The sequence below is a fragment of the Eucyclogobius newberryi genome, unplaced genomic scaffold (assembly GCF_026437365.1).
Source record: "Eucyclogobius newberryi isolate DKJ021-1_F unplaced genomic scaffold, fEucNew1.0.hap1 SCAF_3, whole genome shotgun sequence".
In the NCBI taxonomy this organism is placed as follows: domain Eukaryota; kingdom Metazoa; phylum Chordata; class Actinopteri; order Gobiiformes; family Gobiidae; genus Eucyclogobius; species Eucyclogobius newberryi.
Genome location: NW_027315945.1, coordinates 24,990,589 through 25,045,087, shown reverse-complemented (window position 1 = coordinate 25,045,087; position 54,499 = coordinate 24,990,589). Strand labels below are relative to the sequence as shown.

At 40.6% G+C, this 54,499-nt stretch overlaps 2 protein-coding genes across 2 annotated transcripts; both read left to right on the top strand.

The window, feature by feature from the left end:
• Window positions 1–20,106: 20,106 nt before the first annotated feature.
• LOC140373904 (protein BTG3) lies at window positions 20,107–26,482 on the top strand. Its single transcript, XM_072460638.1, has 5 exons — window positions 20,107–20,123; window positions 22,652–22,835; window positions 23,717–23,854; window positions 24,970–25,327; window positions 25,527–26,482. Exons 2-5 carry the CDS (start codon window positions 22,657–22,659, stop codon window positions 25,734–25,736), a joined length of 885 nt encoding a protein of 294 aa, XP_072316739.1. The 5' UTR covers window positions 20,107–20,123; window positions 22,652–22,656; the 3' UTR covers window positions 25,737–26,482.
• A 665-nt stretch (window positions 26,483–27,147) lies between these two features.
• On the top strand, window positions 27,148–43,791 carry kcnn4 (potassium intermediate/small conductance calcium-activated channel, subfamily N, member 4). Its single transcript, XM_072461243.1, has 8 exons — window positions 27,148–27,617; window positions 33,464–33,559; window positions 35,878–36,320; window positions 37,483–37,618; window positions 40,874–40,984; window positions 42,394–42,515; window positions 43,217–43,450; window positions 43,515–43,791. Exons 1-8 carry the CDS (start codon window positions 27,282–27,284, stop codon window positions 43,516–43,518), a joined length of 1,482 nt encoding a protein of 493 aa, XP_072317344.1. The 5' UTR covers window positions 27,148–27,281; the 3' UTR covers window positions 43,519–43,791.
• Window positions 43,792–54,499: the final 10,708 nt, after the last annotated feature.

The following is a 54,499-nucleotide window of genomic DNA, read 5'->3' as shown; positions in this document are numbered from 1 at the left end:
GATAAAAGCTCTGTGAAGAAGTAATCGAGGCAGAGCAAACAGCTTATTCTTATGTTCTAGTTTTCTTCCGAGTTTCTCTTTCTTATATAGGCTTTATGGGGTTACAACTGGGGTTAAGGTTTGTGTCAAAAGAAAACGGTATGTGGGATCTCTGCATTTGCTGCAACAATACGCTGCTTAGTATGTGGCGTATAAGGAATTCCTCTCCCAACAAAGACGCACTAAAATGGAGAAACTCTGAGTAAAGATGCTCTGCTCCACCTACTTTTTCCACAGACCTCTGGTTGAACTATGCAACTCTTCTGCCTGGCTTTACGTGCCTATCAATGAGCTGGATACACACTTGGAAACCACCGTCTAAAACACTTTGGCCAATCAGAAACCATTGCCCTAGCCACAGATAGGCTGGTGGAACTGGGAAATGTTGCCAGGTAAATTTTCATCCTCAATGTCTCCTCCGTCCTTCCTCTGCTTTCCTTAATCCCTCTTGTGAACTACTTTAGTCTACTCCAATCTCCTGGCCTTAAGTGTACTTTGACTTTTTGTCTATACGTAAAAAAAAAAAAAAGACAACAGTTTTCCCTGACTTTCAGCTGCCGCTATCTGCAATAACTTAAAAGTCTGATCATGCACAAATGCAGTACAATTGTGCCAATATCAGCAAACCTTCCCTTGCTCTCTTTCACTCACCCTTCAGCATCTGTCCTAAAATGCCCGATAGTAAAAGAGTTCTCAGAATAATTTGTTAATAAAAAATAAAAGTATTTATTTTCATTTGTCATGCATATGCAGGATTAATATGTATGCCAATATGTGGATAAAGTAAGTATTCCTTGTTACCATGCACACTGCTTCTACTACTACGCATTGTCAAATAGTGAAGGGGCCACGTGCTACATTGATGTGGCTTACATTACTACGAGTACAGTAGGAGGGTAGTAACAGCAGACTGCATGCTTTTTTTCCAAGCAGGTGAAAGCCCATGTCTCTATCCTCCACTAATCTGCTTTGGTTGACGCTGGCCGCCTATTCCGACGATGGCAAAATGAATGTTGCCATGGGAACATTTCTGCCTGGCAACTCAAACAGCCTGGAAACTCGCCAAACTGTTGCCATGGCACGGTTGTCAATCTGCGCCGGCGCTGGTGTGTGTCTGGCCTTTGGTGGTCCACTCCCTTCTAAACTTTCCAATCAAACGCGCGATAGGATGGAGCTACCTGCAGCGGGAACGCCAATGGTTGGAAGTTGGAAGTGTTGGAGAGAATGCGACTGATTGGCTCCTAAGGTTGCCAGATAAAGCCATGGAAACAAGAGTTTGGGTGGGGTTAAAAGGTCAAATGATAGACATAGGCATTTCAGCCTAAAGGTTTGAGGAAAGAAAGTGTTCATGATTTTTCCAATCTATTCAGAAGCAGGATTTAAGACTTCTTTATTCTATTACATGACATACAAGGCATTGCTCGTTTTATCATATTCATTCATTATTATTTTTATTCTCTTTTGGACCAAGAGGGTACAACATTTTAGAAATACATTTGCTTTCTCACTGTTGAGAGACAGCTGTGTGAGACAGTATATAGATACATTTCTTCCAGTTTTAACAATGAAAATCTAAATGACTGTCTTCAAGGGGGTACAGGGGTACCTGAGTAAGCGAGTACTTGTACTCAGACTGATTTCAGTTTTAAAAGAAATATTTAAAAAACATTTCACATCCTTAATGTTTCTGAAGGATCATTTTGGATTGATCATTAAAATAATGTATAATAGTTGCTTTATATAAATCCTTATTTCTTATTTTTTTTTTGTTTTGTTTTGTGTTTGGACGTAGTGCACTTTGGGTTTTGACCACACACAAAAAAATAAAAAAATAAAATTGCTAATATATAAGTAAACAGGTTTATAACTACTAAAGGAACACTGGATAACAGTACTGTAGAAAGTGTGATTGTGAGACAACGCTTAGAAAGTACTGGAAGCAAAAAAGGTGGGGAACCACTGCTTTAAAGCAGGGTCTGAAAGTTGTAGTCTGTGGAATTTATTTGCTTCTATACTACTGATTGATTCAGGTATTATCCAAGGCAAATAATAACATTTTAAATATTATGTACAAACTGCACTGTAGAAATGTGCATGGCTATTTTACTATCAATGAAATGTTTTTAGTTTTAAATATAACAATGCCATTACCTTGAGTTGGTTTCTCTGCGGGCATGTCCCAGGTGTTCCCTCACAAGACGACGAGGCGCGCTGGATCACAGAGAGAGCCTTGTGAAAAGAAAGCCTGTTTAACCACGAGGTCATAGGTTCAACCACAGCCACAGCTAAAGTGCCATTGAACAAGTCCCTGGACCATTACTGACAAACAGGGGCTGGAGAACACCACAGCCTCCACGTCACTCAGGGCAATCAGGTAGAGGTGAATGATATTTACAGTCAAAGTATTTACATGCAAAATATATGAGTAGAATCACAGCCACAGTCTAAACGATGCAATTAACCAATCACATACAACATGTCATTTTGAAATACCTAGAGTGTGACTAATGGAGCACAACACTGTTCACTCCACAGAGAAAATTACATTATAATTAGCATCTTTTAAAAAGCCATGCTCAACGCTTAATGCTTTGTCTCCTGTCTTTGTCTCCATTAATAAAAATTTGAGTTTTTTTTTTTTTTAAATCATCCAAATTCACAGGCAGCAAGCCCAATGCAGGAGTTGTTCACTGGGAATAATTACGCCAATGACAGCTTGATAAAAAACGGCACTGCTCCAAGGCACTGGAAGGACACCTTGAAAAATACAATCAGTCTCTTTCAGATTTTTTTCTGTTTTGGTTTGTGTGAATAAACATGTTTAATTATTGATATGTAAAGCATGAATGCAGCGGCGCCCAGGGTCTCTGCAGTGTAGACGGAGCGATGCACCAGCGGAGTGCTAAGCCTCCTGCTCTGGTTTGATAAATATAACTTCAAAAGAAGCAGCCAAACAGCTTTAGCTGGCCGACTGCACAATGAGCATAATAACTCTCCACCCCCTGGGAGCTCCAACCTAGTTCATTTACCCTGCAGAGCTGCCATGTCTATACGCGCACATGTGGCTTTGTTTCAGCACTGGGCTCGAAAAGGCTCCCCACCTTCTGCGCTGTACAAAACGGATGTATAGAGCAACCTCATGGACCTTACTTTTACTGAGGAAATGCACCCCCTCTCCTCTCCCTCGATTTGCCCCTCACGTGTAATGCCTTATTGACCACAGCACCCCTTAAAGAGGTCAAAGGGCAGACAAAACAGTCTGGTGTCATGGCAACCTGTGTGCCACCAACTCAAATGTTGGAGGGGGGTTCAATGAGCTGTCAGTAAAGCTTTAAGGAAGCTGCCTTGAGTTCAGACCCAAGTGTACAACATACAAGCACAATCACACACGTGCACCTGCACTATGAAAGGCTCCGCACTAATTTGCACTTCTGCATAATCTAGTCAAATCCCAGCGTGCAATGCATTTAAGCGCGGGACCAATCCGGATCCGAGTTGTGGTGCCTTTGCTGTTCTCATGTAGTGTATTTGTGCATATTATTAGTGCATGGGAGACACTCCAGTGTAAAAGCTTCTTTGTGACCGCTCGATGCAGTGGCAGAGAGTACAGGGGGAGGACGAGGGGGAGGATAAATGGGAAGCAAATGCATTCAGATCAATACTAAGCTGAGAGAGGGCGAGCCGAGCTGAACAGGGAGAGTAGAAGGTGCTGGTGGAGGGACTGATTAATCATTCCTGTATCGTTATTGACTTTCTGTTAAAGGCACTGAGACGGACACTGAATTATAGGGCTGCATGCTCTTATATATATTTGTCTGCTGTACTGTACTCAAGGAGAGCACAAAGTCAACAGTTACAGTATAAGCTTTCCCTGCAGTTAAGATTAGCAACATGTTTCTCATTGTCAGTTAGTTATAAGACAGTAAGCAAGTGCGTTTGGGTGGGACGCTTGCATAGTTTAACTGTAGAGGCTTTAAATATTCAGCCTGTGTATAGAGGGTTCAAAAGCAGCTGAGTTTTTGAAAACGGGGAAGTCGAGGAGGTGAACAGGAAATCCCCCGTGAGAAGTTAATGAGGAGCTGACGAATGAGCAGACACAACAGTGAGGGGAGGGGCACCACTGGCCTGATATATGACCCACTGGCTTTGACCTTGTTCACGGTCTGAGAGGGCAAAGAGTCAGCACATCTGAAAGTGCACGTGACACATTTGGATATTAGAAGCTGAAATAAATAATCCGCTTTTACAATCCAATCAACATCAGATTGTCTAATTAAATAAATATATCTGGTATAATTAGTTTACAATTATAACAGCCTGACACAGACTTGAGACTTTCCCAAAGGCGCTGTGTTTTTGCTCTAATTAGGGGCTTTTTTTTAAAACAGTAACTACTCAGGAGGACGAGGATGGCAGCTCACTGACTGAAAACCCCATTCAGCGTTACCTTGAACTTGGAACAATGAGTGTGGTGTTTGTGCTGGGGGCTACTTCCTGACCTCTCAGTCGCTCTGTAGAAGTAACCCACCGCAGCCGGTGCTTTCATCTTACACATGTGACCCCTACGACCCTGCACTGACCAAAGAACAGTGGGCTATCGCAGATTTTCACTTCTCAAGACAGGTGTAAAGTAAAAAAAAAAAAAAAGAGTTTATCTCACATGAACATACTGAAACTTTAAACACAGGATTGCAGAATTAATCACAATCAAAACTAAATTTGTCTTGTCTTATGTCTTATGCAAAAAAAAAAAATCCAGTCTTAATATGAATAAAAATATGTTTACCTTGTAAGTTTAGACCTCTACAAATGAGTTTTGATATGTATGACATTTTGTGTTAGTGTAACAATTCTTATTACAATAACCACTTAAACGATAATGCTGCTAGACATCCACTCACCAAATCTGAATTTAAAAAACACATTATTTTCAATAAAATGTATTCCTAAATAAAAGTCAAATCATCAGCTGAAATTAGAATATCCCAAAGACTAAAATTATGAGTCAAAAAGTCATTTAACCGTTCATCTGTACGAGACATAGGTAAGAGATGAGGAATTACTTTCACGCATAATCCCTTATCTATTGTCTGCTATTGATGAAAGATTAAACTATTCTACAAAGACAAGATGAATATTGTTAATTTATAAAATATATTGTTTTATGTATTAAACCTGCTAACCCTGTAGATTAGACCACTTTTTAAGAAGCAAATTGACTATTCGATTAGCATTAGGCAAATGTTATTGCCTCTGGTTAAAATCCTAATTTTCAGCCTCTGAAATCTAATCACAATTCTAAAAAAAACACGGCTACAACTGTGGGTTATTTTAGAAGTCGGCAATTACGTTTTTTAATACGTACACTAGTCAATTAATAATTTCTATTGTTTGAGATTTCCTAAAATAATTTATAAACATGTTCAACCAAAGAAAGGTTGAAATACAGTATGGTGACTGATGGCGTCTATAGAGAATATACAGAAGAGAATTGAGTAAAATCAGAAATAATCTCTAGTGAGCTAGTAAGTCTATTTCTTTTTTTTTACATTGGAATTGTTATAAAGGGTCTTCTTTCAACTGTTTTAGAGTTTACATAGTTCAGTTAACAATTACAATTTAAAAAAGTAAGATTACGATTATTACGAACTAGTCACAGTTATTCCAATCAATCGTTGCGGCCCTAGATCATTTGTTCCAAATTGTTCAACCCTAGTACACAGCCTACAAGCTTCATTTTCCAATTATTCACCGCCGCCTTCCTCCTCTACTTTCACTCAATAGACCATGTTTTCACACCTTAACTTTTCTTTTCATTCCATCTCTTTCGCACATCACCCACCTCTCCCTCACGCCCGCTCTGCGTCTGGCACTCCGGAGCTGGCACTCACGAGGGTGGCAGCGGGTGACGTGGCTAGCTGACACCTCCGATGCCACAGCGAAGCATGTGTATAACAGCCCAGCATAATGGAGCTCCTTGTGAACACTGCCAATATGTTTGCCAGCGGAGAAGTAGTGACACCAGACAACACACATCTATACAACGCGCTTGATTAACATTCTAGGATTGTGTCTGTGTTTTTGTGCATTTCATATCAAATGAAAATAAATAGCAGCAAAATATTCTCACAAATAATGAATGGTTATTCATTGTCACTAAATAATGTACGAAAAAAATCAATATTGTTATGGTTGAATCTATCTAATTGTATTTAAAAAACAAAAGTATAACAAATATGCATGAAAGATAAATGTATATTGCATCTTTTAATCTATCCATGGCATCGGTGCACTGTTTGTGCCTTTCCCAAACGTCCACTTCCAGATAAAGAGAAAAGTGCATCCAAAGTAAAACCAACGCCCTATTTAAACGCAGATCACAGCATCATGGAAGCAGGTGTGATAATATAAGAAGAAACAAAAACATTTTTTTTAAATGATTTTTTAAAGGTATAACATGTAGTTACCTAAATATTTTCTAGTAAATACTGAACAAAATATGAATGTATGTATTTTCTATATTCTATTATGCTCAAGTCTTTGCAAACTACGCGATTGCTATTACTGACAATGTTATTTTAGATTAAAAGTTAAATTTTGCTCCTAGATTACTCCATAGAAAACCTTGAGATAATGACTGCGGTTCATTTTTGGCCATGGTCCACCAGGGAGTAGATGTAAAAGATGTATAAACTTTGTCCCACATCATTTTGCTCTATGAACGGTGTGTGAGCGACGCACTGCAGAAGACACCAGGCTTGTATAGAGATATCACTCAGATTTGACTTAAAACCCAGACACCCTATGCTCCCGGGATGTCTGCGAGACTTTCAAAGAGTCGGGGAGGATCAAACGCGAGAGGGGAACACCAGGAGAGCGATGTGCATTCAGAATGAGCCGAGATGATGAAGACGTACATCAAATGAACGCAGAGAGGAGAGAGAGAGGCTGCTGCTGCGACCTACTAATGCACTACTGAGGAATTCTCACTGCTGACTCCTAACACATTTCTGCAGCCTGCAAATATTAACCCTCACTGTGCCTTTTATAAGACGTGAAAAAATAACAAACAAATCAAATTAATTCAAGACATTTTCCAAAATCCTTGAATCAGGAAATCCACACCAGAATTTAACTCACGGTGATTTAAACATTTTTCACAAACTTGCAAATAACCACATATTTATGACATGGGGAAATCAATACAATAACACAAGAGTTAATACCAGTCATTTGACAAATAAAGTGTAGTAATTAAGGAAAACTGGATGCTGTTGAAGAGTTTAAGACGCAAATGTAGTAAATGAGTCACACACACATTTTGTATTTAAATCAATCTAACCAATAGTTGTTGTTTTTTCATTGTTTTATGTTGCACCGATCACCAAGACAAGTTCCTATGTTTGTGAATTTTGTTCATTGACAATGGCAATAAACCCTTTCTGATTCGGATTCAGATTTTTGCGCAGCAGTTAAATAACGATCGTGATATATTTTCTCCAATGCAATACAAATCTGTAATATAATGAACAAATTTAACACTACGACTTTTGCTTGTGTGAATCAGAATCGCAATGCACCAGAGATATATCAAGTATTTACTAATTACAGACTGATGGGCTTCGGAAAACACATTTAGTCAAATGTTTCAGATGTCTTTTTCCAATTTATGAAAACATTTGAACTAAAAGGTAAAAAAGACAAAACTGGGCAATTTGAAGTGACTCATTTTACAAGGGTCTAGAATATTCACATTCTGTCAGTGTAATTAATAAATGAGTATAAATAGATATTACTGAGCTATGGAGACAAATCCCTGCAAAGTCTGAACAAAATCACACCACAAGAAATCTGTCAACCACTCACCAGTCATTTCTAATCGTTCCTTTGAACATTCTGGTTGTGACTGTACATGTAATAAAGCTGCACTGAGACCTGCTTCTCTTGTGATCGCAGCAAATCAAGTGTAACAGCAGTCAGGGATGTAAAGTGGAAAATCGCTGGGTTCGGAGCCACTGAAACATTATCAGTGCTGTGTCGGCCCCGGAGCCCTATGGGTATATCCAGATGGAGCGCTCTCTCTCTCTCTCTCTCTCTCCACTCGCAGCCCTATGTCCTGGAGAAGCAGACAAACACTGATGCGAGTGGAGCAGAGAGTCCGCAGGGAATAGCTAGCGAGTCGGACCGTGAGAGCAGCGCGTTCGAAACATCCCCAACGGTCACATGACGCACCCCACTAACCGCTGTGTGTGGCAGTTTACTGTCTCTTTAACACCCGGGCTACATAATTGATTGGCCGGCGCATCGTTTTCTAAAAGCGGAATGCATTAATGCTTTTTATGTGTACTCGCAACTTCAAACGTTCTATCAAGTGTGACATTCGGGTTAAAAAAACACTCACAATAACTGCGCTACAATACATTTTCTCAGGTGTTTTGTTCACATATGAATAGCCAGGTGGGTCAGCTTTTCACCCATGCAAAAAACTCAACAGAAATGATGCCTAAGCTTTAACCTTTAACCATAGAAACTGGGAAAATGATGCATACTATTCGTAGCTGGGAAATGAGAGGCCAAGGGCATGCGTGGCAATGTAAACACACAGAAAAGTGCACATTTATTTGTGAAGTGAAGTGGAGTTGACTCTAACATTTCTGTCAGCTGTCAGGTGGTGTGGACCCAAAGGAGACAGACAGATCTCCAACAGCTGAATGCGGACAGTGTAGATAATTGCACCAGCCACTCTTACATTCGGACAGAAAATATGCAGCTTTTCTGTGCACTCCACTAGTTCATTTTACACACTTCACTGTTCTGTAATTTCAACTAAATCTATTATGGAAGAGTATAGATTAGACAAAAGACATTGTTTCATTTAAAAGATAACCAAAACTAACGAAAAACCTTTAATGATTTACTACCTATAACTATTACACCGCAACAACAAGGCCAAGAGTTTGCAAGAAATACACATGCGGCAAAATTTAGCACCGCCTGTCAAAATATGCCTTTCGGTAAAACAGCAAAAACATAAATCATGGATATTCATTGCCTCCCGATTGCGTTGTGTGCAAATGTACACACACTGTAAATAAACGATTACACAGTTGAGAAAAGCTTTCCTGTGCTACTGTTGAACGCCGCTCCCCGTTACGAGCACATATCGTTTTCATAAGTAAGAAGCCCTGCACGTTATTTCACAGCAGCACGATAAGAGTTTGAAAGTATAACGTATTCTGAACAGAACAATGGTGCTGAGCTGTAACAGGGAGGTATACAAACAAACTCAGAGGGGAAATTGAGGGTGGGACAGGTCAATTCCAGAACAGGGAGGATGACAGCCATTAATTCAAGTGTCATCTTATTAATACTTTAGGGACTGCAGAGAATAGCCCGCTACAGGAAACATGTCATTAGACAAAATAATGGTGGAAGTGGGAGGTTTGACCCTGCTCCTTCTGCCCCTTCATTCTTAAAGCAGGGCCCCAAACCAACCCAAGCTGTTACTTACACTAAGCTTCATCTCTGGCAAGTTCTCCTTTGAGCAAACATAGATATTCTGTCAGGCAAGATAAAAGGAATGGAAGGATTACACGGATTTGTAACAAAAATGGAAATGGCCTGTGTTTGAAATGTTTGATTTGTACAAAACAAGTTGAGAAAAGGGGGCATGTTTGAGAGAAAGTGAGAGTGCTTTTTTTTTTTTTTTTACCTTTTCCCGCGTTCCTTTCCCCAACTCTTGAGTTCAGCCCTCGACTTGCAGCTCTGCATCTCGTTCGCTCCACTCTTCTCCTGGCCACATTTCATCTGCTGTTCCGATCATCCAGCGATCTTTGGAGAGAGACGAATTGTCCCAACTTCAGCTCGCTCACACCGAGGACTTTGAAGAGAACAAGGTCTTACGGACAAAGGGAGAGTGCAGTGCGAGCGAGGAAGGGAAAGTGGTGGACAAGTCTATCTCTGCCGCTGCTCAGTTTGTGGCCAGGATCTGGCATGTGCAGAACCGGTTTAGCTTCAGAGCTGCCGAGAGGAAAACACACAAAAGTGCAGAGAAGGCAAACTCACCGTTTGTGTGTATTTATCGCCGTGTGTGTGCATGTGAGCGGGGCAGGAATGAAGGAGGGAGAGAGCGGAGGGGAGGGACGAGATTGAAATAAAGGAAGGTGGGAGGGAGCATAGCCAGAGGAAACGGGGAGGAGACATTTTTTTCAGTGCACATTTTCAAAATTTCCCTGTTTTTTTCCCTACTGTGAAATGATCCTCGTCTCTACCGTCTGCACTACTCCACTGGTGGGTCATTATACAGCCAATTCCACAACGGCTTTCCACATCTTTGTGCGCTCGCCTTTGTTTGAGCCAGCTGTGTCTTTAAGGCCGTGCACTTGAACTGGGAGTGCTTTTCTTTCTCGCTGTACTTCCCCTCCGCTGGCCCCCTGCACACAGGAAAGACATGCAGCTTGTAGGAGAGACAGAGCCAGCGGAGAGGACAGAGGGGCAAAAAGGGGCAGTGAGAAATGTAGATGGGGGGAGGGGAAAAGGTTTCTAAGTACTAGTCCAAGGCTATAACGTACAGACGCAATTTGACGGCAAAATATCGCTCAAAACGATCAAACACACATTTTCATAAGAGCGATACAGGTTTGTCATTATTCAGAAGGAAATCCATATTAAAGTAATGGCTCCTTTGGAATATTGATTTGCTGTACAAAGTATGCCCGTGTGTCCATAACATCATGAAAGCACTATCTTGAGAGTGCAAGGTTAAGGTTGGACCATTAAGCCGAGCCGCCGCATTTATGCATGGCGTTGTCATGGCAACGGCTGACACACAGGTGAAATGTTTCATAACAAGTCGACTCATTTTCAGCGCGGGTCAAGCAAACGGACCGAGCCCACCAGATGCCGCCCTATATTTATGTCCACTCACCTTAAACTGATTTTACGGAGACAAAGGAGAGCCAAGAGCTGTGGAACAATTTGAGAGGAGGCCAAGGCAGGGCAGGCAATTCACTGTACAGGCATGCATGTGAAGTATTAGTGAGCTACAAATAGAGTGAGACTGCATAACAAGAAAGAAAAGACCATTTTTTTCATTCAAAGTTCTTTAGAAAAAGTTGTAAGTTTTGCACAATTTTAGCTTCAATCAACAAGCAGACATGTACCTTATGAATAACTGAGGTAATAAAACCCAGAGTGAATGGAAAACGGGGTTGCAGGGAAAAGCAACAAGCGATCTCTTGAAGCCTTTGAAAAACTTTCTAAATAAGTTCTAAATAAGCAACAAGTTTGCAAGTGACTTTTCAAAAATAGAAGCTCAAAGTCGCTATTTAGAAGCAAACTCGGCTCCTCTGGAAAGCCAATGGTTGTGTCAACTGGGTGTAGTTATGCAAATAACTCTTGAATCCCCGGGTGGGTCCCGCATCAGGTCAAAAGGTGCCGAGAGCGGATTAAGCGACCCTTGACTGGATAAAGTTTCAGAAAATAAAATAAATAGGAAAGTTTGATTTTTGTCTAAATATTGCTGAAGTATTGTGTTCTTGTTAACATAATATTTACCCAACTGTTTAGTCATACATTACTAATGTTACTCTTAATCACACAGCACTTTTTAAAGTTTACTGGACTGGAGAGCACAGCTATAATCTATGCCGTGTTTAGACTGCACCCATGTGAACTGAGAAGCGCCTCTGATATATAGACAATTCAAAAGTCACTAAGCAATTTAAAGCAGGTGAGTAATGGGCTTATTGTTGATTTCATCTTGTCTATAGATCAGCCACACGTTAGGGTAGATGCAAGGTGCACTAAATACAGCACAACAGCTTTGTGAAATGCATCTGGGAAATGATTACGCCAATAAATAAATATTATGTTGGGAAACATTATAAAGAAATAAAGCAAACACACTTCAAAGCTGTATATCGATTAAATAAAACAGTTATGAAAGTAGTTTTGGATATGCTTTTGATATTTCTTAGAATAAATGAAGAGTATATTTTTCAATCAAAAGCTATAATAGGAGGTTTGATGATGAAAGCCAAACATATTTTGGAGGAGGATCTTTGCTTCCTTGTGAAATCACTCTGAGATATTGGGCTGAAGGGAATCCCCAATGCTTTATATTGTGGCTGGTAAACTGATGGATTTTTATTCCAGTGAAGTCTCTGGAGTTGAGTGAAGCTACAGAAATGAACTAAATAAGGGAAAACCTCATTGGCCTGATATGCCTGCGAGGCATCAAACCGAGAAACTTTTTTTCCAATCTAAAAAGAGGGCAATGCTCTAATGCATTACAAATACAAATAGGTATTGACCGGAGGAGGGGGAGGAGAGGGGGAGGGGAGGATGATAAAGGTCGTCTCAGATGTGCTCTGCATTCACTTATACCTTTTGTTAAAGAGGCAAATACACTTTCCATGCTTAACTACAGGATTGGAGAGGAGGGACTGGATGTCACGGGTAACGCTTCTCTCTCTTAATGCTGACAAACTATTCCCCAGCCCAAGGACAATCATTACCTGAGGGGAAAGAGGCTGCATGTGTGTTAGGGGAAGAGATGCTTACACCGGCGCTGATCTTGAAAGGGCCTGGCCAATCGATCGCATTAAGCTCCCTGCGAACGAGAGAAATCAATATGTTTTTAAAAGGCGAAGCAGACTGCATACGGTGAATGCGTGTGGCCCTCATTGATACAGCTCGACGCGCGCAGAGACAAACTGTTCCTGAAAAAGAACCATCACATTTTGAGGTCAAGCGGTTCCATTTCCAACAGTTACCTATGAAATCACGAGAATCATGAGAAGGGACATCGTTGTGATTGTGTGGAGTGAGGCGCATAGTTTGGCTCCAAAGTTATCACAGCGGATAAGAAACAACTGTTAGGCAGGACTAACACTAAGATGTGGACAATCGATAGTTTTTTGATGAAGAAAGTTGTCTGGGAGGTTTGAAAAGCCACAACAGGAATTATGAAACAATAAGTGAATGAGATAGACTAATTACCAGACACAGTAAAAGTACAGCAGGTGCAATATGGCAAAATATTTATATCAAACTGTTCTTAGAGACTAGATCAATCACAATTCATGTAAAGTAGCAATTGATATTAAAAACTTTTTGTCGTATTTTGATAACTGTAATTGTTATCTGGACAATACAGACTTTAACACATAGAAAAATACCTTCTTTATAACAAAGGCAGTAATTGCCACTGTCAAAATATCCAAAGAGAATAAACTATTTACGATAACCTATATTTGAGTGTCTGCGTGATGTCACGCAGGCACTATATGTTCTTGTATTTCACGTATTTTTTATTATTATATTTTCCATGATTTTCTTTTTAGCCAGTTAACGCTTCAACCGATTTCAACATGTTATACCTCATTATGATCGCTTTCACAGTAGTACGTGTGCTATTACTTTTGACATTTGAAAAACTTGTACTTTTTACAGAATTAGCAAAAGTATTAGAACTCCATTTAGCCAGTTTCAACTCCTTAACGCTTTAACCAATTTCAACAAGTTATACCTCATTACGGTCGCTTTCGCAGTAGTAAGTGTGCTATTACTTTTGACATTTGAACAATTTGTACTTTTTGCAGAATCTTCAAAAGCATTAATACTTTTTCCCCATTTAAAAATGAATTTGGGCATTATGAGTGTCAGCGGAATTCTTTAGCCTTTATTCTTTAGGCTTTATTCTTTAGGCTTTTGAGACGGAGCCAGTCGAGCGAGAGAGAGAGAGAAAATCTGCAATGGCTTCAGCCATTGCAGATTTTCTAGTAGTAAATATTCTGTATCTAGAACCCTTCCATCACCATATTTCAACCTTCACACATATATTTACAAGTTTCAAAGTACAATACAAATAATTGTTAGTGGCAGCCCTAATGTGAAGAACATTAAGGCTATATTGTGTATAACAGGTAATGAAACTCTCTGCCTCCTCTGACAGTACATTTCGTAAGTGACTTACATTTATAACTCATGTTAAAAAGCAGTAAAATGTGTAGAGAAAATGGTCAAACATGTGTCTATCTTTGACTTTAAAATGCAAACTGATTAAAGATGTTGTTGTTGTTGTTGTTGTTGTTTTATGGCGGTTGGCATCCAAGTGTTGCATTACCGCCAGACTTTATTCCTCAGACGTTTCGTAGTCCTCAGACTGATTAAAGATAAACCTAGTCTGAACAATTAAAGTGTATTATCAAATGTGCTAGATTTATTTTCTTTTTATTATTTGAAGGTTATACATGAATTTTGTAATTTTTGATTTGAAATGATTACATTTATTGCGTTTGTTCTTTATGTTAATAAACGAGCAAACTAGTTGTGCAACTAGTTGCACATTCTTACTGTTCTGTCCTGGGGACTGCAGATGAAAAGCCAAATCTGGTGCAGATCATCTTTTACTTTGTACAATTAGGTGGACATATTCCCTGTCAAATAAAGACAATTAAAACATAATGTGAAGAAATGTATGGTTGTTTAATGCTGCATCTCTAGAAGGAGGTCAAAGAGTGGTAATGAGAGAATCAAAATAAAGCAAGAGGCATCTTTTCCACCTAGCGCTGATCGATACCAGACACCCACATGTTGACATTGTTTGACTTCTGCAGTCTAACACAATACTTACGTCTCTGTGATATCCCCTCAGTCTTTCCACGTCTCTCAGAAGTAATTTACTCTTGACTTGGCATCAGGGGCAGACAGTGATCCAGCAAAGCAGCAAAAGGAAGTTCAGGCAGATGCATTCTACCTGAGCTGATGCAAACGCAAATCAAATAAACAAAAATGTGTAGATAGTAAAACCATTACCAAAAAATATTAACACAAAACTACAAGCTACAAAATCAATACACTGACTTTTACATTTTTTTTACTTAGCAACACAAATAAAGGCAAAAATACACCGGGCGACTCTTCAATAGATTACAATTTAAAGAAGGAAACCATTCTGCTCTCTAGTGTTAACAATGATGTATTACACTAAAATGAACGTGAAGACTGATTTTGTTTTTTTAAACTATTTTGCTCAGTAAAAAAGGAAAATACGTTCAGTCATATTTACTTAATCATTCTTCTTCTATTTATATTTTGGGTCTATACGTACAGTGGAAAATGTATGATGTTTAAACATGCAAAATTAGAATCATTTTGGTCCACTGTTTATTTAATATGAAAACTTCCTATTTTACATTTACAGTATTGGGTGTGGACTGCTATGAAAAACATGATATTTGTGGCTGTTGTCTATCTCAGACTCACTGTGTTTTATGGCTCAACCGCTGCAGTCATAAGATCAGCAACAAGTATCTAAAAACACATATGTAGGGCATTAACCTGATCTGTGTTTCAATGAGAGAGATCATCAGGTTCAACATTTGTGAATTTTCTTCATTTAGATATTTTATGGCAAATGTGGAAAAGTGTCTCTTACCCCCTATCTGAGGTTATGACATCATCCAACCCTAGAACCCCATTGGTGGTTTTCAGATTCCTGAATGTGATTACGTCATACACTCAGGTGGGGTCAAGAGCATGAATACCCTACTGATTGCGTTGGACTTTGCTGTGAATATATATAAACTTAAAATGCTGTGTCATGTGAAACCCAGCAATAGGTCTCATGTTTTAGAAAGTATTGAATTTTGCCCTGAAATATCTAAAAGAAAAAATCCCAGATGGTGAATATAAGTGATAAACTAATTTGTTTCATCTTATTAAGCTCAGTTTCTATCCTCAAGAGGCGGAGAGAGGCCCCCAACTTGACCCTGCTGCAACTGAAACGAGGAAAGGTTTCCCGTGGTACATGTGGTAGGCCTAAATCTGGGCTCTAGTGGAAAGCCTGAAAGTACATTACAAACACGGAAAGAACTTTTGAAAACACCTACAGGATTAAAACAGTAAAATGGTAACCAGAATACTTTATGGTTGACACATTTCGTTCATAAATATTTGGTCTAGTTATGTTAATTAGCAAGAATGCTAGTTAGCAACAACACGGCGGGGAAGTGCCAAGACGGACATTAACTAGTTATCCATCCATCCATCCATCTTCTGCCGCTTTATCCGGGGCCGGGTCGCGGGGGCAGCAGTCTGAGCAGGGACTCCCAGACTTCCTTCTCCCCAGACACTTCCTCTAACTCCTCCGGGGGGATCCCGAGGCGTTCCCAGGCCAGCCGAGAGACATAGTCTCTCCAGCGTGTCCTGGGTCTTCCCCGGGGCCTCTTCCCGGTGGGACATGCCTGAAACACCTCCCGAGGGAGGCGCCCAGGAGGCATCCGGAACAGATGCCCGAGCCACCTCAGCTGGCTCCTCTCGACGTGGAGGAGCAGCGGCTCTACTCCGAGCTCCCCCCGTGTGGCCGAGCTCCTCACCCTATCTCTAAGGGAGCGCCCAGCCACACGGCGGAGGAAACTCATTTCGACCGCTTGTATCCGCGATCTTGTTCTTTCGGTCACTACCCAAAGCTCATGACCATAGGTGAGGGTAGGAACGTAGACCGACCGGTAAATAGAGAGCTTTGCCTTTCGGCTCAGCTCCCTCTTCACCACAACGGTCCGATGCAGCGACTGCATCACTGCAGCCGCTGCACCGATCCGCCTGTCGAGCTCACGCTCCATCCTTCCCTCACTCGTGAACAAGACCCCGAGATACTTGAACTCCTCCACTTGGGGCAAGGACACCCCACCCACCTGGAGAGGGCAAGCCACCTTTTTCCGGTCGAGAACCATGGCCTCGGATTTGGAGGTGCTGATTCTCATCCCAGCCGCTTCACACTCGGCTGCAAACCGTCCCAGTGCATGTTGCAGGTCCGGGTTTGATGGAGCCATCAGGACAACATCGTCTGCAAACAGCAGAGATGAGATCCTGTGGTCCCCAAACCGGACACCCTCCGACCCCTGACTGCGCCTAGAAATTCTGTCCATAAAAATTATGAACAGAACCGGTGACAAAGGGCAGCCCTGGCGGAGTCCAACATGCACTGGGAACAGGTCTGACTTACTGCCGGCAATGCGAACACAGCTCCTGCTCCGGTCATACAGGGACCGGACAGCCCTGAGCAAAGGGCCCCGGACCCCGTACTCCCGGAGCACCCCCCAAAGGACACCCCTAGGGACACGGTCGAAAGCCTTCTCCAGATCCACAAAGCACATGTGGACCGGTTGGGCAAACTCCCATGAACCCTCGAGCACCCGATGGAGGGTATAGAGCTGGTCCAGTGTTCCACGACCGGGACGAAAACCACTCTGTTCCTCCTGAATCCGAGGTTCGACTATCGGTCGGATTCTCCTCTCCAGTACCTTGGAATAGACCTTACCTGGGAGGCTGAGGAGTGTGATCCCTCTGTAGTTGGAACACACCCTCCGGTCCCCCTTCTTGAACAGAGGGACCACCACCCCGGTCTGCCAGTCCAGAGGCACGGTCCCCGAACGCCACGCGATGTTGCAGAGACGTGGATGAGCCAGCCTCCGAGTCCCCGGTCTCTACTTCCTCTTCGGAAGACGTGACTGAGGGATTAAGGAGATCCTCAAAGTATTCCTTCCACCGTCCGACGACATCCCCAGTCGAGGTCAGCAGGCCTCCACCCGCACCGTAAACGGTGTTGGTGAGACACTGCTTCCCCCTCCTGAGGCGCCGGACGGTTTGCCAGAATTTCTTTGGTGCCGACCGATAGTCCTCCTCCATGGCCTCCCCGAACTCCTCCCAGGCCCGGGTTTTTGCCTCTGCGACAGCACGAGCCGCGGCTCGCTTGGCCTGCCGATACCCGTCGATGATCTCCGGAGACCTACAAGCCAGAGTGGCCTGATAGGCCTCCTTCTTCAGTCTGACGGCATCCCTTACTTCCGGTGTCCACCACCGGGTTCGGGGGTTGCCGCCACGACAGGCACCGGAGACCTTGCGACCACAGCTCCGAGCAGCCGCATCAACAATGGAGGCGGAGAACATGGTCCACTCGGACTCAATGTCCCCAGCCTCCCCCGGGACATGGGAGAAGCTCTCCCGGAGGTACGAGTTGAATACCCTACTGACAGAGGGCTCCACTAGACGTTCCCAACAGGCCCTCACAATGCGCTTGGGTCTGCCAAGTCTGTCCGGCTTCCTCCTCCGCCAGCGGATCCAACTCACCACCAGGTGGTGATCGGTTGACAACTCTGCCCCTCTCTTCACCCGAGTGTCCAAGACACGCGGCCGGAGGTCTGATGACACGACAACAAAGTCGATCATTGACCTCCGGCCTAGGGTGTCCTGGTGCCATGTGCACTGATGGACACCCTTGTGCTTGAACATGGTGTTCGTTATGGACAATCCGTGGCTAGCACAGAAGTCCAATAACTGAACACCGCTCGGGTTCAGATCGGGGAAGCCGTTCTTCCCGATCACCCCTCTCCAGGTGTCACTGTCATTGCCCACGTGGGCGTTGAAGTCCCCCAGTAGAACAACGGAGTCCCCGGTCGGTGCACTGTCCAGTACCCCTCCCAAGGACTCCAAGAAGGCCGGGTACTCTGCACTGCTGTTCGGCCCGTAGGCCGCCACAACAGTGAGAGACCTGTCCCCCACCCGAAGGCGGAGGGACGCGACCCTCTCGTTCACCGGGGTAAACTCCAACACGTGGCGGCTGAGCTGAGGGGCTATAAGCAAGCCCACACCAGCCCGCCGCCTCTCCCCGCGGGCAACACCAGAGAAGTGGAGCGTCCAACCCCTCTCGAGGAGATGGGTTCCAGAGCCCAAACTGTGCGTGGAGGTGAGGCCGACTATATCTAGTCGGTATCGCTCAACCTCCCGCACAAGCTCAGGCTCTTTCCCCCCCAGCGAGGTGACATTCCATGTCCCCAGAGTTAGTCTCTGTGTCTGGAGATCTGGTCGCCGAGGCCCCTTCCGTCGACTGCCGCCCAGATCTCTCTGCACCGGCCCCTTATGGATCCTCCTGCGGGTGGTGGGCCCACGGGAGGGCGGCCCCACGTCGCTCTTTCGGGCTGTGCCCGGCCGGGCCCCGTGGGGTAAGACCCGGCCACCAGGCGCTCGCCATGGAGCACCCATCCCAGGCCTGGCTCCAGGATGGGGCCCCGGTGACGCCGATCCGGGCGACGTAAACTGCCTTGTTATTGTTGTCATCATAGAGGGCTTCTGAACCGATCTTTGTCTGACCCGTCACCTAGGACCTGTTTGCCTTGGGAGACCCTACCAGGGGCATGAAGCCCCCGACAACATAGCTCCCGGGATCATTCGGGCACTCAAACCCCTCCACCACGTTAAGGTGTCGGTTCAAGGAGAGGAAAAAAATCCCAGATGGTGAATATAAGTGATAAACTAATTTGTTTCATCTTATTAAGCTCAGTTTCTATCCTCAAGAGGCGGAGAGAGGCCCCCAACTTGACCCTGCTGCAACTGAAACGAGGAAAGGTTTCCCGTGGTACATGTGGTAGGCCTAAATCTGGGCTCTAGTGGAAAGCCTGAAAGTACATTACAAACACGGAAAGAACTTTTGAAAACACCTACAGGATTAAAACAGTAAAATGGTAACCAGAATACTTTATGGTTGACACATTTCGTTCATAAATATTTGGTCTAGTTATGTTAATTAGCAAGAATGCTAGTTAGCAACAACACGGCGGGGAAGTGCCAAGACGGACATTAACTAGTTATGTTATATTTAATTATTACGACTTCCCTTTAATTCAAAATTTAAAAGAAAGTGACAATCTCACTGACAAAACCTCTTTCACAACACGAGCGAACTTGCAGTTAGTGGTTGCGCCAGGTCACATCTGCAGATGAACACAAAATACTTCCCTCGTTACCTTGACTCGTGCCTTGACTCACGCCCAAATATGGTCTGGGGGGCGGTCTGGGGGGCGGGTCATGGGGCGGGATGACGCGCCGTGTAAAGGAAGTGACTCACGCTGACTGTAATCGTGCGTCATGCGCTGTTGCGTCGCGGCGCAAAAGCGAAGAGAAAGAACAAGGAAGCAACATGTGCCACTGGTGCTGACCACAATAAGTCCAGCGCAGCAGCAGCAGCCACCGACAGCACGGACCAAACCGAGTAGAATTGGATTTAACCACTGCCTTTTATCGTGAGTACAGTTTTATTTCAAACATTTGTTCATCAAAGTCTTGTTCACTGACTTTGTTCAACATGTGTTTACTGCTTTGTGAATTTGGGAGTAAATAGCGGGACAACGTTGCTATAAATATGTTCGCCAATTTCCTTTTACGCACAGACTAGTAGTGTTTTTCCCACAGGTTTGGTACAAATTTATGTCTTTTGTCTTGTTTTAAACAAAAAAATCGTGAACACACTCACTCTTATCATTTTTTTGAAAGCGTATAATACTATAAAAATGTCTACAAACTTCCGGTTAATTTTATTTTCAATTTGGCTTGTTAAATTTTATTTTCAATTTGGCCTGTTTCTTCTAGTTAAGAGCGGTTCCTCCTAACTTTCTGTATTTCACTCGGGGGGTTTCCGTGTCGTCATATAACCAAAACCCTTTTGGTTTTCCTTGCAGGTCACCTCGTTTCGATTTTTGGTTTTCTTGTGAAGAACTGCTGTTTTGTCATAGAGATTTGTCTCGTGTATTTTGACCGAAGTCGAACTTTGCGCTAACACGTGTCTTGGGCTTTGTTGCGTCTCCTTTGTCTCGAGCAGACTTTGTTGTCGAACATCCCTAATCCAACATTAAACACAGGACAAGTTTCCTCTAAACTTTCACTTTTTTTAGTCTTAATTTCGCCCTGTTTGATATTTGTGCCTGAATTGATCATGTTTCGTAGGATACTTGTAAGTGTAAAAGAGCTGTTCTGAAATGCTAATTATGCACTCTTAATAATATACACAACTTTATTTTGTTCCCTCTAGCAGTCCGTGTTGTGCTGTGAGCCTATATTTTGCGCACAAATACATGATTTATGGCTGAAGTAATCAAAGGATAGTTGCAGTACACATACACTTAGCCTTTAACTGCAGCCCGTGGAGAGTATTGATAATAGATGCTGCTGTTGTCTGGTGTAATCTTGTTGTAATCCGTTATTTTCAACTCTGAACAAACAGTCCGAAACAAAAACATGAATAAGACTGATTGAAAAAGTTTTATGACGTGTTATCTCTCTGTCTTGATAGTGTGGGCACTGTCTGGACTTTCTTACCATTTACCTCATTGTTTATTGTTTACAGCATGCGTAACAATTTTAAAGGATCAGTGCCATGGGAAAAAAAAAGTTTGGATCTAATATCCTGTGCTTGCTTTTAGTTGAGTAGAATTTAAACAATGGGGTATCAAGAAAAGCAATTGCACTTTCGGGGAAACTTTCAAATCAACTTGCCTTTTTAGGTTAATGGCGTGTTTCTTTTAAAGTTATTAGTTTGTTTTCTAAAATACAATGTGGCTCTACATATAAATAATAGCAAGTCTAGCAACATCCCAATTATTATTAGGTTAATCGCTAATTATGATTGTTCAGGTCACGATATAATTGCAAGACCTAAAAATGTATAATCGTGACAATTTTAGAAGCAAAATTAAGTTGTTTTATTTCTAGTAAAACACGCACAGCTTTTTATTTGGCTGTTATTGTCACATTAACTTGCAAATTTATAAATGCCAAAATGCAAAAACAAATTTACTCAACAAACACGAAGAAGAGTTGTGACGGGTGACCTAAAAACTGTAGCGCAAGACCAGTGCATTTGCTTTGGGTAGAACTGGTTTTGTTGCTTTTGCAAACTCGCTTTTCCTGGCCTCCAATAAACTCTCTCCTCTTTGGTCAGACTGACATTGGCACCCAACCCAAACAGAGACGCTATCAGAAGATAAATAACATGGTGTGGTCATTTGCATGTCAGAAGGGCTTACATGTGAAAACAGGTTTACATTTGCATTGACAAAAGGTATCGAGGCAAACTAGTTGCAGAGTCCTGTCCCTGAGGCTTGTGTGCATGCAGTATGTAAAGCACTGAAACTATAAAAATAGAAGGCGTGAAGCAACTACACAGGGAAGTGTTGTTATCGGCACAGCTGAAGTTCCCTCTCCCCCACATGACTCCAGTGAAAGGAAATCATGGTCTGCAAGAGAAAAAACACATACATTTGCCTTTTGAGGTAGATTAATAGGGCTGGGAGTGGAACGATCATCTGCTGTTATTATAACCGTATTCAAAAATCTTTGTTGGAAATTACTGCTGAACTATCAATTTCCTCTTAGCTGTTATACTATGACTTTAGTTTTGCAATTGAACAAATATTTTGAAGGTGCGCTATGAATCAATCCAACTTTATCTGTACTGCACATTTCACCAACATAGTCTCCAAAGTGCTACCAATATACCAAAAGACTTAAGAATTAAACTATTCTAGGTATTACAATAACAATGCATTTATTCAGTACAACTATTTGTATTTCTCAAAAAAACCTTAAACGTTACTGAGACAAGTCATACATTTTTAGCTGTTGTCTTAAGAAACCTCAACATATGGTATTCAGCTAATTGCTCTAATGGTTTGTGTTAGCCTGCAATAATGAAAGCACATTATTTATTTATTCTTCTTTTTTTTTTTTTTTTCTTTAACTAAATGAATGCTATATTTTGTATCTTGCTTTGCAGTCACCATGACGATGATACGAGAGGTGAAAGCAGGGGTCAACTTCTTGAAGCGCTTGGTTGTGGCACGAGGCAAGCTTGAAGAGACAAAAGCAGAGTTGTTTGCAGAAAAGCTTCAGCAGCATTTGTGTGACCGGTATGATGACCACTGGTATCCTGAGAGTCCCAGCAAAGGACAGGCGTTCAGGTATTGATCTAAGTACAACTGCCAAATACTTACGATAACCTAGTTTACACATTATCATATTTACTGTTGTTTTATTAATAGATCTCAACAGTGTGCCATCACACCTCATTGACTTCATAATGTTACAGCAATTTTTAGATGTTAAATACTAAACAAAGCATTAAGTTATGTATTTGGACTCTATACTGTGATTTAATGTATTTACTTGTAGTGATCCAGCAGCTTTTCGTGGTTTTCCTGCGCACTTTTGTTTACTTTTTTACATTGTTTTGGCTGGTGCATCTCTATGGGCTCTTTGCCAGTGTTGCATAAACATGATCCCGGACTCATAAATTATTAAAGATGCACTGTGTATGTTTTCTGTTGGCGGGTTGTCACCTGCTTGTCTTCTGGTAAATGTTATTGCTTTGCCCAGTATGTTCCTCAGTATGGTATTATTTTTTCATTTATTTAATTACCAGCATTTTGATTTAAAATAAAACTTGTTTTGGTGAAGTAATCTGCTAGTCCCCATGGACATTGTGAAGTTTTATTCCATTTCCATAGTCGAACATTCATGGCAAAACATGGATAAAAGAAGGTTTCGAATCAACCACATTAAAACTTGCATAGTTTCCCTTTTTTGATTTTAATGTTTTAATTTTATTTGCTGATGTCACACACTCTTGAGGGCCAGAAGAATTTGTATTTCAGTAGTTCTAACTCTGGGGTTCTTGACCCCCCCTTCAAATTCAGCTGTATATGTGGATTTAGTTGGCTTATACAATCATTATATTTAGGTTCAGGCCCAATATAATCTAAAATCAATTTAGAAACCATCATAACAAACAATTACTTCCTCCTTTTAAACCTACTGAACATTTTCTGTTTTTTCCTCCCAGGTGCATTCGGATAAACCATGGCGTCTTGTCCGACGAGGCTGTGCTGAAGGCGTGTGCGGAGAGCGAGTTGAAACCCTCTGATTTGGGGCTTCCTCGTGAGCTCACCCTCTGGATAGACCCGCTGGAGGTGTGCGCGAGGTGAGTCACGGTCTGACCTGTGTGTGATCAGGACACTGTTCTCTTTCGGTTCCCTGAGTAATGTTTTGCCAAGAATCGCCATGATTCATAAGTGTACGGCTTTTAAGGGGTGGTAAACATGCCTCATATGGGGTTGCATTTTCCTCCAAGGATAGTTTAACGTACCTTCATTATTTCCAAAGTTACATTCGCCCTAAACATACTATTACATGGTGTTTGGGCCTATCCACCATCAAGACATTTGAATATTTGCTACCCAAAAGTGTCTGTCTGTCTGTCTGTCGACTTTTAGGGATGGTTTATTCACACTTGGGGGATTGGTCGATTTTGATTGAGCAGATGGGGGGGGAAAGTAGAGGGGATGTTTCTGCATTGACTGAATCTCAACCTGGGTGATGGACCTTTTTAATATATTTTATTAAAATATTACATAAAAGATAAGAGACTTTTTAACCTGCTATTTATCACAATAGTCAAATGTCTTCCTCTAAAGTCTGATCTTTGCTTCAAACTACGGGCTGTACAGAAGAGGATTGGTTTTAGACCTGTCAATTAAAAGACTCTTGGACTAAATAATTTAAGTGATTGGATCTTGATTTAATGTTTAATAACACAAATTAATCATAATACAATCTAAGAAGAGGACGTTGCATAAAAAGGGTCAACCTTCTCGAGGCAATTACTACCTACTACGCGGTAGATCAGCACATAGTCGGATCACCAATTTTGGTAAAAAAATTGTCTTTATCAAAACAAACGTATTGGGACGTATTCGACCATGGAGATTACTTGCCGTTGCAACCAAAAGGAAAGATGAAGAGTTCTAGGTATTTGCCATTGCATTAATGTTGGAAAACAATCATTATCCTTACAAGGATAGATCGTTGGTCTAAATTTAAAATTGACCAGGGCTGCAACTAAGGATTATTTTGCTTATCAATTGTTCTGCCGATTTTACTAAATTTCACCCAGCTGAAGCAGTTTGAGGGTCCTGGTGGAGCACATTTTTGGACAAAAGAGTGTTTTAATCAAATATACAGTAAATTTACACATTTTCCATGTGTTCTCTTTACGACCAAAACATCAAACTGAGTAAATCTGTATTTTCTCCGCAGATCCGGAGAGAACAGCAGGCCTTTTACAGTTGCGGCTTTCACAGAGGAACAAAAGGAGAAGAGTTTGAAGATCTCACAGGAAGACTCGCTGTCAGACAAGTCCCTGAACCTGGACACCTCAGATTACCACTCTGCTACCTCCTCGGACTGCGGTTCCACTGCGTCCAGCGACACTGAAGAGGAATCCAAAGACCAAGAGGAGATGAAGGACAAGGATGAAGAGGGAAAGTCTAAAAAAGAAAAGAAAGATGTCAAGACAGAAACGGCAGAAGGAGACGCCTACACGATTGCAATGGTGCCCAGGATTCGGGGACGTCAGACAGAAAGGCTAAATAAAGTCAAATATGTCAGGAACATGGTAATTATCTTAATATATTTTTATATAGTCATTCATTCATTTTTTCGTAAACATTTTGTTAATTGCAAATATAAAATAAGGATTATTAAGCAAAAATATATAATAATTCCAAATTTAAAATATTTAAGACTGGTTTCACTTGATGAATTTAGGAACATCTTACAAACGGCTTTGCTCACATTGTGACTTGTCTCTCCAGGTCCCTCCAAGTCTCCAGTACTATTATCAGCCGACTCCGGTGTGGTCTCCGTACAAAAAGGCTCCATCTGTGTTTCTGACCACCCTGTGTGCGCCCCCTCCTCCCCCGCCGCCCCAGCCCCTCGTCGGATACTACATCCTGCCCCAGCCCTCGCCCCAGTTCATCCTGCCCCAGGCCGCTCTGCAGCCGTGGGGAGCAGTGAAGGGCTAAACCTCTCAGGACCTGAAGTAGAAGATGCACTGGATACTCCTATAACTGAGCCTTGTCTGTGATCAGCTAAACTTGGGCCAAATACTTCTGTACAGCGTTATTCTTTGCACAAACTATATTATTCAAACGTCTATATTTATTGTGGCGTGGCACAGATTTATTAATGGATTAGAGTGGCATGGGTTTAAATTAATAAAATCAGGTCTGCACTGATGAATATAATATTTTTACACATTTAAATGGCAGCAATGGGTGCTTCGACGTAACTCAGGAGCCTACAGCAATACGTTTAATACCAAATATTGAAATCAGGTGACGGTCTTTTCTAAGTTCTCTCTTGGACAACCAAGCAGCTTCTTTGTATTTGATAATCACAATTGTAAAATGATTTTTATTTTAATCCAACTAGAATTTCTGTATACTAAAATATGTTTATGAACTGCTTGTAAATAGCACATACCCTGTATATGACTATGTGAAGCACAATTACTGTTTTTGTTGTTGTAATATATTTGGCCATCACTTGGTGGCACTAGAACCACAGCTAATACATGAAATTGTATTTATTTTTATAAGCTTTGTCATATACTGCAGGCTGTGTTGTCAAACTTTTTTGCAATGGTTTTACGCAATCTATGATCTGTGTTCTATTTTACAAAATATTTTAATGCAATTTTCCTGTTTGACTGCGTCCTATACATTAACTAATATTTAATAATTCACCCTTTGATTAAATTTGTACCCACGTTTTGCTGCACACCATGTATCTGTGTGCTGGTAAAGCCTAATTGTGTTGCAGGGATTTCTTAATCTGAACCCACCGGTGGGGATTTTAAAAATGAAAACAATTGTTGATCTTTTGGGGGGGGGGGGGGGAGGGGAGTCTAATAAACCTCAACCTTAAATAAGTGTCCATGTGTGCGTGTGTATGAGAGCCGTCTTGAAGCAGAGAAGATACAGAAGCAGAGCGCTGCCACAGTTCTGAATTTTGCTTCACCAAAGTTAATCTCAGATATTGCCTACATCGTCTCGACTTTCTAAACGTCCCCGTGAACACGGATTTGTAACTGCTAAACCCAGGACAAAAGTGAAAACTACTCAATTAACCAAAAGAGGTCACTGTCGAGCTGTTAAACGTGCATGACACAAAACGCAGTGTAAACGCAAATTATAGAAAACCATTCGATACATGTTTGGTCTGTATATTCAATTCAACTAAACCACTTTAGAATGTTTTTAAACTGACCAGTTGAAATAAAAAGGTCCTCAAAGTTTGAGCGTGCACCACCAGCACAGAAATATTGTTCTATAATCGGTGTGGTGATGTATAGTGCTATAATAAGTCATGCAAATTAGAGGAGTTAGGGCGAAATTACGCGCAGATGGTATCAGTGCGCGCGGTGGGGAGTAGGAGTGTTAAGGTGACGATGTAGTGTAAAGTGTAAAGTGTCGAGGTAAGACCGCTACTTCTATGAGCGACACACTAGAAAAAGGACCGTTTGTCTCGTCCGTCAGGCCAGACGTCCTGACAGCGAGAGGACACAGATGCCAGCGCGTAAAGACGAGTGCGCGCACACAGTGGACAAAGTTTTGGAATGCGCACTGGAGATGAATATTATTAGCCCCGGGGCGCGCAGAGCTTCCAAAATGGATTGCGTGAACTGCGAAGGCTTTATTAATGGAACAGCCGTTGACTCGGACGTGTCCATCCCAGGCAAAAAGACCAGTCCAACAGAAGGAGACGACTTGTACAGACTGCGAGACAGAAAGTTCCTGTTAGAAGACAAAAAACGCCTGTGCGCTTCGGCCTTGGCCACGGCTCTTCTTGGGATACTTCTCATGATCATCCACGCAGAGATGTGCCCCGCTGTGTACCATCCTGTGAGTATCATTAGACTCTACGTGGGCCATGCACATTGGGGCTACACTTTATAACAACTGTACTTTCAACAGCCATAATGAACTTAAAGTTCATTAAGCATGATTCAGGCTTAAATCTTAACTAAGCAGTTACTAAGCCTGAATCATCTATCATAAACTTTTCATTAAGAATTCAACGCTCAAATTTGAAGTGGCATAAATAATGCTCTGCACAAGCCTCATGCAACCTGTAATTATTACTATATTTACTATGTTGATACTGTTATTGTTTACATTATAAAGTGACTTCTTTTTTTTTGCACTTAAATGCAGAGAAAATGCATCTAATATAATATTCTCAATGTATGGAGAATGTTCTGAAGTATAGTTTTAACTTTCTATTTCCATGGAATCATATGATATTGCCACCTCTAGAAATACGGTTACTTTAAGTAGTTTTGTTGTTTCTTAAGCTGACAAAATACATTTTGTAAATGTGTTCACGCAAAAAGGACATGAATTTATTGGATTATTATATTTTAGTCCAAATTTTAGTCCAAACCACTCAACATCTGGTCATAATTGTGCCAGATATCATTCAACACCTCTGCTTCATCACAACAGTGTTCCTGAGTATAGTCTACAGGCCCTAGAGCAGCTCCAGCACTGCACCTGGGCTCTGCCCCCCCCCTGATCCCTGATCCACTGATTACGAGTCCATTTCCAGACACTTTTTTTGGTAGCACAGCCTCATGACATTAACATGCAGATCTCAGTGGATAACAATGCCGGGGCCATATAATCAACAAATTATTAACTCCCCTGACTTTGCATGAGGAATAAAAATGTTCTCATGCACATACTGCCAAAACTGCAGACCACCTCCATGTTTTCAGAATGATTGATTACATTGTCAAGATGTTGAATTGCTGAACTAACATTAAAAAAAAAGAAACAATGCAAATTTATCCGATCGGTTCTCAGAAAATGAAATGAGAGAAAAGACATTTGGACACCAATGTGACATAAGCACTAGAGCTTTACAGGGACCAACCATGAACAGGTGTTTTCTGTTTGGGCTTCACAACATGGCATCCTGCTTTAGTAGAGTGTGGAAATGCTGATGCACTATATAAGATTTGGACAATGATATTCAGAAGACCTCTCCTAATTTAACTGTGTAATGTGATGTGATGTGTAAAATTGCGTTCCCATTTTTCTGTATATGGTTTTAGTGAGATACATGCTCACATGATGGAAGTGTGCTGGAGGATATAAAATGTTCCACATCTATATCAGTGCCAGCCAAAGTTATATTTTTGCATTCCTTTTCATGTTAATGCCGGAAAACAGAGCTATTATTGGTAAATTTTTCCACATTTCACCACCTTCCCTTGAGCTGATTGCTGAGTACTTGAGATTATCTTTCCACATCATTTAGTGGATAATTAGGCTGTTTGCACAGGCTGTCTCCCAGCTTTGCTTCATTCAGTAGCAGGCAGTGTGAAGGATGCAGCACAATATCCTCTTACCTGACGGCCAAAACACAGAGCTACAAGAAGAGCTTGGTGTAGTTTGATTTCTGATACAGGAAACACCCATTTATAACTGTCTGTTGGTAGACTAGGCCTATATTTCATTCAGTTTAATGTATCTAGAAAACTAAACATGTGTTTCTAAGGAGATATTACATTTGCCTGGAATGTTAAACAGCATGGCATTAAGCTATTTATCTTGCATTTATTAAACTGTTTTTATGGCACTAAAGAATCTTGAAAAACACATTCTTACTGCAAGCGTGTCTCTCCACAGATGTGAACTGTAACTTGAATGTCACCTGCTTGTCACCATGGTTCCAGACCATGACATCAATCAGGTGACAGACCCTCCACCAGAAAAGTTGTTGAACAAGTTGTTGAACAAGATCTTATTAAACGTGTCTTATGCCAAGTGGAAGAAGCTGTTTTTAAGTCTTTGAACCATAAAACGCCGGGGCATTGGAAAGATGTTTCATCTCAGTGTGTCCAAGATTACCGCAGTGAAACAGACCAATGGAGATTGTAGTTTAAACTTAGTCATCCTTTAACAACCCATGGTGCCTCTTGTCTTCCTGTCCCTAATTTAATGACACAATACCTCTGTTGTATTGCTGCACCATAGTACAAGAAACTCTAGAAAACCATGAAACTATGCAATCCAGTTAAGCAATTTTGCAAACAAATGTCACATGAACTGCTGTACATTGGCTTCTGCTGCTGTAGATTTGATGCAAGGATCAGTTTGATCTAAATTCAAAATAAAATGACGGAAATAGCGAGCCTCATGCGGTCCCAGAGGATTTATAGGGACAGCAGCGTCTTGATTTTCACAGAGACCTGGTTAACAGCAGAAATGCCAGACTCTATTGTAGGTTTGGACAATTTTCATCTGCTGCGGGCGGACAGAACTAGAGAATCCGGGAAGAAAAGAGGTGGAGGTCTGGCGGTGTATGTGAACACGAGCTGGTCCAAACCCGAACACTGCACAGTGAGGGAGCAGCTATGTAACAAGGATATTGAACTATTGGCTATTGGCATGAGGCCATATTATCTGCCCCGGGAGTTCTCACATGTGATTTTGATCGCAGTCTATGTGGCCCCGTCTGCCAATGCTGAAGATGCTTGTGAAGCACTGCTCTCCTGCACTTGTAGGCTGCAAACACAGCATCCACAGGCTCTCTTCCTCATCTCTGGTGACTTTAACCACGCTTCTCCCTCTTCTGTTCTACCAACATACACCCAGCATGTTACCTGCCACACCAGAGAGAATAGAACATTGGACTTGTTTTTTGCCAACACCAAGGAGGCTTATTCTTCTTCCCCCCTCCCTCCCCTGAGCAGCTCGGACCACAACCTTGTACATCTGAGGCCTGTGTATGAACCCATCGTGCGCAGGCAGCCTGTGGTGTCCCGTGAGGTGAGGATGTGGTCTGCTGAGAGCGAGGAGGCTCTGAGGGACTGCTTCAGCACCACTGTCTGGACTGAGCTTTATGACCCACATGGGGAGGACATCAACACCATCACGGAGTGCATCACGGACTACATCAACTTCTGTTTTGAGAACATTGTTCCCTCCCGGACGGTGCGGTGTTTTCCAAACAACAAGCCATGGATTAACCGTGAACTGAAGGCTCTGCTGAAGGAGAAGAAGAGAGCCTTCAGGTCAGGGAACAAGGAGGAGCTGAGGACTGTGCAGAAGGAGCTGAGGAGGAAGATCAGGCAGGCTGAGGCCGGCTACAAGAGGGGGATGGAGGAGCAGCTGCAGCAAAAGAACATTCAGGGAGTGTGGAGGAGCCTGAAAACCATCTCGGGCTTCAAAATCCCCCCTGCCAAGACAGAGGGGGATCTACAGTGGGTGAATGATTTAAATGCTCACTTCTTGAGGTTTGATCAGTCACCCGCCCCTCCCCCTGCACAGCTGCATGCTCCCTCTTCCACAGCTGGACAATGCCCTGCATCCGTTCCTCTTCATTTCTCCGCCCCGGACCATCAGCTCCCCACTTCGCCTGGACTCACCCATCCCCCCAGCACACGGTCCCCCTGCCAACCACTGACTGTCACAGCAGCACAGGTGAGGAGTGAGCTGAAGAGGATTAAAGTGAGGAAGGCAGCAGGACCTGATGGCATCAGCCCCAGGCTCCTTAAGTCCTGCGCAGATGAACTGTGTGGAGTTATGGAGCATGTCTTCAACATGAGCCTGAAGCTGAGGGTGGTACCACAGGTCTGGAAGACCTCCTGTCTGGTACCTGTGCCTAAGACACCGCGCCCCAAAGACCTCAACAGCTTCAGGCCAGTGGCTCTCACGTCCCACCTGATGAAGACACTGGAGCGGCTAGTCCTGGACCACCTCCGCTCCACCGTGAGCTCAGCCATGGACCCGCTGCAGTTTGCATATCGGTCTGGCATCGGAGTGGAGGTCGCCATCATCTCCCTGCTGCACCGCTGTCTCTCTCACCTGGAAAAGCCTGGCAGCTCTGTGAGGATCCTGTTCTTCAATCTCTCCAGTGCCTTCAACACCATCCAGCCGCTGCTCCTGAGGGACAAGCTGGAGACGGCTGGTGTGGAGTATGACCTGGCAGAGTGGATCCTGGACTACCTAACGACCCCAGTTTGTGAGAGCCCGGGACTGTGTGTCTGACACTCGGACCTGCAGTGTGGGGGCGCCCCAGGGCACTGTCCTCGCGCCCTTTCTCTTCACCCTTTACACTGCAGACTTCAGACATGACACGGACAGCTGTGTCCTGCAGAAGTTCTCTGACGACTCTGCCATCATCGGACTCATCACGGACGACGATGACGCGGAGTACAGAGGACTGGCGCAGGACTTTGTGGACTGGTGTAAGCGGAACCACCTCCTCATCAACGCGGGGAAGACCAAGGAGATGGTGGTGGATTTCCGCAGACGCCACCCCACTGCCTCCTCACCAGTGAACATCCAGGGACGGGACATTGAGAGAGTGACTCATACAAGTACCTGGGTGTTCATCTGAACCACAAACTGGACTGGACTCATAACACAGACGCACTGTACAGGAAGAGCCAGAGTCTGCTCTACCTCCTGAGGAGACTCAGGTCTTTTGGAGTGACAGGGCCACTCCTGAAGACCTTCTACGACTCTGTGGTGGCATCGGCCCTCCTGTATGGTGTGGCCTGCTGGAGCAGCAGCATCACAGAGAGGGAGAGGAAGAGGAGTCATCAAGAAGTCCAGCTCCGTCCTGGGCTGTGCTCTGGACTCGGTGCAGGAGGTGGGGGACAGGAGGGTCCTGGCTAGATTCACATCTATGCTGGACCATGAGTGTCACCCCCTGCAGGACACTCTCTCCGCTCTGGAGAGCAGCTTCAGTGAGAGACTGATCCACCCTCGATGTGTGAAGGAAAGGTTCTGTAGGTCTTTCCTTCCTGCTGCTGTCAGACTTTATAACAAAAACTGTTAGTACTGAACACTCGCAATACTGACCTAACCATGTGCAATTCTGTCATATGTGCAATTGCTGTTGGAATTCATGTGCAATTACTGTGAAATTCATGTGCAATCTATGTGCTGTCGTGACACATATTCATGTGCAATTACTGTCGGGATCACATGCAATGGTATGTATTTATTTATTTGTCTATGGGAGTTTTTATTTATTTATAGGAGATCTTCTACTGAAAGTGTTTTTCATACTTCCTATAAGTGATCTGTTCTTCTGTATCTACCTTTGTATCTACCTGCGTTGCACCAATGAAATTTCCCCATGTGGGACAATAAAGGAATATCTTATCTTATCTTATCTTATCTTAAATTACCACTAAAATGTCATTTTGTCTGTCTTTGCATGTTGCTGTTTTACTCCTACTGGCCATGGTTCACAAGGCACTGTATAGCCCCCCCCCCCCCCCCCCCCCCTCTGTCTGTGAGAGTTGGCAATTTGTCTTTGTGTTGTGTAAATCTGCTGAAATGTTTTTGTGGGGTCCCTAATTAGACCTAGACACAGTGCAGAGAGGCAGTGGATGCTGCGGCTGAGACTCTGGAAAACTTTTGTACCTTGCCAATGGACGTCACTCCTTACCACCTACATGCTCAAGTTTCCTCCATTTGGAGAGTTTGTAATTATCTTTTTAATGGCAAACCACATGAAACCGCCAGTCCGTTTTCAAATCTTCCACTGACGCTGTGTCAGCTGCTGCAGAACAGCTCTCCAACCTGCTCTGAATGATGGAACACACCATCATTCAGAGAGAGAAGAGTATTTCCAAATAAATTGGTGGATCGTATCAAAATATGTGCTAGAAGATTTTACAATGCAATGCAATTTTTCATTTATTTTTCCCTTGTTGTCTTTGCAGGGCTCCAAAAGTGCTTTGTTCATCAATGGAGCCATCAGCCTTTCCACTGGGTGTCTCTTAATCTTTATTGTAGCTTTCCACTATAAAGACATCAGGGTGAGTCTATGAAAAATAAAGTGTAAATGTGATGAAAATATTCAACTAAAGAAACGAACAACATTCTAAATAAATAGAAGTGTGAACATAATGAGATCTCAAAGTGATTGACCTGCTCTGTCATCTCTCCAAACACATTGTCAACATGTCACATTGAATTAGGGTTAGGTACAGCGAGAGAGAGTTTCAAAGGTAGACAACAGGACAATGTTTTAAAAATCAATTTTCAGACGTCACGAGACGTTTCAGTCTGGAAGTCGAAACGTCCTGATTTTTAAAACATTGTCCTGTGACTACCTTAGAAATGTTCTCTACTGTGGATCAGTCCTGGACACATGAGGGATCACACCAATTTTACAGCAATTTTCTACTTAAATGGCATTTTGTATTTTGTGTATCTATAATTCCTCCACCCAGAAATGCATTCTTTTTCAGGATAAATACAAAATATATTAATCTGAAAGTGAATATATATGAATCTACACAAGCACGATCAAAAACAGTGTAACCTCAAGCACAAACTGTAATGTTCAGGTTTGTGACTTGTACATTATACTGCGTTTACACTGGTGACTGAATACTTACATCAGCATTGTTTTTCTAAATGTTCCGACTGCAGCATGTGAAACTGAGACAAGCGATGGCCCTGCAAATGGCAGATTGAGATAAGCAGGAGAAGGGAAGGGCTTGACAAACAGCAACAACTGTCCTCAATAAAACATTATTATAACAGCTTTGATTCTATGGATCAAGTTGACAGTGGTGGAAAGTAACAAAGAAAAAAAAAATTAGGATTCTTTACTTTACCTAAATAAATTTTATTGTGGATACCTTTAACTTTTAAGTCACTTTGTTTAAGAGCAGTATCTTTACTATCAATGCCATTACATTTTTTAACTGGACTGAAAAGTAGAAAGTACTTTCCATATGGTTTTAGGGACACATTTTTTACATTTTGAGTTATTTTGAGTGCTGGCTTTGAGCCTTGAACAAAAATATACACACAAAATTTACCACAAAAATCAAAACAATTATTTGAATTTCTACTGATGACCAAAGATCTGCACAATTACTAATCAAAATCACCTCATTTAACGCTTTAACATTTCGTGTGAAATATTGTTACTACTTCTTTGCTCCTGTATCTGTAATTTATCTTAAGTAACGAAATTAAGTACTTCTTCCACCATTGCCACCATTATATATAAAATTGTTAATCATCCCAAGATAATTTCGTAAAAAATAAATGTAATACATACAAATGCACAGTACAGCATAGTACATACATTAATAAAGAAGACAATTAATTAATTAATTAATTAATTAATTTAAGTACCGAAGCAATTCTGGTCAAAGGAAACAGCCGAATCAAATCTTGAACTCCAAATCTTCAGGCAGGATGTCACCATGGCCATTTCAGACGGCCTCAAACACAAAAGTAATTTTTACTTTTCAGATAAAAAATATAGTGAAGTAGAAAGTGTAGCTACTGCTCTCATATGTATGGAAGTAAGTAGTATCAAAAGTATCCACTGTGAATTAGCAGTTTATAACAGGAACAATATTCCCTATTCAGATATATTTTCGTGCATACTGTGGAATATTATAGCAAAAAAAAAAGCTCGAGCGGCTTAATATGTTGTACTTAAAAATAAAATTATAACCCATTTATTTCCAGTCAAAATCAATAATTCTCTGAAGCATCAGGGTCAGTTTGTTCTCCAAACCCACAAATAATAAAATTACCCTATTATTTAAAAAAAAAATCAATTAATAGGGCTTTTCTATGGATTCTGCTTGGACATTTTTGCTTTATTAAAAGTTCCTAAAATTAATCTTTGGTGAATTTATCTTCAGCTTTGAAAAAATAATTGTCAAAACCCAACAAATGCTAATCCCTATCCCAATCCGATCGCTCCAGAAACCAGCTTTACTCACACATATATGAAACTGTGCAGAGCTTGTTTTTACTTATAATTAGAGTTTAACAGACATCAGAATACAAACTTACAGAGGGTCAGCTTCACAAAGGCTTTAATCTAATTGTTTGTACTCAAAAGGGTCAAGTACAGCTTTAGGGGCTCATTAAGTAATGTACAGATACCTTCACATTTCGCTTGCAGTACTTTTACTTTTGTGATTTGCAACTTTCCACCACTGCATAAATGGACATGACTAAATGGTTGTTTGGTGTTTGCTTCAGCTCTAAATTAAGTAGCAAAAACATCTCCCAATTCCATCCAACATTTCACTTGCGCTCTTGATTTGTTCTCCTATATGATTGTTTTCTCACGTCTTCCTTCTGTTACTCTTGTCAGCTGTTCATCATTGACCATAACCAGGTGGACTGGCGCATTGCTATGACCAGTCACCGTGTGTTTGTGATCACGCTGGAGCTGTTGGTGTGTGCAGTGCATCCGGTCGGGGCGTACTGGGAGTTTGGCCTCTCGTACAACTCCTCGTCCTCGTCCGCTGCTCCTCTCTGTGTGACGGGACACTTTGGACACGGCTTCATGAACCTGGAGCTGCTCTTGTCTGTTTTCATGTTCCTGCGGTTATACTTGGTGCACAGGGCCATACTTCTGCACAGCAAAGTTCTCCTGAGCGCCTCCTACAGGAGCATCGGCTCACTGAACAACATCAACTTCACCTTTCGCTTCGTCCTCAAGGTGCTCATGAACAAGTACCCGGCCCGCACGCTGCTGGTCTTCATCCTGCTCTTCTGGCTCACTGCGTCCTGGATGCTCACGCTGTGTGAAAGGTAAACTGCACTTTTTATGTTTTATTAAAGGCTATACGTTCACATCATCTACAATTGAACTCCCTTCTATTTGCTCTTGTTGAACATCCATCACATGACAACATTTATTTTAATTTCAAACATTTTTACATAACGTTCTTCTTGACATTTTCCTTCCAATATTATTGTCTTTTTTTATTAATAATAGTTGTGACCAATGTGCAGTAATTACACAATATTTGCATATTTATACAAGCATTGTATATAGACACAACATCATTATATTTCTTTTTCCCTATGACCTATGTAGATTAAAATTAAGGTTTGCCTCTAAGGAGGATTTAGAAATGTAATAAATGATGCAGCAGAAGTGGATAGATACATTTAGGTACTCAGTTACATTTACTTGTTACTTCCACAACTCCTTCAGATATGATTCTGACAATACCAGATTTTGTGCATTATTTATTGTTTGTCTTTGAAATTAGATCAACTTAAAAATATGTTACGTCCGGACCAACAGATGGAAACTTGCCTGCAGCCGAAATCTGGCATATTTACAAATGAATCCTATGCACATTAAAATGCTCTGTCCTCTTTTTAAAATAAACAACAATAAATGACAACAGGCTTAGATTTTGCACTCATATTGTGTGAGCTGGGCTCTGGAAACAAAAGGACAAAAACATGCTTTGCCTTTGTCTATTTTGTGGCCCAAACCACAGGAAGCAATACATATACGGTAATTATATATGTTGCAGGTGACTGGAGCCTATCGCAGTGACTTTGAGCCTTAGGCTGGGTACACACTTGACAGGGGCCAGCTCGTCGCAGGGTTAATACTGAGACACACAGACAACCATTCAGTCTCACATTCATTCAGCAGGCGCCAGTTATAGTAGCCAATTTACCTATTTATTTACCTAATTTTACTTTAACACATATTCACTGCCTGTCCAAAAAAAAGATTACAGTAGGTCCGAGCTTCCTACTGGATAACTGCTGCAGGTGATGATCTTTCAGCTGCAACACAATGTTTAAACCCAACTGAGGCAGTGAGTCTCAATTCTGAGCCAACCATGTGGAAGGACAAATCCCGTGGTCATGGAAAATATGTCAGTGTGTTTGAGAAGGGTTGAATAATTGGCATCAAGCGGTTTTCCTCCTCCTCGTCTTCTTACAGACAAACCAAGGCCGCCACTGACCACATGAACACGGCCCTTTGGCTCATCGCGATCACCTTCCTCACAGTGGGATACGGAGACGTGTCGCCGAACACGGGCTGTGGCAAAGTGGTTTGTCTCCTCACCGGCGTCATGGTAACGGCACAAACAACACGTTTATCCAAAACCCATTTGCTGTGTTCTGTATGTAACCATTGCTGTTTGGCAAGATGTTTTCAATTCTCATCTGGAGCAAGGGATGTCACAATGTCAGATTTTAGTGCCACGATTATTGTGAAGAAACGTCACGATTTTACAACTGATTCACGCATTTTTTTTTTTATCACCATTTCTCTTTTATGAAATCAAACGTTCTGAATGTAAAAGTCATATTCATGTGACATAAACATCCAGATAAAAAACACTATTCATAATTATTGACATGAACATCCAGATAACACATTCTATAATAGGTTTACTTTTTTTGGAGCATAGACAGAAATCAAATAACTTATTTTACTTCTTGAATTCTAATAAATATAGATTACTTAGTTCATATGATTTTATTATATTTTATACAGTACCAATTATCGATTAATAAACTATACCTTATCAGAGCAAAAATAATGTTTACTAGATTAAAATGCTACAACTAGTTCAAAAAGTACAAAGAATTATACTTTTTTTTTATCTCAACATAGTTAGTGTTTGGTCGTTTATGACAAAAAACACATCACCACAAAACAAAATGTCCTGTTTCTGTTCTACACTGTTTCACTCTTTGGTTGTTTCCCTACTTTTTGTGTTTTTTACTTTACCGAGATAACAACTACCAGAGATTAGGGATGGAAAATCCTTCATTTACTTTCTTCCACAATTCTAGCTTTATGACATGTTTACACAAGTTATTATGTTTTAGTTCTCACGCTTATATATTGTTATATTATAATCCTGATCATCAATTAACTGAACAATCTTGACATCCACAAGAGACTAATTTACTGTGGAGTTATATTTATTTGGTAAATGTTCTGATAAAATTGTGAACAACGTGAAAGCAGTGGTTTCAGCTATTCATGGGCTTCAGCTTTCTGTAACTTCCTGTGACTTTAGGACTTTTGACCTTTCAAAACAAAAGATGGAAACTTTGAATAGTTAATTACTAAGGAAACGGTGATAATCCATAGATAAGAAAAGTATGATGTAGCATTTGATCACAACGTATCCTATTCATGGGTTTTAGCTTCTTTTTTTGAGGAATTTTCACCGTTCAAAAGATAAAATATTTTGTTTTAAATTGGTAAATGCTTTCACTGTCCTATTTCTTCACCATTCTGAAACTCACTTCATCACATTTCCTATATTCTTTATGGTTCACTTCTTTGCTATTTGCTACAGTTAAGCTGCTTTTTTCCAGTAAAACCAAACACTAACATTGCTGCAACAACAGCAGGAGTGAGATAGGAGCTGACCGATCATGTTTGACCTTTACAGTATTGATTTAAGGATGATATTAGGTAGAACAATAATTTAAGTCCATATTAATTGCATACAGGAGTGGTTGAATGATAGATAACACAGGCAGGTCTCGTGTGCAGAGCTGAGCAAAGAAACCTCTCACTCGCTTCCCATCTCTCCTACTGTTTTTATAAGCTTCCCTTCTTATAATGGGAAACTTTCCACCCTGTCCATTTTTAGGTGCTTTATTGTATTTGGCAAAAGGACAAGGGAAGGCAGTGCCAACCTGTGCCTAGTGATTTACAAGGAAATAAAAAAAAAAAAATCTTGTATACTTGCAGGAGTGTTGGACTTTCTGACCTGTGATTTAGCTCATTGTTCAGTTTGACGAAGAGCTGCACGATCTTAGAGTAAAAAACTAATTGCAATGTTTCTGACGAGTGTTGCGACTGCTATTAGTTAGTTCAATTGGATAGAACTAATGTTTTCAATCAATGAATCAAGAAAGAGAGGAGACTGAAATATTGAATGATTAAAAGTGTTTGTGAACTGCATTGGATTAACAAGTCTCTCCTCATAAAAAGGCAGGAGGTTTTATTGGTAACAGAAAAGACATTCCATTACCTAAATAATGTCTCCTCCATGATGCAACATATACTGAAATGTCGATTTGAGCTGTGAAAGTGTTGACAACGGGGTTACAAATGTGGATGGAGGATTTTGAGGAAAGAATGTGTATCTTCCACACTTCATTGAGAATCCATCATTGCTGCAATGAAATGCTGAGAAAGAATATTGAGGCAGAGGTGGAAAATATACAATTCAAGTAAATGTAAAAGCATTAAAACGTCTGAGCTGAAAATGTTTTTAATTACATTTAATTTGTAAAATCAACATTAATGAGAGTGTTTCTCCATCATTAGTTTGCTCAACGTTCTATTTTGATTGATGCTTTCACGTTTGAATAATACTATATAAATTGTCCTGCAACTGAGGCTGAGGAAATTTATGTTTTCACCTACACCCTATCCCCACCCACATCCCTGTACTTAGTTGTGATTAATTGAAAAGTAAAATGTCACTATAAAAAAGTAAAATGTCACTATAAAAAATAAAAACATGTAAATGACCATCTGCTGCTTGTTACAGTGAAATGTAACTACACAGAGCCTTATTATTCAATGAACCTGTTTCTATTACTAATAATCGATATTGTCATTTACACTGATAAAATGTAAAAATATGATTTACTTATGTTATAGTACAATGTATCCGGAAAAAAAACATGAATATGTCAAATATCACGGAAACATTTTTTTTGTATTGTAAATTGTAATATTGATCTAAAACCGCTTGGTAACAGAAACGGGTCCATTTACTTTACTTCCTGTTTATCTTCATAGTGAGTCATTGTGGAAAGCAGTGGATTCTCATTCATTTGTTGTTATGCTTATGATATATTTGAACCTGTATGACACAAAGTTAAAATGTTTTATTGATTGTACGTACAGAGCAATGGGTTGGGATGGGGGGAAGTGAAAACAGGAATTTTAGGCCTCCAAATGCGGGACAATACTTACACAGGTATGATTCAATTGAAATACACATCTGAATGAGCTAATTATGAGGGGAACACATTTTAACACGGATTAAAGCTCATGGAAATCGATTTCAGATAATATTTAGGTGTGCTTTGGCTACTGCTGCAAAAAGCAAACTGAGTTAAACTATTACATATGTGTGTAATACTGGCTCAAGTTTGTTTCTCTAATACTTTCTTTTCTCTCTGTGTGTCTAATGCTTCACAAAGAAGAAACCAGGTAACTTAGTGAATGTTTTATTTTGATGCAATTCAGCAATATTAGAATACGGCGTTTCATTGTTACATGTTACATTCTTGCATATAATTAAAACAGTAATTCCGAAATACATCATTATGATTGTTGTGCTCAGGGCGTCGCTTGCACTGCCATGTTGGTCGCAGTTGTCACTAAAAAGCTGGCTCTGAACAAAGGAGAGAAGCATGTCCACATCTTCATGCTGGATATACAGATCTCTAAAAGGGTAAGTCATCCTTCAGTCTAACATCTTGGCTAATTAAATTACAGGTGATTACACATTCATTAAGGCTTTTGTCCTGCCTTAAAATTGTGCTTGGCCAAATTGGAATCTTGTGAAGAGGAAAATAACATGGGAAGATCTCTGGGGACTGGAGCCTTTTTGGATCTCTTTTTTTCTCCGATCGGTGTATGACACACTTCCCACACCTTCTAACTTGCACAGGTGGGGGCTAAAAGACCCTCTCGGGCACCTTGGCACATGTAAGACAGCACTCACTCACAAAAGGTATAGATGGCGTCACACTAAAGTTTTGTGAGTAAATGCAAGAGAGACGAAAGAACAGGTTCAGGGAAAAAACATTTACACACTATTTGAGGGAGGGAGAACAACCACCAATTGATGTAGCAAGTAGAAAATAAAGATCAGTATTTTGCAAAGGGCTTAAGATTAGAATGTGAGGGTGGATTTGAGGAAGAGGCTGCAATTCCCACAAGTTGTCCAGGCTTTTTCCTGTTGAGGTTGGCTGCAGCGGGTTCCTTACCCAATGTGTAAGGAGAAAGTTCACAGCTATTTGAGTTACTGGAAGGGAAAGGAGATCCACAATCCGGAGGGTGGGTGAGGCAGCAGAACGAGCTGATTCCTCAATGCAGCAGACTGGTCATACCTGATGTAAATACAGAGTTCTTGGGAGGATACAACCGTTTCCTGCCTCTGGTGGCTGCATCCTGTCCCGAGGAGCATCCTCACGGCCCGAAACGGCCTTTATTTGGGCCTGTGCGTGTGTGGTGAGGTTATGGGGCATCCGACGTTCACACTTACACTGGTTGGAACAAGGGAAGACATCTGGATGGGTCGCTGGACAGGCTCTATTAATAACCTTCAGTGACATCATTAGGTGGACGGTTTACAGTTAAGGGGGCAGGAAGACAAACAGACACAAATAGAATCAAAGTGCACACAGGTGAAACGTCTGAAAGCTGGATTTCGGATGACATAATACAGTTACATAATTCAGTTATATTTTATACATTTTTAAATACAGTTTAGTGTAATTTTCAGTACAATATAACGTAGTAGTAGTAGAAAAAGAGTGCACATTACTCTTGAATTGGCTATTGCATATACAGTATAATCCTGATTATTTGTCAGCCAAACCAAATAAATTAAAAGTAAATAATTAAGTTAAGTGAGGTAAAGAATTAATTGAATATGGCCTAAACGTTGTGAAGGAAAAGTAACACAACTTTTGTGCGGTAATACAATATCATAATCTTTGGTTGTACTTTCTAGTAATATGTATAGATATTTCTCTTAGGGGGGTAAACATTACTGACTTCCTGGAATGGTTGATAAGATGATTACTTTGTTATCATTAAAGCTGTTCTTCCTGTGTTGAACCGCTTGACTGACAGATTCGTCACGCTGCTGCTAACGTGCTCAGAGAGTGTTGGCTGCTGCACCGCACAAACCTGAGTCACGGGAGCCGCGGTGAGCACCGGAGGCACCAGCGCTGTCTCCTGGAGGCCATCCGAGTGTGAGTGACCGCCATGTTCAGAGGGCCATATCTACAGCAGGGAGGATAAGGGATTGTATATTACATGACTATTAGCAAGCCAAGTCAATTTATATCACACCTTTCAAAAGTCACAAAGCGCTTCAAAACTTAAAAAAAGGTAGTTACTTGTGATGTTAATAAAATAGCCTACTCAGTGACGTCATTTTGCTTTTAAAAAAATTGTAAAAAGCAATATTGATCCAAAAGGACTTTGTGTGGGACTATGAGTGGAAACTAGCTTTTAGCTAAATCTGGTGTATTCACAGCATTAGTTGCACTAAATTAAACTAACTAGAAATAGAAAGAGATCCGTTAACTCTTTTCAAATCTGTAAAACTGATAAGCTTCAGCTCTTTATAATTCACTCGCTGTAACAAACAGCAGAATGTCATTTACATGGGTTTTTATTTTTGAAAAGTGGCTAGGGGACATTTTTTCATCACAGCTAATAACAGGGATGTGGTCAGGGATAGGGGGTAGGTGAAAACAGGAATTTTCTGAGCACTCGAGCACCATAAAAGCTCATAAATGTCAATTTGACATAATATGTTCTCTTTATATCTACCCAATTGCCTGCCCGTTTTCCTTGTGATTACATTAAAAACACTTACAAATAATTCATAGAATTCTTTTACAAAATTAAAGTATCTTTATACTTACCGGTAACTTTCTTCTAACAGATTTCGCCATCTTCGTCTCAAACGGAGAAAACTGAGAGACTATGCCAGTGAAATGGTGGACCTTTCAAAAATGCAGATGATAATGTGTGACCTAAGTGCAAACTGGAATAACTCCAACCGGGAACTGGAGCAGCGGATCCTGTCCATGGAGCAGAAGTTAGAGGAGCTCAACCACAGCTTCCAGCAGACGTCTGAGATGCTCTCTCATGTCCTGCGACAGCGCACAGAGATCAGGTAAAACGGCTCACTGCAGGAAGTGTGAAAGTCACAAAGATTGAGTGTATTTGTTTCTTTTCAGGTGACAGGGTTGACTGAGTGTAAAACACTTGGGAAAGACTGGGTGAACCCTCGGCACAGGGTCATCTGAACATGCTGAACCACTTGAAAGACTGGCATCCCGAACAAAGATCTCATCTTCTGGCCTGGTGTTCAGCACAGCACCATGACTCACCGCTGTCGAATTACACAGAGAACAATGATGAAATCATGGGGCATTTGATCGATTTCCTGTATTTTCCAGTATTTGTGACAAAGCCTCTAGTGAACTGATCTCAGCCGATCTCAGAGATTTAGAATTTTTTTAGGTTAACAATTGATTTTGTCCATACTGTATTCCTATGGAATAAGAATGTATATAACAAATGTTTCTGTTGAACTGTATTAGTTGTTTAATTCAGTAAATAACTGAATATTCATTCAAGATTAAATCTAAAAAAAAAAAACAGTAACATAAAGATATACATTTGTCACTTTCTAAAAGGTTTTATTCAGCCTAAAAACCATACCTCAATCTCAATTATCCACATTCCATACATGTTTGTAAATTTTGTTCATTGACAATGGCAATAAACCTTTTCTGATTCTGATTCATCAATGGTTTGTGTCAGTTTGGTGACCTCTGCTGGGCATTTCATTCTGTCAATTCTGTAGCGTGAAATCACAAAAAAGTGATAAAATAGTACATAGATATAGATATAATAATTTCACGTATGTTTTAAGCAGGTGTGATTACGTAATATGAAAACTGCCTATGTATGCCTACTTGGAACTACTTGGAAAAAAACATTGCCACATTGCTAGATATAATCAAACTATATGACCATGCAGTGTTTAATTTTAACATTATAATCTGTGTTTAGGCTTACTTACCAACGAAGCCACAATTATTTGATTCTTTAAAAAGGTTTAGGGGATAGAATTTCACCAAAAACACCAATTATTGGCCAAAAACGGGACTGAAAGAGGATGTCCCACGACTACTTTTAATGGTGCATTGTGGGAAAATTTGATTGCACTAGTATTTCAACTCCTGGGCATTTGGACAGCACTAAAAATGGCGTGAGCCCTAAATGTGCCTTTTGTAGGAAATAGTGTGGCAATTACACCATTGCCTGGTAAAATTATCGACACAAAAAGGCTTAGTTGTTCCACAAGCATGTGTCTTATTCAAAACATAGATGGTACAGGTTTGCAAACAAAACAATGACTTAGATTGTTGCTGGAAAATTTGAAAATAAAATCCATGGCAAAAAATATTTTTGTGCGCAACCGGAACCTTTGGAATGTACATGAAGGTGTTTCATTCGGTAATTTAAAACCGACGGACTTAATACGCTTCATTTGTTCCATGAGCAGATTTTACACGGGCGGAGTATTATTGAGCACGTGCCTTGACGCGACCCGCTCAACTGCGCATCCAAGTGCAACAAAACCAAGTGATCTGAAAAGCAGGCGATATTTACATCCAGCGAGAGGCTTAAGTGCACCGCTAAAAGGGCCAACACTTTACCGATTATCAACACTTTCCTGTAGCTTTGTACGTGACCGGGACAGTTGTTAGTGTCACGTTGGAGTCGGGACACAGTCAGCCGGGGATGTACTGTCCGGGGCGTAGAAGGAGACGCCGCCGCGGGGAAAGAGATGTGGGACCTCCGGGACAAAACCTGTCCGGACCGAGCCGAGACCGAGAGTACCAGCCCAGAGAGCGGAGGGTCAGTCCAGTCTGTGGCAGGGTTTCGGATTAAAAAATTAAAACACACCATTCAGTCTGTAGTCGCATGATTTACTTGAGACTGGAGGCAGGATTTTTGGGGTGCGATGGGCAAAATACAGCAGGATAAAAACACAGTACAACAAAAACACAATTTATTTTTTGATACTATGTCCATCCGGACCAGAATCACAACACAACAGTTTCTTTCCCGCTGCCGTTGGACTCATGAACAGTTTTTAAACTGTCACTTTATAGTTTAATCATTCACTACACAACTTATGTATATTTAACTGTAATTATTTTTTCATATACTAAGTCTATTTTTTATCTTGTAAGTACATTTATATTGTTTTCCTTAATGCATGCCTTATTTAATATATTTTGCTTTATTATTGTTCATTGTTGTATGTTGCACCTATCACCAAAGCAAGTTCCTAGGCCGTGAAATTTGATCACTGACGATGGCATTAAACCTTTTTTGATTCTGATTCTGAAACCGTTTCTATTTCCCATGTGTGGAGTAACATTCATAATGTCTGTTCTCAGGATGGGAGTGAGGAACCACCAGGTCAAGGAAAAACTATAAAAAACCTAGTGGGAAAAAGTACAAACCTTGAAGAGGACTACAGTGTTCCAGGACTGACGCACCCATTTGCAGATGGAGTGTGGAGCCAGAAACAGTCAAGAGGGAGAGAGGGAGGCTGATCTTGTACAGGCAGATAAGGAGCATCCAGGTTCGAAAGTCAGGGTCGTGTCCAGGTCCAATGGTCAAGGTTGTGAGATAGGGTGGAAGATGGTGGGAATAGAAAAATGAGACTGTATTTAATAGTAGAAAAAGCTTCAGTTGTAGTCATCTGGACAACTGAAGCTTTTTCTACTATGGAACACGCCTGGACGAATGAGGGATTACACCGACACTGTATTTAATGTATATTTTAACACAGTATATTTTTGTGAAATTAAGTCAAATTACTTGATAAGCCACTAAAATAAACACAATTAAACTTCAAGTTTCAAAACAGACAATTGAATTTAGCAGTGGGGTACCAGATTCGTTGCAGTTAATTTGGAAGTCTGAAAAGTTTGGGAACCCCTGATCTAGTTCTAATTATTTGATAGTTTTCAAGCCATGTCAATATACTCATGATACATTTAAAATGTGTTAAACAGGGCTTATGTTTTCCGAGCCCAAATCCAGGAAGTCAAGGAGAGAGGGGGTAATCAGAGCACAGGGGTGGATTTCTTTTTCCATATTTCTGGACACACAGGTAAACTATAATAATGTATTATAGTTAATAATATAATAATTACGTGAGGAATTCTTAATTTTTTTTTTATTTTTCACCAGTCCATCCTCAGCCCGTCCATTCTCGATCACCTCATAACAACGATTGTAAATTACCTCCAGAGTATGACCTTCCTCATACATACGAAATGCAGGTACGTAACTGTCCAGCAGAGGGCAGTGGCACAAGAAAATACAGGCTTTTCCTTTTGCGTGTGAATAAAAATTGAAATGCATCTTTATTTGTTTTTAGTCTTTACATATTGCGGCCTTCCTTTTTACAGTGTGCCATGTTGTAATTGTGGTTCAAGACTGGTTTGCAGATATAAACTTCTACAGGTATGTCTGCAGGAGATCCCATTCACAACTTGAATTCTAAGTTCATTTTTCAGGAATTTGTGCCATTTCTATTTCACCATCTTTATATTTAGAAATCTAAGTTTGTCTAGTTATTATTATTATTATTATTATTATTATTATTATTATTATTATTATTATTATTATTATTCAGTTTGGTGGATAGTCCCTGTGGTAAATATTTGTCATAATTTTACATCTGTCAAATAACAGTTTGTAAAGTTGAAAATCTACAAGAAGTAAACATTTTCCGGTATGTCATCAATAAAGAATGTACTTAAAAAATGAAAATAGAGATAATTTACATGTAGCAGACAGACTTTTACAACAGTTTAAAAAATAACTAAACAAAATAAAGGTGTTATCTGTTATTATTATACTTCCACTTGATCTTTCCTGTTGAGGTCTGCAGTGTACCTCCTTCAGCAAGTATATTTCAGAGTAGCTTAATCATGTGGCAGACATTTAAACCTACACGGAAAGAAGAGTTATTGTCAGGATGCGGAAAGGAGGGAACCATTGAGTGTACGTCTGCTCCAGTGGCCTTGAGCCTGGAGAAATGGCATGAAGAGCCATCACATCTTAATGTTAATAATCTTTCCTCGATGCTGTGGAGGCGATGAAGGCATTCCTCTGCCACATTCTTCACCTGTTCTATGAATCTATGAAGACCAGTTTTCCCATCACATAATCATCACACCTTCATAAAGCAGTTGTTTTATGTACTGTATAATTTTGTTATAATTGATATCAATCAGAAGTAAAATCTTTTAAAGATGAAGAATTTCAGTTTTTTATGTTGTGTTGTATGCTTACTTGACTTAAATACGGAGATATTCGGTATTAATAATAATTATAATAATAATTATAATAAACAGTACACAGACTCCAAATCTACTCTTTGTAAGGGAGTCCCATATAGTAGCTTTAAAACTCAGCTCAAGCTGTGGCCAAAATCAAACCAGACGTGTGATTATTTCATTATTTAACTTTCAATTTATATGTTGTGTTGTTTTATACCTGCCCTAAGGACGGACTGCTGTTCAAATTACAGTTGTAGCTATATTCAGATTTACATTTATTCAACAAGTTAATTCATTTTCATTATTCTCATTAAATAAATAAACGGATGGGATTTTGTATTTATTCAAGATGTGATACAAAAACGACACACAAGAAAACCGAATACAATTAAATATTGCATAACTCCATAACAGAATTGATGTTTATGTTTTACATTAATTCTAATTTGATATAAATCAGGGCAAGAAATCAAATCTTTAGTTTTTAATGCTTTAAAAGAATGCATACAAGAAGGTCTTACACCTCAATGAAAACAGGGTTGATAACCTTACTCCCTGAACCAAATAAGGACATATTAAAATGAGATAATTGGAGACCAATTACATTGTTATGCAACGGTTATAATCTGTTGGTCCTGGTTTATGCAAACCGATTGAAACAAGTTCTTGAAAAAATGGTAGATGAAATTCAATCTGCATTTATTAAAGTCAGAAATATACATTAATGTTGGAATCTCAGTCAAATTTGAAAACGGAAAGCTTTACTGTTTATTGATTATTTCAAAACCTTTGATTCAATTGAACAAAATGTCTTATTTCATAGACTACAGCAATTTGGGTTTAATAAAATGTTTGTTATAAAAATATTTTACACTGAAGTTTACCAGTTATGTCTCTCTCAACTCAGAAATAACACCGAGGGTAAGCATAACCTGTGGCATAGGACAAGGGTGTCCAATTTCACCAAAAATCTTTATAGTTTCTCAAAAAACACATCAATAATACAGTTCATTTCAGGACACAAAATAATAAGAGTAAAATAATTGGAGATAATTATATACATTTTTCTAACATTTCCCATGTGGCTTTGGGGTCATGGCCTAGTTTATCAAAAAACACATCAATAATACAGTTCATTTCAGGACACAAAATAATAGGAGATAATTATATACATTTTTCTAACATTTCCCTCCTGTTTATCGATATTATTTTGCTCATCTATTAACCACTTCTTGTTAGGATTTTCGGTCACAGAATCATCATGTCTTACACCCAGAGGTTACGTTAGTTTTAGACTGTAGGAGAGTTTTCTTCTTCAAACTTGGCAATGATTTCCTCCTCGAAGCCCTCAATGTCACCTGCTGGCAAAGGTATCAAAGCCTGCCCAGTGATAGCAGGGGTGATTAATCTATTTAGCAAGGCTCGAATATACGGAATGCAACAACATCCAACACACAAGGTGAGCAGGGCCGCAAATATAGCGACAGAAGTTATTATTACACTTTTCCATTTCACGAACACGTCCAGCCAACCATCCCTCATCGATGAATCAATTCCAGATTGGTCTTTCATGCGTTTGTTCATATTACGCAGACCGTCAAGTGCCTGTGTGAGTTTTCCCCCTGGAGCAGTGTTGTTTGGGATAAACGTGCAGCACTCATCATTGAGTAAAGCGCACACCCCATTCTTCTCCGCTATGACCATATCAGGCGCTATTCTGTTCTGAAAATCCATCAGGGAAGTGGCGGCTAACTGTTTCATGTAGTTTCCAAGCTTCTGCACGTTGTAGTGGATGAAGTTGATTCTATCAACATTTTTGTTAAGAGTTACAGGAAATAGAGATGATATAGGAATATTCTCAAATCCTGCAGCTACTTGATCAGCTAATTTATATTCATCTGGGACACCTCGAGGAACACCTACTGCGTCTATATAAGTTGGATCATCGTCGCTGTGCCATGGCATATAAGATACAGATCTTTTCTCTCTCTTCCAAGTTCCAGGAATGAAATTCTGATGCATCTCCCATATCTCTGCAGCCGAGGATGGGATAACTGATATCGGCAGCAACAACGATATCAGTGCACACGTTCCAGTTGGGTTTTTAGGCAGTCTGTCATATATTTTATCTGCACCGCACCACCACCATACGTCAGCTCTGGATTTTGGTGTAAACCGGTGCGGAGCGGTGATGTTCTTCTGGCACAGATCAACTGGTATATCTCCCAACTGGTGCTTTGATCCATTAAATATGATACATGTCCAATTAAACTGCGCTACGTTTTTGTCAAACAGCGGTTTAGTTTTTTCTGGGGAGGTCAGCGGGTGAATTTGGTCCCATTTTGAGCAGTTTTTGCTTGGATTGTCATTAGTCATTAAGTCTAGTGTGCAGTTAGGTGTGACTGCAGCTGGTACTACTTTCATAATTGGTCTTGGTCCTAGACATATAACACAGTCTTGTTCTCGTCCTATTGCAGCTTGTTCTGCCATTAGAAGCCAATTGTTGTTATTTCCAGATATCCCAGTGGTCAATAAGAACCAGTCGTCTACTTGCTGTGCAGATCTCTTAGAGCTTGATTGATCTTGTTTACTTGTAGTCAGATTGGGGCATAGAAGTAGCATTGTGCAGGGATCTTCTCCTGATTTATACACACAGATCTGCAGTGGGTAACAGTTGGGGGCCACGTGTTTTACATGTTGAGGGGTCTCCTCAAGTGGTCTCTTAGTTGTTTCAAAAGCCAGAATTAGGGAGGTCTGTCCCTTATAATAATTCTTGATAAAAGACAGTCGTTTTGTCCAATTTTGCGCCACAGGGTGTGTTCCAAAGGACCCAGTCGGCCAATTCTTAGCAGTTGTATGAGAAACCCAAGTCCAGTCCGCTTTGTATCCACTTGTGTCAATATAGAATTCATAATCTTTCCACACACTAGCTTTGTACCCTCCAATCATTACTTCTTGTAGGTTTAGTACTACTGTGCTGCTAAATGTAGCTAATTGGTAACACAAATACTGTCCGGAATATATAGGATTAACCATACTATTACAGGGGTTTTTGAGCATTTGTTCTTCTAATGGCTGCAGTCCCCACCCTCCCGCCATTCTGCGCTTAACTCTCTTGAGTGGGCTTGGTGGGGTAGTATCAGGTAGGTTGTCTGGTTGTGGTTCTAGTTCAGTGTCGTTGTTTGCAGTCAGTTTGGTGTGGTTTACATTAGTCATGTTTGTTTTGTTATTACTTATGAGTCCTGTGGCAGGGTCCCAACAGTGCCATATGACAAGAGCATGAACAGAAAACATAATATTGATGTTCTCAGCCAATCACAGGCTTTACTCCTTCTTTGTCTCGGCATTTTGGTACTGCAAAACTTTCTTACAGTGTGATAAATGTATCCAAGTAGCTCTTTCCTGTATTTTAACGGTGGTGGGAGTGGTTATCAACACTTGGTAAGGCCCCTCCCATTTGGGAGAATGCCAATGCTTCCTCTTGTTGCTTTTAATGAGGATCCAGTCTCCTATATCTTCCAGGTCTTCTTCCTGTGGAAAATAAGGTTGGTTTAGTTCAGTGTTTTTCTTTGTCTGCTGTTCAAATAATTTTCTCATGTGTGAAGCTAAATCATAATCTTCCCCATCCTCCCAGATTTCTTTGCAGTCTGGACTGACATTATAATTGACATATGTAAAATCGAAAAAAATCGATTATGGGCCAGATAAATAATTTGTTTCTATATCACATTTTTCTGTGTCTGCATTCAGATATGCAACAAGACCTCATGTCAAGTTCGAGCAAGAAACACACTGTGTTCCTGGTTGAACGAAACCTCTCCTTAAGTAAAGCCATCTAACTAAAATCTGTCAAACAAGAGAATCAAAGCATTAAAAAGTGGCTTTCTTCGCAGAGTTCCTTTAGTAGGTTCATGTGTGGCCATCAAAGATCCGTCATCAGCACAATATGGGAAATGGATGTCTCTGTCATGTCAGGATGAGCTGTTTTACGTGTGCAAATGGCCCCTGAAAGGTAAGCCGTTTCGATAAAGAGCCCAACAAAGCAGGAGGAGGGGTGAGAATGAATAGTTCTGTGTGGCACAAACTGACAACCATCTAGTTAGCGGAAAGTGGAATGTTTATGCCTGTCACAAGGATCAGAGATTTGTGTGTTCCAGAAACGATCCAACCAGCTCCGCCCAAATCTCTCTGAGTAAAGTTTTGAATAATCTTGGAAATATTTCACATGTATTGCTGTGGGGAAAATTGTGTTCTTTTTGTAATTGTATGGGGTTACAAATGTTTGGCACAAATAAATCACCAACACGAAATTTTTGTGTATTTTTTTAGTGAGCTTGCACCACACTTAGGTTTACAGTTTGACATAATATTTAATCATATTAATAAGATGAATTGTTTGTATAATATAGTCTTGTAGCGTTTAGAATATGTGCAATACAAATGATGTGGGAGTTATTTCAAACGTTTAAAAATAATGTAATTTTTAAGAATAAAAAATGATTATGTATCTCTTTATTCACTGTGTTCACTGCAACAAAACTCCAACAAGCTGTTGGCTCACAGCTCACAACTCACAACTTCCACATTGAAACACAAAAAACGACACTGCATCGCCTGTTTTGATTGACCAGAGCTCAAAGCCAATTGTTGTTTAAAATAACCAAATGCAGATATTAAATCATTCAAATTTTGTATAATAAATAGATTCTACTAAAATTGCGTTAAAAAGTAACTAATAACACTCGGAGTAGTATTTTTCATGTGCACTTTTTTTCTTTTGGCCCTGCGACGAGTTGGCCACCTTCCAGGGTGTACCCTAAGGCCCAAAGTCATTGGGACAGGCTCCTGTCACCCGCGGCCCTGGAAGGGTATAGTTTTTGCCGCTGTACTTGTAACTGAGTATATTCTAGCCATGTTTTACTTTACAAATTTGCAGAACTCTTTCACCACTGACAATAAGTGTGCCTTAGCTACAGCTCCAATAAATCAAATAAATAGATTCAATTATAATCAATACTTGTGTGTGCTGGTATTAAAAATGCTTTAAAACAAAAATACTGTTACACACATTAGCTCATAATAGATTAGGATGATGCAATGGAGAAATTGTGATTTACACATAAACTGTGTTTAATGCAGGCATGTCTAAACTACGACCCGGGGGCCAAATGCAGCCCTCAGCCACCAATTTTGCCCTCTGGCTGCCTGCTAAGTGGAGCCAAACAACAAAAAGTAGTACTTTTTACTGTAAAATTGGACAAATGCAAGCATTTTGATGTTATATCAACCTAATATTAATATCATATATTAAATCAGTAACATTTACACAATGAAAGGTACGTTCTAGTACAGGGTATGTGTATCTGCATATGTAAAATATTGTTCAATTGAATCAATAGAAATGAAGGTTTTGTGATTTGAATGGATTTTTCCTGTGTAAGAGTGTCCTTCACATTTATGTGAGATCCCTCAGGCATGAAGAATGGTCTCTGACTCAACACATTGAAACATAATATCTTATTCCCAGGACACACTTGTGATATGACCTCAAATTCAAATATTAAAGTATCTGTTGTTATCATGTGGGGGAAATGTGGTGATGTTTTAATCATCTGAAGTTTCTGCTGGGGCCGGAACTCAAACTTAAAAGGGGTCAAAACAAAAACTTTACTTCGTTTCGTGTGTCATATGAAGAGTTTTATCAGACGTGGAAACTACTTTGTTCTCACTTGAGGTTAGAAATCAGTGATGAAGCAATTTCAGATCTGGCACAAAGTATTGATTTTAATAAAAATGGAAGCATTGACATTAACGAGCACATGTAGACCAATCCTTGTCCCAATCCTAAACTACAAATGTGTTGAATACATTTTGTACAGAAAACAATTTGCACACGTTAAGTTACATTTTAACGGAATATTTAATCGTCTTTATTTATACATTTTATAAATTGTCTTTGTGAAAAATGCCTAAAACTGCAGTGGCCAAAATTTGCCTCGCAAATTGTAGACTGTTTTGTATTATGTTTCTCTTAAACATCAGTTGTTTTAAGTTTAACAATTTCCTTGAGCTGTAGATATTGTGATTGAATAAATAAAAAAAATAAAAAAAAACATTTGTATGATCTAAATATCCTGTATTGTTTATAATTTTCTTCTTAATCAGTTCAACTGCCAATTAGCCTTTTGATGACGGGTTTGGTAATCCCAGGACAGGAATCAACTTAAGCCATACTTTGATGAAATGTTGAAAAGTGTCTGAATATCAAGTAGTTGAGTGTACAACTTTGTTTTTCCATATCTGACATTTTCTTCCACAAAAAAACACTTAAATCACACCAGTTATTCAGCATATGTACATGCATATGTACAACAGAGGACTTTGAGTGTTTCCCTGTGCCAGTGTGTGATCCTCTGTCGGAGCCACAGCGCTCTCCAGTGCTCGCTCTGTGTAAGAGTGACTTTGACATTTCTGTGAGATTGCGTTGCTTTCCCTCAACCCCCCCACGTGAAGAATGGTCTGACTCAACACATTGAAACATAATATCTTATTCCCGGAACACATTTGTGATATGACCTCAAATTCAAATATTAAAGTATCATGTTGGGGGAATTTGGTGATGTTTTAATCATCTGAAGTATCTGCTGGGGACAGAAATTTTGTTCTGCAACTTGAGTCAGGAAACGGGTCAAGGTCAACAACAGCTGGTCCTGTTTTGCTGTTTATTGTTTTACTGTTTTGCTTGGGCCTGAACATCTGGCCAGGGGAGTGTGTGTTACAAATATTCTGTATTTCCAGGTGTTGATTATTTTTTCAGCTTCTAATTACTATGAGCTGGGCAGTAA

Bases quoted from the DNA above. Each gene is read 5' to 3' on its own strand.
- LOC140373904 (XM_072460638.1), top strand. From the start codon at position 22,657: ATGACGATGATACGAGAGGTGAAAGCAGGGGTCAACTTCTTGAAGCGC. The intron at 22,836-23,716 runs GTATTGATCTAA...TTTTCCTCCCAG, and splicing joins AGCAAAGGACAGGCGTTCAG to GTGCATTCGGATAAACCATG. The intron at 23,855-24,969 runs GTGAGTCACGGT...TTTTCTCCGCAG, and splicing joins CCGCTGGAGGTGTGCGCGAG to ATCCGGAGAGAACAGCAGGC.
- kcnn4 (XM_072461243.1), top strand. From the start codon at position 27,282: ATGCCAGCGCGTAAAGACGAGTGCGCGCACACAGTGGACAAAGTTTTG. The intron at 27,618-33,463 runs GTGAGTATCATT...TTGTCTTTGCAG, and splicing joins GCCCCGCTGTGTACCATCCT to GGCTCCAAAAGTGCTTTGTT. The intron at 36,321-37,482 runs GTAAACTGCACT...GTCTTCTTACAG, and splicing joins ATGCTCACGCTGTGTGAAAG to ACAAACCAAGGCCGCCACTG.